A 60382-nucleotide genomic window follows, 5' to 3' on the forward strand; every position below is an offset into this window, starting at 1 on the left:
TGAGTACATATGGGATTTCATGAATAGGGGCATATAACAGTATGGACTGAATGTAAATTTGGTTTCCAAAATGATGAAGTAACCTCTGTAGTGTCTTACCTTCCCAGCCAGTGTATTACCACCCCAACAAATGCACAGTTAATCTAAGTATTGGATGGTTGCAGTTTGGAGCAATTTAAACTTTTTGCCACGTATCAAGCCCAGCATTGTATTCTCTGCAGACTCTCCTTCAGTGAAATTCAATGTTGTAATTTCCAAGGTTGGGTGACATAACATTAGACATGTCAGACTCATCTGGCTACCAGTGTGTGTGGGGTGAACTTTTAGCCAGAGCAGAAAGCAACTGCATGGTTGTACACACATTTCAGCTCAAGCCGAATGTCTTTCCTCATGCCACTACAATCCTCAACAGCAGATGTTAACTTAATGATCCATTGTGTCCCTCACCACACTGAACAGTGTAGACTGCAAATGCACCACTTTTTTAGTTCTATACTTGTATATATTGTATTTCCACTAGCTACATACTTTTTAATGCATGGCTTTTGCACTATGACAGAATTGTTTTGTTCTGTATATTTTAAATAATTCTTGTGCCTCTGTATTACTACATTGCATGTTCTGTATCATCTGTATCATAATTTGCACCATTCATATTATATTCAATCTCCAATATGTGTAATAACACGAATGTAATTCTCTTCTTAAGAAAGGTCAGTAAGGATAAATTCATTAAGCATACACAGTACAAATCCTACAGACAGAACTTGCTAGAGAACAACAGGGAGGGAGCGCAAAAATCCCAAACTGCCCTGGATCTGGCTGTTCTTTCATCTGAATGCAATCTGTACCTAAAGCATGTAATAAAACCAGGACCAAGACATATAATATACAAAACTTAGCAAATATTACACAAAATGTGTAATACAGATGACTGCATATCAGGTAAATACAGCTGAATGATAAATTATGTGAAAGTGCTAAGCTTGCCTATCTTTATTTAAATCGATGCTTCATTTAGTCAGACATTTAAGCTTGCTAAAATGGTGATAAATAGATGTGCACAAAAAAACGTGAGGACAACCATCAATGCCAAAATAAAATACTGTAATACATGTGTAATGTTTGAATGATTCGAAATTGATAAATCAATCAAGGTATGAAAGACAATTTTATTAGAAATTAGGCAAGTTAGACAAAAGCAAGTGTGTGTATGAGGAAGAGATCATTTTGGTGATAGCATGTGCACTTGATTTTGTGCAGTCTCGTGTCCCTAATCTGGGATATTTCTGTTCGCACTAAAATGTATAAATCCAGATTAATCCGCCCTTGTCGCTGTCATGACCCAGCATCATTCACCAGTACAGTAACTGAGCTCAGTTAGAGGCATGTACTTCTGTTCAGCAACACTTTAATTCACAAAAACCTGCATCTGTGCCAAATATGGATGATTGGTGATGATTTCATAGAATCTGAATCTTTTTAAATGTGGCTCAGGCATCTGAGGAATGACAAGTGCTGTTCTGATAAAAGTGCTAATATTTAGTATAACATCAGGCTTTCAAACTAATAAAACACTAAAGAATAGGGCTTGGACTTGTTTATTATTATTTATCAAATGTCTATGGCTTCTTTGGGAGCTATTTTATATTTATCTTTGTATATGGACAAAGATAAAAATAAAAAATGTAGTCAAATTGTAACTAAAATAAGTTACTTGATGTTAAATGTAATGTTTATAAAGTTGATGTACAAGCATCTATTCGGTTGCAGCAAATATTTCCAACTGTCAGTACAACAGCACCCTTGCTAGTGAGATGTTGCATGCATTTCTGTAATGACATTTAGAATATAACCGTAGAATAAAATTGCATTAACTTTTTTCAGACTTGAGTCTGTTGTTTAGAGATGGTCACAGTTACAGCTATATTTACATGGGAATATTTTTGATGCGCTGTTTAAGATATGCAAATCATATGTGTAGTTTGCCAGGTTTTCTATTCAGTAAAAGCATTCAATTTAGTAGCATCTTTTTTTTAAAACCTGCCTCTAAAGAGCCCCCAAGAAGTCATCGATAGAAAATGCAGACTGAAAATGGAAATAATATTTTGTTCTTGTATATGACCAATGTACTTCTGTCTAATATTCTGCCATATGTGTGTTAACTGCAACTATCACATCTCGAAGTCTGGGGAGGTCTGAACCCTGAATACAGAAATGTAAAATGTATTTATTAAACCCAGTACAAATATTGACAGTCTGCTATCAGAGGTTTACAACAGTAATTATCTACAGGACATGGGTGTCTCTTTCACGTCTGTCATGTACAATTGCAAAAGACAGCAAGAGGGTAATTTATAAGAGGAAAATATGCAGTTGGATGAACAAGAACTGGCAACCATCCACAATAAGATTTTGTGATACAGCCAGGATGTTCCTGTGCTCTTGCTCTCATTTATCCAAATTAATCTGCGCATGCCTCTCTGTGTTATTCAGCAGCACAGCTGGTTTAGTGTCCCACAGCACTCTCAGCTGTTTAAAGTATAAACCATGGGTGTGTGGAGAACAGACTACACCTACACATAACCCCACCCACACACACACACACACACACACACACACACACACACACACACACACACACACACACACACATATAAGGTTTTTTTCAGTGATTTTTTACAGCATTGTACATTAATATAAATACACCCAAACTATGAAAGAACACATATAGAATTACATAGTAAACTAAACTTCATGACAGCTCTGCACATTCTTGGCATTCTCTGAGGTGGTCACCTATAATGGTTTTCCAATAACCTTGAGGAGTTCCTAGAGGTTTTTGGGTGCTTTTTGGATGCTTTTTCCTTACTTTCCAGTCCAACTCATCCTAAACCCTCTCAACTGCATTTAGTTGATTGTGGAAGCCAGGTCCTCAACAATATACTTCGAGCATGATAAAAATCAGTGCATATATATATATATATATATATATATATATATATATATATATATATATATATATATATATATATATATATATATAATTATTATTATTATTATTATTATTATTATTATTAATATTATTATATAAAAATGACAAGCCCTCATATAATACTACCATTGGGTTAAATATAAAGAACAATTTATTGTTCGTTTTAAACAATATACTATATTTATAAATTTCCTGAATTTCCCCGTGATGAATAAAGTGATCTGTCTGATCTATCTAGATTAGTCTTTTGATGGAGCTTTTGTGACCATGCCTCTTCTCAATCAACACGATCGAAAACATTTTCTCGTCCAATCAGAGTTAGCGTTGTTCAGAAGTCCCGCCTCCCGGAAGTCCTAGCAGTGACACAGCCGGTAAGATGGCGTTGAGATAGTTAAAAATGTTTTTTGTGTTCGTGCATTTTCCTGCCAATAAGCAATATGTTTTATCTGCAATATTAGTGTGCAATATTTTGCAAAGGAAAACTAGCTTTTTTGTGAGGCTAATGCCAAACCAGCTAACGGAAATGTGCGGGTGTTAGCTTGCGAGTTACCAAAGTAAGGGGGTCAATCTCAAATTGCTCCGTTCTCCCTAAATACATGCACTCTGTAGGGTTCATATTATTGGCGTTTACAGTCTTTCTAGTGCACTTAATGTCGACAAGGAATCCAAATGGAACGCAGCCATTTATATTTAAGATACATTGACAAAACTTTGTCATTGCATAGTGAAAGTACACAACAATTTAGCATCTACAAGAAGTGTAAATTATATCAAGTGTGCAAACTGATCAAATGCAGATAAATATGTAAATATATGTACAGCAAATAAACAAAAATGTGTAGAAGCTGTTGAGCAAGTGCTTTAAGACTGTGTATACAATATCTATAGGATATTTACAATTATATACAGTTATAATTATCCAGAGATGATTCAGAATGTACAGAGTGGAGCAAACCTGCATTATGATCACTGACAGTAAAATCAGTAAAGCATCAGTGAGCCATTAGTGTTGTATCGGTGTTGTGTAGAGTTCATCACGGTGATGGTAGATGAACCTGAAGCTGGCCATGAAAATTTCATGATTATTTCTTATTCTTCCACAGAGGTGACTTCATCCATGTTTACTCGGTCTATGAACATCTCAAGACAATTTTTCAGGTTGAGCTGCAGCCTGTCTCAGTTTAATCTCAACTCAAACGCCGCCCACCTCCTGAGGAAACACCACTTACTGAGATTTGCACCATTCTATCATTCTTCCATTTGTCATCCATTTTACACCCCCACTTTTTTTCCTTCTCATTCTATCTCTCATCTGCCTCCTTCGATGGATTTGAAGACTGTTCTGGAAGTTTTAGAGCAGTTTGCTCCGCTCTCATTGGCTGAATCTTGGGATAATGTTGGTCTGTTGGTGGAACCAGGCAAACAGCGTCCAATAAAGACGATCCTCCTCACCAATGACCTGACTGCTGATGTCATGGATGAGGCTGAAGCGATGGCATGTGACCTCATCATTTCATATCACCCACCGCTTTTCCGGTCTTTTAAACGGCTTGTTCAGAAGGATTGGAAACAGCAACTGGTTATAAGAGCTATAGAAAGTGGAATAGCTGTTTTCTCACCTCATACATCATGGGATAGTGTGAAAGGCGGCCTTAATGATTGGTTGATAGAAGGCGTAGGTTGGTTGTTTTTTTATTACAATCTAATAGCAGTTAAATCTTATTAACTTGTTTTTTCATTAACCACAAATGTATTATTATATACAGGTAGTGGGCAAGTGTCTGTGCTAAGCCAGGCTGTCTGTAGCTCCTACCATAAGCACAGACTGGAATTTACAGCCAGAAATGAAGAGGAGCTCAATAATATGTTGAAGGACATCAGAAAGACATCAGAAAGCGAAACATTTCACTACAACATACTTAGGTATGTGGACATTTAGATCTAAATTGTTAATTTTTCAGAAGTAGAAATTAGAATGTGTAAAGGTTTGATATGTAAATGATTTCTGAACATCACCACCATCTAGTTTGGCTAAGCAATTAAATCACTATCAGGTAAAAATGTCATTTAGTTAGAGTCACGCAATTGCAAAACGGGCATGAAAATCAAACATTCTCTATTAAATGGTTAGACTCTCGCTTCCATGCATTTCATTGGCTCTGTACTTGTACTCTGGACAATGACAATAAAGTCTAATCTAATCTAATCATGTGTGTTTTCAGGACCGAACAAGAGGCACTGCAGGTTACGTTGACCTGTCCCAGCTCAGGACTGACCCCTACTGTTCAGACTATATTAGGAAACGCCACAGCCAGCCAGTCTCTAAATATCACACAGATCCAGCAGGTAAACAGAGCTGTTTTTACACCTCAAATACTGTGTGGATTCTCTCTTCATAATAGCGTTAAGAGCTGGTGTCCGTCTTAATATTTAAATTAAATTACAATTCATTATGCAGATTAGACCAACCCTGTCAAAATGGCCAATTTAGATTTTTGGTCAGAAATCACAGGAAACCAGAGATATAACCTTAGAAAAAGGGATTCAACAGTGATTCACTCCAGATGTGATAAATCTGATGGCAAACAGTGTTAGAATTAAAACAGCTAACAGTTAATGCAGTTAGATGTAAGCAATTTAAGCACGTTATTAGTAAGTTGTATCATTTTCTGTCACTGCCAAGCAATTTCTTGCTGGACAGGTCCTGGTCCAGAAGACCCTCTAGATTTGTGTCGGTATGCAAACTCATTGCTCTGATACAGCCTCACTTCCTGTGAGCTGCTTCACAGAACTGTGATTAGATTATGCATTTTCCAGTGTTACGGGAAAATGTTATTGAATATTGGTGCTTGGACCCTAAATACAATCTGAAGTGGTTATCGCTAGTTTCCAAGCATTCCTTAACAGTCAACACTCCTAGTCCCCAAATAATGCAACAAAATCTTTTATACACTTGTGGATAAAGAAAGGGTGAAAGCTGCTTTATATTTGAGTTAATTGAACTTTGCAGCTTCTATAACTGAGATAAATGCATCACAATTCTCAACCGATTTCAGTGTAAAAAGTGACCTTTTGTGTCTTACCCTCCATGTGCAGTGTCAATAATCATCTTCTGGACAACTGTCAAGTCAGCAGTCTTTCCTCATAATTTGTTTAGCCTAAACAAGACTGAGTTGCCATTTAAAGGCTCAGGAAACCTTTGCAGGTGTTTAAATTTAATGAGCTGATTAGAGTGTGACAGCACGAGTCTCCAATATTGATGTTTTCCACAATATTAAAATTTTCTGAGATACTGAATTTTGGGTTTTCATAAACTTTAAGCCAGAATCATCAAAATTAAAAGAAATAATCACTTGAAATATATCCGTCTGTGTGTGACGAATCTATAAAATATACGAGTTTCACTTTTTGTATTGAACTACTAAAATAATTCAATACAACTTTTTAATGATATTCTAATTTATTGAGATGCACCTGTAGATCGTTTAACGTATCACACCTGAGTAAAAAATAAAAATAAAAAATCAGTTTTGTAATACAAGTGCACTTTAATGTAGTACATCTAAGTAGTTTAAAGACTGTTAAAATATAATGTAAATAGAATTAAAAGTAAATTTTGTTACATTGTATTACATGTTGCTGAATAATAAATTGAAGTATATTTTACACGTTTGCATTTACATAAGTTGTATTTATTAAAAGAACTGTACTACAATGCAAAAAATATTTGCAGTTGTTTATATTTGTGGTCAACATATTAGAAATTAATGAATTTTATTCAGTTTATAAACTTCTTAATAAATGAATTTGATGTATAATATTTTCTGCCTCTAAGTCTAATGAGAAAGAAAGGAAGTGGAAAAACAAAGAAAAAGCATTGTTTTTTAAAGATTATAATATATGCTGTTGAATTGCTAATGTTATTAAATGACATGTAGATTGAGAAGGCCTCTTTTTCGCTGTGTTTATCTGTAGCCACCATTACTAGGCTGTGGTCAAGGACGGCATGCTGTATTGGATGAGCAGATATCCATCACTGTGGCAACCCAGAGAATGAAGAAGCACCTTGGTCTGCCTTATCTTAGACTGGCTCTGGGAAATCAGAAAACGTTTGGTAATGATAATGAATCGTAATTAATCATTCTTTTGTTTATGAAGATGAAAGTGTGAGAGGCAGACAAAAAATCTGTGCTTTTGCTTTTCCAGGCTAAATCTGCTTCTGAAAAATTGCACTTTTAGTTGGAATTATGTATTTATAATAAGCTTTTTTAAACTCTGGACATTAATGTTCTTATAAGGTGTATTCATTGTTTGCCTCACAACACAAAAATATCCATTTAGAGAAGTATAATTCTGCATCTCCTTCATCTTGTGCTTACTGACGTGGTCCGTTTTCTTCACATTCACTCATTTGACAAACGGCAATTTACAAAAAAAACTGTTTGTTTAGTAATCTATTTAGATCGACCCATGTTTGACCATTTCATAAAATTATATAAAAAAAAAAAAATTAAGTAAAATGTAAAAAAAAATGAATCAAATGTCCCTGTGCCGGTTTGATCATTTATTGACTTTGTCTTCATTCCGTTAACTTTCCAAATGATATTTTAATTTTAAGTTTATGATCGTTTTTATTTTTATTGTATTTCCATTTTTTTTTCTTTTATCATTCAATTTGTTAATTTAAAAATATTTTAGTTAGTTTTTAATTTCAGATGACAAATTCTACATTTTTCTCTTTCCTGTAAAAAACAGAAAGTAGAAAGAAAGCGCTAGCGACTTTAACACTAATCTGTGTACATCGTTTGCCGTTTATAATAATTGAAGGTTGTGTGTGTTATTTCAAATATTTCCCAAGAATCTGTAGTGAAGAGTGTAGCTGTGTGTGCTGGCTCAGGAGCTTCAGTCCTGCAGGGTGTGAAAGCAGACCTCTACATCACTGGTATGCCTTCAGACACGCACACAAACACACTGATTTTTGTTGAATATTTATTCATTTACTTATTTATGAGAAACAGAGATGATTTATTATTAGTAATATTATTTACGATAAAAATAGAGAATAAAAAAAACACAGTAAGAATGTTAAAATAATAACCAAAAGATCATTTGTATGTTAATCTCTTATGGCTTTGTGATCATTTTGCCTGGAAATAATACAGTGAATGAGCAATACAACTGTTTCTCACTTTACTATGTAATCATGTAAAATACAAATCTATGTCAAACAAGTCTTAACAAAATGTTATGTTTGATTTTAAATATGGACTTGAATCATTTAAACAGCAAAGACACAATATATCAAAGAAAAGTCAACTTTTTTTAAAATGGCATTCAAAATTTAAATGATATATGGGATCATGGTTCTCTTTGAGGATCTGTAAATGATCAGACTTCCTGGTTTGCCAGAATGGTGGCCATTCTCATGGGAATACAGCAAGTGTTTAAAAGGGGAACCGAGATAGCTGATGGCAAAATCCATGGTTTTAGCAAATATGAAAATCAGGAAGCATATTCTCTCTTGGAGCATGATCGATTTATTAGTGTGTATGTTGATACTTTTAACTTCTCCTTTTCCCACATTAGACGAGTGTCATATTAACAAAGAAGGTCAATACTTCCGATGATGTTGATAATTATATAATTAATTCCATTATGATAGTAGAATTCATCCAGATTTTTGCACAAACAGCCCAAATTGTTTTTTTGTTGGTTTTTTTTACTGCACTTTTGATTCTATATTTATAAATATAAACTAATTCAGCAAACCAGATTCGTGAAAAAGACTAAAGTACAATCAGTAGCACACAATATGTGTACAGGTACAGTTTATATTATAGTAATTACGAAGGTTTAGATTTTTTTGTATTGGGCCTCGAGCACTTCATTAAGAGCTTTAAGAATATTCAAAATAATGTTAAGAATAATTTAATTACTGAAATATCATTTTCAGGCGAGATGTCTCATCACGAGGTGCTGGATGCTGTTTCTAAAGGCACAAGTGTGATCCTGAGTGAGCACAGTAACAGCGAGAGAGGTTTTCTTACTGTGTTTAAGAAGCACCTAGCTGCACATCTGCCAGACTCTGTTACTGTAACAATCTCCCAAAAAGATAAAGACCCACTGCAGATCATTTGATTTCATTATGCTCATTGTACAGCAGTTACTCTGCCAAATCTGGTTTACTGTATCATTACACCTTCCCCACATGTTTAACATTGGATTTCATAATGATTTAAAAGGAATAAATATGATCAATGTGCAACACTGGAATGTAGTCAGTTTTTACTTGTCACAGCTTTGCTCTTAAACAGCAGGATGTTTTTGCAGGTAGTCTGACAGCATGGTGGGATAATCGGTCATAACTCCTGTAGCGCCAAATGCAAAAGCAGCAGCCATGTCATCCTGATTGTTACACACAAACAACTGGACCTGAGGGAGAAAGGGGACAGGGGGCAGTTTACAGAGAATATTACAGCTGTCTGATTTAATCCTCATGAATGAGTAAAGACATTGACAAACCCGAAAAACCCACCTGCATGCCTCGCTTTACCAAGTGCTCAAGCAAAGATTTTCTCATTGTCAACCTGAAGAAGAAACAAAAACACAACTATTTAATGCTTTTATTTATTCATTTATTTTTGGCAAACGTTTAATCCTGGTTAGGGTTAAGTGTCTGTCCCAGAAACACTGGGCACGAGGTTGAATAAACCTTGGATAGGATGACATTCCTTCATGGGGCATCATGAACACTTTAATTTACACATTAGGCAATTTAAATTAGATAACCCACCTATGGGAGGAGGAAACCGGAGAACTTGGAAAAGAAACTCAAAGAGCACATGCACAGAAATTAAACACAAATTAACCGAGAATACGACTGGTGACTTACTTTTCAATGAGAGAAACCACAAAATTGTTCTTGAGAAAAAACTCCTCTGGAATATAACTCCTGAAAGAGCATATACAGGCAGGTTATTCTATTAACATAAAACTGTAATGAGATTTGTTTCAGATTTTTCACACATCCTATGTATCACCCTATGAACCGGAATATACCATCAGACAATCCTGTATTTAAAAACCTGAGTGAGCTTGCGGACTGTACGCTCTCTCACAAAATATTTGAACAGAAAAAAAAACCCGACTGACCTGTTGATAACTCTGGGTAAATAGAACTGCAATAGACTTTCTCCCAGAGGGCAGAAGGGCAGAAGGCCAGTATAGTAGAGTACTAGAAGAAGGATTACTCGTCTAGCAGTGAAGCTGTATGGCATGAAGGGATTCTGTGGATGCAGTTTCACAAGTCAGATTATAAAGTATAAAATCCTTTCAGGTGTTAAATAAAGAATTGATACATCAATTATTTATAGATTGCAGACATTTCATATACCTGTTTCCTGCATTTTGCCATGATGTGAGAGTCTTCAGTGGCCCAAACAGTGATGCCTTCCCTGTCATACTTTTTTACCAGGGTGGAGACCTAAATAACACAATGCTGTTATTATCACAAAAACTATCGATATTCAATTTCTCTCCTTGTAATCAGTCAAACACAAACCTTTCGTATCAGCTCATCACTGTCTTGTTTAACCTCGATGTTGATTGCCATTTTGGGGAACCTTTTAAAAACGTCTTCCAGCAGGGCAATTCTTCGGTCCTCTCCCTTACCATATTGCCCTGATGAAGATTTTCAGATGTTCATATTATATTTAACTTCACTGTAATCCTTTTTTTCTTTCTTTCATAGGCTAGCATTAAATTGCACTCGAATTAAAACTAACTTACCAACACTGAATGTGACCTCCAGCTTCTTTCTATATAGCGGCAAGTCCTAAGCAATAAACAATAAAATATTATTAGATAAAAGTTTTTTTTTGTAATGAAAATCCGTATAATAAAACAAATAATAAAAAATTTTGTAATGCTCACCTGAAACTTAACCAAAGAAACATCCACATTAGATCCTGTCTGTCTTTCAAGGTTTTTGTCATGGCACACCACAACATAACCATCTAAAGTTAAATGACAGTCCAGTTCCAACATCTCAGTTCCCACATTCACTGCACTGAGGGGGAAGGCAGAGAGCTAATTATTATTACTTTTATCACCTATCTGTATAATCTATCCTCTTGCCTATATGCTTCCCTGCCTGTATCCTGTGATTCTCCTCTGCTGCACTACTGATTGTTACACTTGCACATATTTAATGCCAGAGCTTTCAGTTGCATGGTTTCTAATACATATTCATCAGTTGGATTCTATTATTTAAATATCTCCTGTGAACTCATTTGTTTAAAATTGCTTTTTCGCATGTTACTATAAACCCCTGGCAAAAAGTATGTAATCACCCCTCTCAGAAGATGTTCATTCAAATGTTTAATTGTGTAGAAAAAAAAACAAGCACATATATGCCACAAAACAATTTTCACTCAACAATCCAAACTTCTGGCTGTATATAACACTTAAAAAACAAAACAAAGAAAGACAACTATAGTCAATTACAACTGTTTTTACAGATCAAACAGAGGAAAAAAATATGGAATCACACAAATCTGAGGAAAATTATATGGAATCACCAAATAAAAACACTACTAGTACTTTGTTGCACCACCTCTGGCTATTATAACAGCTTGAATTCTCTGAGGCATGGATTTAACTAATGACAAACAGTATACTTCATCAATCTGTCTCCAGCTTTGTCTTATTGCAGTTGCCAGATCAGCCTTGCAGGTTGGAGCCTTGTCGTGGACCATTTTCTTTCATTTCCAAAACAGATTTTCAATTGGATTGAGGTCCGGACTATTTGCAGGCCATGCCATTGAAATTATATGTCTTTCCTGTAGGAATGTTTTCACAGATTTTGCCCTATGACACGATGCATTATCATCCTGAAAAATGATGCTACCATCACCAAACATCCTTTCAATTGATGGAATAAGAAAAGTGTCCAAAATCTCAACATAAACTTGTGCATTTATAGAAGATGTAATGACTGTCATCTCTCCCATACCTTTACCTGACATACAACCCCATATCATTAATGATTGTGGAATTTGCATGTTTTCTTCAGGCAGTTGTCTTTATAAATTTCATTGGAACGGCACCAAACAAAAGTTCCAGCATCATCACCCTGCCCAATGCAGATTCGTGATTAATCACTGAATATAACCCTCATCCAGTCATCCACAGTCCAAGATTGTCTTTCTTTAGCCCACTGAAACCTTGTTTTTTTCTGTTTAGATGTTACTGATGGTTTTCGTTTGGCTTTTCTGTATGTAAATCCTATTTCTTTTAGGCGATTTCTTACAGTCCGGTCACAGACATTGACTCCACTTTCTGCCCATTTGTTCCTCATCTGTTTTGTTGTGCATTTTCTGTTTTCAAGGCATATTGCTTTAAGTTTTCTGTCTTGGCACTTTGATGTCTTTCTTGGTCTACCAGTACGCTTTCCTTTTACAACCTTTTCATTTGATTTGTACTTGGTCCAGATTTTAGACACAGCTGACTGGGAACAACCAACATCTTTTGCAACATTCCGTGAAGATTTGCCTTCTTCGAGAAGTTTGATAATCCTCTCCTTTGTTTCAACTAACATCTCTCGTGTTGGAGCCATAAGTTATGTCAATCATCTTGGTTCAACACGTCACTAATGTGTGCAAGCACTCTTTTTTAACTGCAGACTAATTAGCAGTTGTAATCAGATACAGGTGTTTGTTTTAGAAATGCAAAGTGCATGGTGATTCTATATAATTTTCCTCAGATTTGTGTGATTCCATATTTTTTTCCCTCTGTTTGATCTGTAAAAACAGTTGTAATTGACTATAGTTGTCTTTCTTTGTTTTGTTTTTTAAGTGTTTTATACAGCCAGAAGTTTGGATTGTTGAGTGAAAATTGTTTTGTGGCATATATGTGCTTGTTTCTTTTTTCTACACAATTAAACATTTGAATGAACATCTTCTGAGAGGGGTGATTCCATACTTTTTGCCAGGGGTTGTACTGCCTGCTGTTCCTAGGAAATTTACTTCTTCCCAATTCTACCCATTCTTGAAAAATGCTGAGTATGTAATCTATTTTTATAATTATTACTAAAAACATTAGTATACTAATAATATCATTGGTATAATTAATTGAATTATTAGCCAATTATTATGATCTGTGTAGCTACATATTTCTTGCATAAGTTATTCATACACATCCACATTCTTATAAACATTCATATATCAATTAAAAAGGGGCTAAAGCAATATGTTTAAAATAATCTTTTAGAGGTTATACAGTTTAGAACTGCTAAATAAATGAATAAATAAATGAATAATTACTTCAGATTTCTCTCACAAAACAGATCACAAACATTATTTCTCAAGATGTAATGCATTTTATAAAACTATTTTTATCATTATGGAGAAGCTCTGACCCAGTCATTAAGGCTTTAAAATAAATTGAGACATACTAAATTGAATTGAAATTATATGAAAGATCTGTCTTACTTACTGTGCAAAAGCCTCCATTGTGTTTTCTATCTTTTCACCTGCACCTGAGTGAAATGATCAAGAATATCAAATAGATAATTATCACTATTATTATCCAGACAAGTAAATATCACCATTTGATGTAGGATATGAGAAAGCAAACACTGGTTAAAATTATATAGTTGCTCCAAAAAAACAATCACAAAATTAGAAAACTAATTTCTCACCTCCTCTGTGAGAAATATGTCTGCTGCAAAAGGCTACACGTTTCTTTTTGTGAAGAATAAGTGGGTTATGTAGCAGATAAAAAGAGCAAAGGATGTAAAATCCTACAGCCACAATCAAGAGCGCAACTCCCGTCTCAGACTCCATGGTGTGCGATAGTATGTTGTATGGTGAGCAACAGTTTAATTTATCTTGGTCTAATCACACTGTTCATGTGTGACCTAAACCATCAGAATATGCACATGAGGGAACATGTGAGTGTAGGTGTGTGTAAATAGTGTCAGGAGCTGTGTCTGGTCAGGTATGACATGACAACATTTTATTTGGTTTATTGGATGGAAGACTGAGGGTAAAGAGTATATATAGATATAATAATGATGTTTAATGGAACAACAATATGACATGCTCACTGTTGCATGATGTAATATAGAATAAGTAGAAATTTTATGCATGTAAACTTTGTCGCACCAAGGAATTGTTTCTCCAAAGTATGCCTTTTTAGCTTATCTTTAGCCTCTGTTAAAAAGACACACCACAAAACAATCCACAAGACATCACAAGGACTATTGCCTCTTCACAAGCCTGGGATTCTGTATCCTTTGTGATATCCTCTTTCAAAGAAGGTATTGCATATATCTTGCGGTCAGTATTATGCACTGCGTATCACAATGGACACCACAAAACTACTCATGCTTCCCACAATTACACAATGCTGAATCCAGTCATGGCATAACGCACATCACCTTAAAAGGACTTCCTCAGTTAGATCCTTTACATGAAAAAAAATGACAGACAACATTTAAATTAGGCTTTGAATTTAATTGAACTCAGCATTTAGCAGAGTGGATGCACGCAATTCAGCTGGTCCGGACGGCATACCGGTACAACTGGCACAGGTGTTCACTGACATTTTCAACCTGTCACTGGCCCAAGCCACGGTTCCTACATGCCTGAAGACTACAACCATCATACCAGTGCCTAAGCACTCAGCTGCCGAATGCCAGTTGCACTCACCCCTATTGTTATGAAGTGCTTTGAGAAACTAGTTCTGAATCAGGCTCACTGCAGGCTTACCACCGACACTAGACCCACACCAGTGTGCCTATCACCCAAACATTTTAACATAGGATGCAGTTTGCACAGCTCTTCGTTCAGCCCTTACCCACCTGGATAAAAACAACACCTACATCAGAATGCTGTTCATTGACTTTAGATTTGCATTTAGTACAGTCCTTCCCACTGTACTGATCACTAAGCGCAGTGACCTGGGTATCTGCACCTCCACTTGCAGATGGATTCTGGACTTTCTCTTCAACAGACCTCAATCTGTTAGGTTGGGCAAACAGGTATCCTAAGCCCTCATTCGGAACACTGGCGTCCCACAGGGCTGAATCTACATCAATGGAAATGAGGTAGAGAGGGTCTCCAGCTTTATATTTTTGGGAGTTCACATCTCTAAAGTATCTGCCCTGGCATCAAAACATTTCAGGTCTGGTTAGGAAGGCACAACAGCGCCTGTGTCTTAAACAGTCTTAAGTAAGTTAATCTGTGCCCAGGGATTCTGATTAGTTTTTACCACTGCATCATCGAGAGCATTCTGACGAACTCCATCAATGTATGTTACGGAGGCTCCACTATTTGTGTATGTAAAGCCCTTCAAAGGGTGGTCAAAATCAACCAACGCATCACTGGCACCCAACTACCTGCCAGTGAGCACCTTCACCACAGTAGATGTCTGCACAGAGCTCACAACATCATCAAAGACACTTCACATCCGAGTCACAAACTGTTTAACCTCCTTCCATCAAGAAGGAGATACAGGAACATACGCACCAGAACCAGCAGGTTCAGGGACAGCTTTTTTCCATCCACCTTTACCCTACTGATCTCTACACTACACTGTCACTGTACACTGGCGTTTTTCCTATTTTGTTGCCTTACAACTTGGAATTAAAATTGATTTTTATTTGGATTTCATGTAATGGACATACACAAAATAGTCCAAATTGGTGAAGTGAAATGAAAAAAAGAACTTGTTTAAAAAAATTCTAAAAAATAAATAATGGAAAAGTGGTGCGTGCATATGTATTCACCCCCTTTGCTATTAAGCCTCTAAATAAGATCTGGTGCAACCAATTACCATCAGAAGTCACGTAATTACTTGAATAAAGTCCACCTGTGTGCAATCTAAGTGTCACATGATCTCAGTATATATATATATATATATATATATATATATATATATATATATATATATATATATATATATATATATATATATATATATATATATATATATATATATATATATACACCTGTTCTGAAAGGCCCCAGAGTCTGCAACACCACTAAGCAAGGGGCACCACCAAGCAAGCGGCACCATGAAGACCAAGGAGCTCGCCAAACAGGTCAGGGACAAAGTTGTGGAGAAGTACAGATCAGGGTTGGGTTATAAAAAAAATATCCAAAACTTTGAACATCTTATGGAGCACCATTAAAGCCATTATTAAAAAATAGACAGAATATGGCACCACAACAAACCTGGCAAGAGAGGGCCGCCCACCAAAACTCACGGACCAGGCAAGGAGGGCATTGATCAGAGAGGCAACAAAGAGACCAAAGATAACCCTGAAGGAGCTACAAAGCTCCACAGTGGAGATTGGAGTATCTGTCTATAGGACCACTTTAAGCCGTACACTCCACAGAGCTGGGCTTTACGGAAGAGTGGCCAGAAAAAAGCCATTGCATAAAGAAAAAAAAAAGCAAACACGTTTGGTGTTCGCCAAAAGGCATGTGGGAGACTCCCCAAACATATGGAAGAAGGTACTCTGGTCAGATGAGACTAAAATTGAGCTTTTTGCCCATCAAGGAAAACACTATGTCTGGCGCAAACCCAACACCTCTCATCACCCCGAGAACACCATCCCCATTTTTCATCAACAGGGACTGGGAAACTGGTCAGAATTGAAGGAATGATGGATGGTGCTAAATACAGGGAAATTCTTGAGGGAAACCAGTCTTCCAGAGATTTGAGACTGGGACGGAGGTTCACCTTCCAGCAGGACAATGACCCTAAACATACTGCTAAAGCAACACTCGAGTGGTTTAAGGGGAAACATTTAAACGTCTTGGAATGGCCTCGTCAAAGCCCAGACCTCAATCCAATTGAGTGACTTAAAGATTGCCGTACACCAGTGGAACCCATCCAACTTGAAGGAGCTGGAGCAGTTTTGCCTTAAAGAATGGGCAAAAATCCCAGTGGCTAGATGTGCCAAGCTTATAGATACATACCCCAAGAGACTTGCAGCTGTAATTGCTGCAAAAGGTAGCTCTACAAAGTATTGACTTTGGGGGGGGGTGAATAGTTATGCACGCTCAAATTTTCTGTTTTTTTTGTCTTATTTCTTGTTTGTTTTACAATAAAAAATATTTTGCATCTTCAAAGTGGTAGGCATGTTGTGTAAATCAAATGATACAAACCCCCAAAAAAATCCACTTTAATTCCAGGTTGTAAGACAACAAAATAGGAAAAACGCCAAGGGGGGTCAATACTTTTGCAAGGCACTGTAGCTTCTGTACAATTGTTCATATTACATATTGTATTTTTTATACGCCTCATTCTCTACACCTATTGTGCCTTACATACATCTATATTATTTATGTTTATCTATTTATACCTTACTGTACATACTGTCTAATCTAATCTAATCTATCTATCTATCTATCTATCTATCTATCTATCTATCTATCTATCTATCTATCTATCTATCTATCTATCTATCTATCTATCTATCTATCTATCTATCTATTTTGCACTGATGTGTTACAAGTGAGGTGTTAAAGTTTCAGTTAAACAGCAACAGTAAACACATTTAGCACAGTTCAGTGTTGTTCCGCAGCTTAAAATACACTCATTATCACTAATATCCACTAAGTGTGCCTGTACTGCTACTGGTTTTTAGAATGGGACACCTGTCTACTCATAAACACATTAAAGGTCGTTAGACTTAACAATCTCCAATTCCACACTCCCTTACACACTCCCTTACACACACACACACACACACACACACACACACACACACACACACACACACACACACACACACACACACACCACACACAGGGATGTAATGACCTTAAGACTTGAAGACAAACTTTAGGAGGAGGGGCAATCACGCCTCAACTTCCTCTCTTGCCCAGTTTGTCTTTTCTAACACCCCATCAAGTGGCAAATAAAAACAACAACTACAACACTTGGCTTAACTTTAAGAGCTGGGGAAATAGAGAAGTTACCAACCAAGAGGGGGTCTTCCTACAGCTTGTCAAGGTCACCACATGTGAACTAATGAACTTGATTCAAGTGATTTTGCAAAAATGTGCCTGCGCTTAATTCCGAAAATTGTTTTCAACTCACATAGCATTGTTTAAAAATGGAATAACTTAAAAACAGGCCTACAAGTAATTGTATTTCATTTTTAATATTATTTAATAATAATAATAATAATTCAGATCTAGAGCATTCCACGTTCCCCTGCCTATTTATTTAATGACAAATTTATAACTGGATTTTTGTAAAGCTGCAGTGTGGCAGTCTCAATAAATTGTATAGAATTGAATTGAATTGAATTGAATTGAATTGAATTGAATTGAATTGAATTGAATCGAATCGAACAGATCACATTAAATTGAATTGAAGTAAACTGAATTGAATCAAATCAAATCAAATCAAATCAAATCAAATCAAATCAAATTGAATCGGAATGAATTGAATTGAATTGAATTGAATTGAATTGAATTAAATTGAATCAAATCAAATCGAAATGAACTGAATTGAATCAAATCGATGAGCAAGCTTGAGGAGACATGGTGAAAAAATCTTGCAAAACAAACTAATAACAAAAAAATAATAATAAAATAAACCAGATGTTATTCCCCTTAGTTATATACCCTATATCTTATAATAGATTGTGTGAAACAAATATCTTCAATTGTAAAATGATTATCTGTTAGAACAAAATAAACCTGAAAATATTGTAGTAAAAGAAAACTCCTAACAATTCAGCTGACTAAACAGACTAAGCTGTTAAACGCTTAATGACTGTGGGAAGTTGTTATTTCATCCAGCACCTTGTTGCTTGTTATTCTACAGCTCATTGTTATTGAAAGGCTGTCTCAGGAATGTTGGATACATTGGGTCTGAGCTGTGGTGTTTACCTAGAAGACCAAACTGCAGCAAGAAGGCCAATCTGTGCCACAGGCTTCTAGGTGAAAACTGCCATCCACACCTTTACCAGAGAAAAGAAAGAAAGAAAGAGTCACAAATAATGTTTCTATATTCTGTGAAATAGTTTGCGCTGCCATGTAAACCTTAATTGAATAATAAAATGTTCAATAGATTGTACCAACAAAAGTAACTTTATTATTAGTTTCCTAAGGGATTGTATTAAATGTGAAATAATTTCCACATGCCTCCTCAGTGTAGATTTATTTTATGTTCATCATCAAACAATTCAATTATTCAGCTTTTTTCTTTTTTTTTTTTTTTTTTTTTACACATTTTGTAAATGTGTACTTACAGGACGACATAGATTTAAATTAAAATAATTTGTAAACCTGTTTGTTTTTAAGTTATTTAAGTTTTGATTGATTCAGCTGTTTTGATATTGATACGAAGCTTTCCTTTATGAACACTTTGACAACCACTGATATACACAATCCAAACAGATAAGTTCTTATAACCTTATTTTATATATATGATATAACTTTTTTTTTATAACTTTATTTTTATTTTATTTTCTATTTATCATCTAAATGTTGTAATATTTAACTTATTTCAAACTTGTACCAGTCAAATATTCTGCAATATTTTACTAGAATTTCATTCTCAGTGAGTTATGACTGAAAAGTATCTGGTGAAGTTATAACATGACGATTAGATGCAAATGGAATCCACTTAAATGGTGACATAATTGCCCATAATTAATTACAACAGATTCTTTAATTTTTTTTGTTAATCTCAAGTCTGTATAAATGTTGTATGCCTTCGTACAAATTTGCATGAATGTGCTCTTGAGTGTGTATGTGCTTGTTTGTTTAAACAGTGTGCAAAGGACAGGCATGTGGTCCTTCCAGGCCTGATGGAGACTGAAGAAAGGGAAAGGGTGTGAAAACTTTGTGCCATTTGGTTGATATGCTAATACACACTCACCTATATAACACAGAGATAGAACCACTGGCTGTTAAAGGAAACAAGACAAGACCAAGAGAATAAGCAAGACATGTTAGGGCATTCATAATCAATTGGAAGATTTGACACACAAAAAAAGGATTTTATTGAAGTTCATAAGGGAAACAAGGACAGGCAAGAGGATGTTAGGAGTAGAGATGTATCCCAGTTTAGCTCTTGCAGCACAAAGACTTGGAGACTGCTGCTATCGAGGTAAGAGAGTGTTCCACGTTTACTAAATAATGTAGTAATAATGTTGCCAGAAAGAAACTGAAAGAAACTCAATGTGCATGACTGTGATTTAAATGAAAGGGAAATTAGAGGAAAATTTCGGTCACGCATTCTTAATAATTCAATTTATTAGTTGCTGTGTTTGGGTGTGTTGCCTTATTAACTGATATTATGTATTGTGATTGATATAAATTTTAACTGGATTTAAAATAAAGACAGATTATTTGTAGATTGTGAACGTCATATAGACGAAGACTGGTCTAAGGTCATTTTGATAATTAGCTGATAAGTTAATTAACTTCACTTAATTTGTAAACTGCTTTTGGCTATAATGCAGCAAAGAAAGTTAATTTGGTCACAAAGCAGCTTTATACAAATAAACAAATTCAGAATAATTGTAAAATAAGTACTAAATTTCTATCATTAATCTATTTGAATAAATAAAACTGTTAAGGGGAATGAACAATTATTTTAGAGCAGTCTTCAGCTTTCTAAACATTTATTGTACTAATGAACAATTATTATTATCTTCTCCTCTCCATTCAGTGTATCAGCTGTTTATCAGGGGTTTTTGTAGAATGTGAACTCCTCGGACCGGAGGTTAAAATGTGATAGTGGATATAAATAATATTCAGGAATATACTGTGCCAGATTTTAATACAAGATTTCTATGCATGATATATTGATATTCTTCTGTCCTCAAGATCGAGAGCCACCAGCCCACATGCCCCTGTACCCTACATCATGTGATTTGGCAGCACGAAGCCTTCCTCCTCGTCTGCTTCCTCCACCCCCGACAAAAAGAGACGGTTTTGGGAAATCTGATGACGTCATAAAGATAGAGCTGGAAAATATATCGCTGTGGAAACAGTTTAGCACAGTTGGCACAGAGATGATCATTACCAAGAAGGGCAGGTAGTGCACTTCTTTTAGTCTGATGCATGAATTTACATGAAAGCTTTTAAATCAGCTAATGAAGTAAAATCCTGTTTTAGCACTATGAAAAAAATTGTTTTGGATATTCATTTTCATACCTTTTTACTCTATATGTTTTTTAAGGGGTTCTTTGTCAATCAAGGAAAAATTTAGAACATTCGTTCATAAATCAATAAAATGAAATAGTATTATTCAATTAAAAAGACTATATTTTTACATACAAATATTTTACTTTTACATTATTACTGTTATGCTTTTTTTTAATGCTGTTTGTAACCATGTCCCAGGATGATCTCTGACCAGAATGCAGTTCTCATTTTTGTAATTTTTATGAATTTTTCTTCTTCAGACGGATGTTTCCCCAACTAAAAGTTAAAGTGTCTGGCTTGAACCCATCTTTGCGTTACATTATCCTGCTGGACATCATACCTGTAGACTCTTTTCGCTATCGTTTCCAAGACGACAGTTGGCAGGTGGTGGGAGGAGCTGAAGCTCGACTTCCAGACAGGGTGTTTATACACCCAGACTCTCCTGCAACTGGTGAACACTGGCAGAACCGAACCATATCTTTCCACCGAGCCAAACTCACTAATAATACACTGGATGGACAAGGATATGTGAGTATATATAGTACTTGCTTATTTTTTATCTTTAAATATAGTTTTTAGCAAGTAAAATGAATGTTTTTAAAAGGCCATCAAAAGGGATTTTAACCTTCTTTTAAAAATATTTGCTCACCAGGTCATTTTGCACTCCCTACACAAGTACCAAGCACGGGTACATGTTGTTGAAACCAGAGATATAATGATGTGGGGTGGAGCTCAACACACCTTTAGCTTTCCTGAGACACAGTTTATCACTGTTACAGCCTACCAGAACAACAAGGTATAATAATTTTATTTTAAAGGACTAGCAAACTTTACACTGAATGCAAACATTTAGGTACAAAACACAAGAAAAGGATCAGCTCACTTTAAAAGTGCTTGAGAAGTATTCTGATTATTCTGAATCTTTGTATCAGATTATTTTGTGTTTTTATAGATAACTGAACTGAAACATTTTGTGTTGTCTTAGATAACTGAACTGAAGATCAACTCCAATCCCTTTGCCAAAGGTTTCAGGGAGAATGGCATGAACTGCAAGAGGTAAGTTGTGCCTTTCAGTGGTCAAATAGGGTTTACACAAATACATTAAATAAAGTGAAAGATTGAAAAAAACCTGAAGACCATGAAAAACCTTTTCATAATAAATCACACTCTTTTTACTTTTTGTTTTTACCAGACAAAGAGAGGCAAGGCAAAAGAGGAAATTAAACCAACCCAATCAAGATGAACCTTTAGACATAGGTAATTTTATTAAACTTTTATTTTTGATTTATCAAAGCAGACACCAAAACAAACTGACTAGTTGTTTCTGTGACTAAATGTTTTTTTTGTCTTTCCTCCAGAATCATTTGACCCGTGTGATTCCACTGAGGTACTACCACAGCCCATGGGACTGGAAAGCACCACTCTGTCTTTGTCTGAGTCAGGCTTCTGTTCAGATGTGCCAACTTTACCAGAGCAGACAGTACAGCAGCATAGCTCTAGTCAAGCATATATGAGTTCCCAGATGCCTGAGATCTCAGAGATTTCAAATTCAGTGGAGAATCAACCTCAGTCGATCTCAAATAATGAGGTGAACAGTAGACTGCTTGATGGGTAAGTCTCATTCAGCTATTGTTCTGCTAAATCCATTTATAATGGGCAACACTGCAAGTGCCTTACAACCATGTTTCTTTTTTTTACAGGTCTACTCAGATGATAGGCCTTTCCACATACACCGCATTTGCAGCTCCTTCAATTACATCCTCATCACACCAACCAGTGTCTCTATCACAGTCTACATCCCTCTATTCATCTCTCTCTTCCACTCAGACTGAATTACCATCCTCTCATTCTAATACAACATCTGTGCAAAATTATTCTTCCATAGCTTCATCACACTATTCTACCCTGGACTCTTCTTCTCAAATCACTTCTTCCTCTACTGCTCCCCAGGATTCTACACATTCCTCCATCTGTCAATCATCCTCTTCTCCCCAACTGCCCTCTTCCTCCTACCACTCCATTCTTCCATCACAAGAAACCTTAAGCCCTCACACACCTCCTAACCAACCCTTCCATTCTCTTCCTCAACCCTCTTGCCAGTCTATCAACAGTTGTGCTTCTGGTCTTTCAGTTGACACTGCTCAGAGTCAGGCTATTGGTGGTTTGTCTTCATCCAATTCTACACCCTCTGCTGTCCAAGACTCCACCCCAACTGCCTTCCCTTTTCCTCCAGTGCAATCCTCCAACAATTCAGATACCACTACTCCCCCATCCCAAATTTTATCTCAAACAGCCTTTCCTTTTCCTCCAGAAGCACATCAAAATGGACAACCAGATCCAAATCAAATGGCAACAGCTTTCCCATTTAATTCTGTGCCAGAGTCCACATCCACCCCTCTAAATACCCCATCAGAGCAGGATAGCAACACCACTGCTTTCCCTTTCCCACCACAACCCAACAATACAAATTCTTCAACCCATTCCCAACCCTTTCTGCCCATACAAAATGTACCATCTTACTCTTTTCAATCATTGGCAATGTCTCATATGAACCATTCATCTTACCAAAACCCAACAAATTCAGCAACTGGATCTTTCTCTCAAATGACTTCCAGTTCTGCAAATGGAGCTCGTTCACAATTTTTTACCAACCCCACAGTCAATTCAATACCTGCTTCTTCACTATCTTCTCTGCCTGCATCTCTGCCCACACATGTAGTCCCTGGGTCCAATTCTAACTTATCTCAAACTGCTCACATGTCTTATTCCTTACCCCCTTCTATCCCATCTGGTCCCCCACCTCTCCAGAATGTAGCAATGCCATCTATTGGGTCTCCTCAGGTTGTTTCAGCTCTTCCAAATATAGCTCAAATCCAGACAAATATGTCCCAGTCATTTCCAAACTCCACTTTTTCCCATATCCCTCCTCAGTGTGCAAACCCTTCACAAATCCCATCACAATCACTTACTCATATGCCAGCTTCTGCAACTTCGCTTCTTCCTCATGCATCCCTACAAAACCACCCCATCCACCCAGGCTCAACCCATACACAGTACCCTGCCCCATCCACTGCATATCCTCCTGTAGCTCCATCAGAGATTGGGTCCTTTTCTCAGCTCAATTCAACTGCCCCCTACATTTCTGATATGGTATTGCACCCTTCCCTTCTCCCTTCATTAGATAACACCCTGCCCTCTTCTGCTACTTCTCTCTATAACCCATTTCCTTCTTATCCTCTCCGCCTCTGTCAGGATCCCCGCTCCTCCTTTCATTTACAGCTCAGGCACATTTACAGGCAGCCCCAACATGTACATGCTAACGGCCAGGGGTCCTACCTAGATCTTGGAGGAAGGCCTGCATTTTGAGATGCAACAAAGAATGTTAAAAATGAGACAAATGAATTTCAGCTGACATCAACAGATACAGCTACAACTTTAAAACTATATGTGATGCATTTAATGTTTATATTTGTATTTAGAAATAGAATGATCAAATGTATGTTTTTGACACTTATAAAAAAATCATCTATATCAAATAAATTGTGTTTAACTTTTTCTTTCTGTTTATTTTATGCCTGAAAAAAATACAAAATATGAACATAAATTCAAACCACTTTTTAATGTATTTTTATACATGTGCTTTTATGAATTCATCTAAGAAAACATTTTTTTCCTTTTACACAGAATACACTGAGACAATAGAGTTCATATTAAAATAACCATTAGTGGCAAACAGGTGACATCATAAAAAAAAAACAGTGTGTGACATATGTGCACAAAAAGCATGTATTCAAGGAAAACACAAGTCACAGTAAGTCACAGGTAGTTTCGTTATCTCACAGGTTTGGTTTTGTACATGTTCTCTCCAGGTTATCTTGTGTCCTCCAAGCTCCAATAAATTGCCTCTACATGTGAGTGTTTGTATAAAGCACACAGCTGTATTAAATGACTTTGTATGCTGTCGCATTCCATTTTCCGTTCACAAAATCTATGAAAAATAGATCTAATAATAAATAATAAATCAATAACACAATGTATGCACAGCAGTGCCCCTGTACACAAGCAAGTTTCATTAAGTGATGGCAAAACAAGGTTGCAGTGGAAGAACTCAAGGATCCTTCACTGAACCATAACCTTAAACCTAGTGAGCCCTTTGGGATGAAATGGAATGCTGACTGTGCCCCAGACCTCCACACTGCCTGACCTCACTAATACTCTTGTAGCTGAATGATCACAAATTGCAAGCTACATTCCACAATCTAGTGAAAAGTCTTTCTAGAAAAGGCTATTATATATATATATATATATATATATATATATATATATATATATATATATATATATATATATATATATATATATATATATATATATATAGCAAAGGAAATTGAATCTGGAGTGGGATACTCAAAAAACATATATAGAGTTTACGGTCAGGTGTTCACACACATCTGGGCTTATATTGTCAAATTTCACATAGTCCAATTTGAAGTCCTTCAATTTATAATATATACAATTGTTAAAAAGTGGCATCCAAATATTTAAAACCTGTCAGACCTATGGGGAACTCTAGCTCTCAGCAACTGCCATGGCTTACAGAAATAGAGAAGAATTTCCAGAACAGACACACCCCAGTTAAAATGAGTATACCAAATACTCAGAAATTCAGAAATCTGTGTCATTTTAATATTCTATTTCTTGTATACTTTGGAAATCTGTCTAAAGTAAGACAGTCATTTGCTTAAAATATAAGATATGACAATGTACCAAGTTTGATGAGGTATAGTTATTCAAAAGCCCTTAAACTCAGTAAATTTACAACTTAAAGAACTCAGAGAAGAGCTTCAGTATTCCTTGTAAATATGCCATATTAATACATACTGTATGTCTGGAGGTTCTTGGAATGAGGCTGAGTGAACTGGAGCACTTCAGGTTGGTATGTTCTGTCCAAGCAAATTTGCTCCACTGTGTCCTGTGTATATGCAGACAAGGATTAAAGATCCAGTCTTTGTGCACCAGCATGAAAACCCTGTATCATTGAAATGATGCATGTTGAGAACATCACACAAACGTGCAATCTGCTGCTCAATGGTTTCTTTGAGATTCAGAGGAATTTCAGGTTCCTACCCCAGGGGTGTCAAAGAGAGTTGGTTTAAAAAAGCACTCACATGAGGTACTGAAAAATCTGTGAATGGCAGGTTTAAATGTTTGCATTTGTCATAGATTCCTGTTATGGATTCCTGTTATTGTTTTAGCATTGTTTTTTTTCTTTTCTCTTTTGGTTTAATTTACAAAATAAAGGTTGGAAATGTTTGTATTGTTGAACTTTTTCCCCTCCTCATTCCTCTCAGTATATTTGTTAGAGAGTACAGGCCCATTTGCTCAAGAAGCGGTTCTGAGTGGGAATAAACTGGCTGTAGTGCTGAAAGTCATTAAAGAGCAGGTGTTAATCACTACAGACCCCTCCTCTTATTTTCTCTCCATTTGGTGATGCAGTTGGTTGCAGAAAAAAAGTGAAAGGCTAGATAAACAAATCTTATAGAGTTTAAAAAACATTCAGAAGCCTGCAAGCTGACAAAACATAAGGCAGAAAAATAAAATGTAAATGACTCCAACAAAAGTATATGTACTTGCTTCAATACATTTTGCATAACTTTGCAATCTTTTGTTGAATAAAACAGACAAACATAAAAACACTTTTTTTCTATTTCTTTTTTTAACAATTTATCAATTAGTTTGATCAATTAGTTACCAATTTCATTTATTTTCCATAAATATGCCATACTTCCACATATGTCCAATTCCTACTTTAGGCTTTCATAACTTATAACAACAAACCGCATTTATTCAGATCTCCTCTGAATTGCTGTTTTTCTTTATCGCCATCTCTCTAACTTGCTTTAGTGATCTTCTCACGGATTCTACGTTGTAGCTCTTGCCTCAACAGGTCTCTCTCTTTGCGGATCCCCTGCAACACAGTGCGGTTCTCCTGAGCCCGCCGAACCAGATACGGCAGAGTGTCATCTACTGAACCATATGGCACAGACTTATACACTGAGAAGCCCTGCTGAGCTGAAAGGAAGGCAAATAGTTAAAAATAAATACAAAAAGATTAATTGGGATATTAGAACCAGTATTTAAAGAATTATATTTAAGTCTGATTAGTCATAAGTTTGTAAGAGAAGTGCCAGTTGTAATTCAAATCCCTGGATTTCAACAAAGCCATACCAAGAATTTTACAAAGAAAAATGTAGGAGCCACTTATTTAAAAGTTTTGAAGGAGTCTTCAGTGTTAGCTGTCTTTAAGATGTTCCTTTACATCAAAGTGTGATTCTTGAAATAAAAGTATGAAAATATCATAAAACATTTTTTATGAATTTTTTTTTTTTTTTAATCACGGTTTTTTTTATGAAATGGATGTGAACATTACTTGCTATCTTCCTTTATTTCTTACACATTAGAAGTAAAAGTTGAATTTTACCGAGAGTGAGAGACACATGATCGCACATCCCCAGAAGTTGACCGAAACACACTGAACCCCCATCTCGAGCAATCCCTAGCTCAGTCATCCTAAAAAAGATGATTTTTTTTAAATTATGTGAAGTCATTTTTAATGATCATAAATAAATAAATAAAATGAAAACATGGCTGACAATAGCTAGTCATTCTAAGAAGACTCCATACACAGACCCATAATATGCGTGTACATCATGCCATACCATGTCACTGCCTTTCTAACTGATTCTTCATTGTGAGTTGCTACAATAATCTTGTAGCGGTCAGGCTGCTGGGAAATCAGGTTGAGCATCACCTCCAGAGACCCGTTGTAGCTGCATTCAAAAGTTGCCCCAGCATGAAAACAGAAACCAGCAAACAAGATATTTGTGGTTACAAAAATATTATGACTGCCTGATCCATTCACCTATCATTTGTGTTCTCCCAGGACTGGTGAATTGGGTCAGCTCGCCCTTCCTTGTTAGCTAACTTCCTCTCCTTGTCCATATAAGCACCACGGACAAGTTTAACCCCAAGGCAAAAAGAATGGTCCACAGACAGACGGATAGCATCCAACACGAGTTCTCTGGACTCCTGGTAGAAATTGGACAGCATTCATTTTTTTAATTAAACTTCTGTGACTTTGATATCATGGTGAATATAGAGGGCATCTTATAAACATTGGGAACGAGCCTAAATGGGGTACCACACATTGACGTGTAAAATTTGGCCTGTTTTGGGGAGATACGGAAAAACAAATAACTTATTTTCATATAAATTGCACTTTACAATTAAATGACAACTAACCTCCAGGTAGCACTGGTATGTGTTCCAGATCCAGGCACTCTCTTGATTAAACTTCTTCATCATTGCCATGGTGATGAGAGAGAGTGCAGGATTCATGTATGTGTATTCAGCATCCACAAGAACTCTGACTTTCTTAACACTTGCCTATTAACAAAAAAATCAATAACTTGTATCAGCATATTAGCATTTTTCTTTTTCTTTTTTATTATTGCTTAAAGAGAGTTGAATTGTCTTGATGTTTGGTACCTCTCCGATTTGGTTTAGTCTGCTGAGTCCAAGTAGAAAATGTGTGTTTTCAGTTTCACTGAGCCCAGGAAATGTAACGGTCTGGTTGGAGAATGAAAGACAACATATATTTAAATGTTTGTTGGCTTCAATGATTGCTAGTAAAAATTCAAGAATAAACAACCAAGGATTTTTACCTCTCCATCCATTGCTCTAAGCAAGAGGTCAAGATCATAATGTTGCTTCTTCAACAAGGAAGTCAGCTTAACCTGAACATTATCATAACATTGAACAAGAAAGGAAATAGATACATGAGCTATCAAGGTCATTGGAGTTCTTGGCTGAGCACAGAAGCAAGCATAAGTGATTTCTTTGCTTTCTTTTTGAGACTAAATAAATATATTAAATTTTTCTAATAATGTATGTTCCTATATTTAGTAGATTAGGGCCTACCTTGAAACCATAAGGCTAACCATTATAGTTACATAATAATTACAGCAAGTTACTGATAAGTAATGCTTTACTCTCACATTCAATATTACACCAAGCCATAATTAAAAATCTTGCACAAAAATCATATATAAACAACTTGATTGATTGGCACTTTGCTTACATTAATATCTTGAATAAGTTACCTACACAAAGCTCAGGGCTAACCAAGGCAGTAATCTTCAGCTGCATCATGGGATCTTTGCTCCAGGCTTTGCTGTGAGACATATGCACACACTCCAACATCGCTGCCAAGTTGTCGTCGTACCTTTTCTCTCTGTTTATGTTGTAATAATAGATACAGTATGTCAGTAAGGCTTACACAATTATTAGCCCTTTTTTAATGATGTAATTATTTTTACTTACACATTATTTTCTTATTTATTTATTTTATTAGTTTACTACCCAGAGCTTTCTCCTAGATCCTCTTCAATGGGAACAGCCAACATGGGATGTAGTCCTAGCGAGTTCATCTTCTCCATGGAGGCTGAAATCTCATTCTCTGTTTCCCCAGCAACAAATTGAGCATACACAAATGGCCGAACGACCATTGCAAAAACCCGTCTGCCCAGGAGAGCCTGTGTAAATGACATAAGCTGCGAGAAAGCGGGAAATTCAGTAAGTGCATGTAATTCACAAATTAGACTCTGGAAACACATCATCATATGCTACATGTCCTATGGTTAAAAATAAAGGTCCTTTGAAATGTATTAGAACTGCAAGGCCAATTGTTTTCAAAAGATGATTTTTTTTTTTATCCCCGTGCCCCAATGACAGACATTTCTTGTGATCACCCATGTGTTGTCTGTTAGATTGATTGTCTAAAATAATAATAGTATAAATAATGCTGAATGTCTACTCTCTTTGGCAAGCCTCTGTGAGGACAGCATTAAAAAAAAAAAAAAGAATAAACCAACACAAAGACCAGAGAGCTGTCTATAGAGGGCCATTTTAAGTCAGTGTCTAGGAAAAATAAATGAATTGACCTTGGAGTATAAGAACAAGCAGATGGGACTAGCTAAAGCATTATGATGGAAAGTTGTTTTTTAACCATTAACTGGCTTGTTTTGTCTGTTTTCTTTGCTAATGCAAGTTAGATTCGTATTGATTCCATTAGCTAATACAAATGACTAGGCAGTGAGTCAAATCTTAGCTAATGATCAATATTTAAATTCACCACAGGCTAAACTAACTGCAGCAAATTACACACAGCACATGCCTTTTTCACGGAAGGCAAAAGGAGATGGCTAATTTTATACAAGAATTTGCTCACTTCAGCATATTGAAACGGACGTACGGTCAGCGGGCTCATCCTCAAGCTCAACACTGCACTCTAGTGGCTAATTCATCATCAAACACACATGGATTGTAACATAAGAAGGTCAGTGCTGATGATCCTCCTCAGTCAGTTTGTATTGTACTAATGATTGGATGAAAGACGAAGGAAGATTTGCAATGTATAACAAGTACTGGCACAGATTTGTACTAATGACTAGAAGGGAATATCTGCTTTAATAAGAATATTTGATTTTACTGACACTCAAGAACAGTATAAAAACCCCAAAGATATAATTTAGTAAAGTAGTTTCCAATCCCTCCACATTGTGTAGTCATCTTACACCCAGTGTTTCCAGGCTCCACATTTACCACAACCCTGACTCTGTCTCTCTCTGTGTGTGTGTGTGTGTGTGTGTGTGTGTGTGTGTGTGTGTGTGTGTGTGTGTGTGTGTGTGTGTGTGTGTGTGTGTGTGTGTGTGTATCAGTGGCGGGCAGTCAGGGCCAGCAAAGCCTTCTCTGCTGGCCTAAACACTATCAGAAGCACTGATCTACATTTACAACCTAAATTCTAATATTTGTTCCATTAAATATATGTATATATTAAATAATATTAATTTATTCGCAACAGTTTATTCTCTTCATTTCGTAGCATTTATCTTGGCTGCACTGCTTCCAGTACGTGTATGTGTACGTGTATATGTTTTTTTGTCCAATCAGATTTCAGCCTCTATGTGCTGCCATGTCAATCTAATCTGCCCAGGGCCTGCAAAGTCTGTCCTGCTGACCTTTTTTACCCTAGTCTTCTTAATAAATAGCTCTATATCTTTAACCAATCAGATTTCATATTTGCCTCACAGGGCAGCTAGCTGGTCCAGAAAAGCATCAGCATTTTTCCGTCCTCCGATTGGTTGGCCAGAGGAAAAGTGTTACAGCCAAGTCTGTAGTGCACACATGAATACATCTGTGTTAGACTTTTCTATGCCTATACTGTCTTTACAGAGGAAGAAAAATGTGATTCGGTCTCATACATACTTAAAAATCCATTTTCATGAAAAGCTAGACATCGTGAAGAGGTCGGCCAACCCCGAAGCTACCTAGCTTGTCTCAGCCCGGGAAAGAGTTTGTTCACAACGAGCGGTATCACTGGTTTACAGCCTCTGAGGAGCGGTGCAAATTATGAGTATGCATCTCTGGTGAGTGGGTTGTATTATATTTACATTTTTAATGTTTTTGTCATGTTATTAGACAAATATTAATTCTGAACTGCAGATGATGTAGGTTGCACAGTTGTGGCGGGCCATGCATTTGGTACCTGGGCCTTCAGTGAGGACTTACCTGACTTAATCCACCTTTTAATACCACCACTATCATGTAGCGATTATAGAAACCATCAATACAATACAAAAACACAATATTACAATGCGTGGCATTACAGAGAGAGAGGCATTTCACATATGGAGGGTGAATACCATTTTACTAAAGCAAGAAACCCAGTTAACTTCAAACCTCTACACTACAACCGCAACTGTGCAGCCTACATCATCTGGAGCAGTTCAGAATCAATATTTGTCTAATAACATGACAAAAACATTAAAAAAGTAAATACAACCTATTTACCAGAGATGCAGGCTTATAATTTGCACCGCTCCTCAGAGGCTGTAAGTCAGTGGTACGGCTCGTATTCACTGGTCTGGAAGTGTGAACAAACCATTTCCCGGGCTTAGACAAGCTAGCTATCTCTGAGACCAAATACTTTTCTCGTCCTCATAGAAAAGTGTAACTCAGATGTATTAATGTGGCTGTAACAGTTTCCCTCTGACCAACCAATCAGAGGACAGAAAAATGCTGGCGCTATTCTAGACCAGCTAGCTGCCCTGTGAGGCAAATATGAAATCTGCTTGGTTAAATAAACAGACCCGTTGGCAAAAAGGCCAGCAGAACAGATATTGCAGGCCCTGGGCAGATTAGACATTGGCAGCACATAGAGGCTGAAATCTGATTGGATCATGGAACAAATATTAGAATAAATATATATATATATATATATATATATATATATATATATATATATATATATATATATATATTTGTGAGTAAGAAAAGCGTATATATATATATATATATATATACACACACACACATACGGTATGTAAGGCTATATATATATAAGGCATATCCAACAGAAGATCAGTGTTTTTAATTTGAACCAGTTTCTGAATGTATACAATAATGATACACGGAAAAACAAAGTGAAGCACTCACCTTGCCACAGTTATTGACCAGCACAGGGTAAGAACAGAGTCTAAAAACCCCAAGCGCTCGTATTAGTTCCCACATGCTCTTGGACTGGAAAGCCCTTGGGTCGTTGAATGTTAGTAGGGAAGGTGGAACCGGGTCCTTAAGCTCATGATTCTTGATGGGCACAAACCCCACACGTTCTGAAGTCAGTGTCCGTGCACCGACTATGCGCAGGGACTGGATGTGATATAACATGCATGAGCGGAGAACAGAGGACATCACTGTGGATTTTGGACAGAACTTTGTGTATATTGAAGCCTTGTATCCTCAAACAGGAATCTACTTCCAAATCTCTTCTCTGGTAAAGCTTTCCAGAGATCTGTACATGAAGCAAATGTTTGTTGAAAGGTTTAGTTAAACGTATAGTGTATATATTGTATATTGCAACAGAAAGTACAATATGAGCAGTAATTCAAAATTTGTCTTCTAAATTGCATTATTTTTTGTTGTTGAGAAAATCCACATCAATTTGCCACAAGTCACAAAGTGATCAAACAGCAGATTTCAGCATTAAGTTCAAGTTCATACCTTCTCAACCATGAATAGTTAGATTCCAGAATGACTGATGGTATTAAATAAATGCTGTAAATAAACCTTGCAGGTGGTTTTGGTTGAAAGAGGATGGAGGTTTAGGGTTTTATGTTGGGTCTTGTAGTTAATTACTGACAAACAGAATGAACTTTGTGTTCATTCTGTGCAGTGGAGAATCCTTCTAGGAAAAAAAGTTTAGTTTTGGCTTCTGTATTGAAGCAAATTACTAAATGCGTTCCAGCACATCTTAATACTGAAATACATTGTGGGATTATGTGTTTCTGAGATTAAAGTTGGTATTCTTTGACCATCTGAATGAAAAAATTTAGTTTTTGAGCCCTTGTAGTGGAACCACTTGATAGAATTTACATGACTTCAGTCATTTATCATCATCATTATATAAGAGTTGAATAATAATGTTTAGTTTTTTTTTGCAGAAACAGTAACCATAATATTCCACACACTTGACTGAAAAAATGGCAAAATCAAAGACAAAAGCAACAAAACTAAAAAAAAAAATGAAATGGACAAATTTACACTAGTGATGAGTGACATGTCCAACTCTAAACATAGACTTTGATCCAAAACTGACAAACAGGACAGGAGCCAAAAATTACCCCACAACCTGCATATCTGCTAAAGCTCAGAAACTGAACTTGTAATCAGACTGCATGGTTTCTCCTATTTAATTTAAATGACAATTATTGAGCAAGTAATAACTTCTGTGAGAACTCAAGTGACTAATCTAACAAAGGCGTATTTTTTATTAAAATATACTCAGTAATAGTCACAATTTGAGCACATTGTTAATTTAATATCAGATTTGATATATTCCGATATCCTGCTGCCCTCTTGGCTTGTTGAGTTGTATATTTCAGAGAGCTACAGATTTTGTTTTAAGACACCACAACAGTCTTCACATTCATTCTCTTATTTTTAATAAGAGATGTGACTGTTTACTATATGAAACATTTTTCACCAAATTGCAGTAAGAATTTTGCAACGTTTGGGGTCTTTGGTTTCCTCCATTTACTATGTTGTTCATTTTAGCCAGGTGAAACATTTTGTTTTACTTGCAGACTCTTAAATCGGTCAGAATCCTCTCCCTGCATATTCATGATTCATTTGCAGAGGCTTGAGCAAATATTGAACAAATATGAACTTTATGACCTGTGCAGTGATACGTGGGGCAATGAGTTATTCTAGAGACAGCAGTGTTGCTGTATACTTGAGAATGCAGTCAAAAATAAGAAAAGGGGAAATTAACTTTCGAAACATCAGTAGAAAAACAAAAATATTGCAACAAATATATTAAAACATACCAAGAACACCAAATTGACCCAGAAACAACTAGAAAGCAGCTTTAACATTGGAATAATATTTATTGTTTCATCAAGTGTACTTGACTGCTAACAAGGAAAAAAAAAAATATTTCAGCCACTCCTTTTCCACCTTAATGCATTCCGAGTCAAATAAGATAAAGCAAGTATTATTTTTATCATAACTCGATATCTGAACTGATGTTTGACAGAACTATTAGTACATTAGATTAGAGAACTGCACTAATATGCTAATAATTTGAAACAGTGAAGATGATGGAATTGTGCAGAGATGAGAATGGAATGAGAGATTCACTATAACTAAACTCAGTAAGAGCTCTGGTTCTGGCTCCTGTAGGATCCTCGCTGGTAGCCTTGTTTTTGCTGGTAGCCACCTTTCTGGTCTGAAAGAAAGAGAGAAATTTTTTTTTAAATTTTTGAAAAATTTGAATGACAGAGTTCATATATTAAATGCAGCCACAGTCAACTTAAACCATTTATCAGATATGGAACATTAACACATGATTGTCTAATAATCCTCAGCTCACCTCACAACTCCTTATTAAGGAAAGGTAAATAGAACACATAGAAAAAAGTAATCTGGAACAGGTGATGAATGTTTAAGTTACATTTGAGATTAAGAGGCTATAGTCATACAGACCCGAGATTTACAGTTCAAAATCCCCTGCGTTACATATATAAATAAATAAATGCAATCTAGAAATTACTCTAATTGTAGTTATATCCTTTCTTTTAACTGTAGTCGTCAAACATGAAAAGGCTTAACGGAGTATGAAACATCGTTGTGATATTGGTGCCTATTTGACCTCACTGCCCAGGTCAATCAGTCAATACAAAATATTGTCAAACTTTCATTCCAACAGGATCCTAATTCCTTGGGAAAGCTTTGTAAAGATGCTTTATAAATACAGTGAGGAAAATAAGTATTTGAACACCCTGCTATTTTGCAAGTTCTCCCACTTAGAAATCATGGAGGGGTCTGAAATTGTCATCGTAGGTGCAAGTCCACTGTGAGAGACATAATCTAAAAAAAAAAAATCCAGAAATCACAATATATGATTTTTTTAAACTATTTATTTGTATGATACAGCTGCAAATAAGTATTTGAACACCTGAGAAAGTCAATGTTAATATTTGGTACAGTAGCCTTTGTTTGCAATTACAGAGGTCAAACGTTTCCTATAGTTTTTCACCAGGTTTGCACACACTGCAGGAGGGATTTTGGCCCACTCCTCCACACAGATCTTCTCTAGATCAGTCAGGTTTCTGGCCTGTCGCTGAGAAACACGAAATTTGAGCTCCCTCCAAAGATTCTCTATTGGGTTTAGGTCTGGAGACTGGCTAGGCCACGCCAGAACCTTGATATGCTTCTTACAGAGCCACTCCTTGGTTATCCTGGCTGTGTGCTTCGGGTCATTGTCATGTTGGAAGACCCAGCCTCGACCCATCTTCAATGCTCTAACTGAGGGAAGGAGGTTGTTCCCCAAAATCTCGCAATACATGGCCCCAGTCATCCTCTCCTTAATACAGTACAGTCACCCTGTCCCATGTGCAGAAAAACACCCCCAAAGAATGATGCTACCACCCCCATGCTTCACAGTAGGGATGGTACTCATCATTCTTCTTCCTCCAAACACATTTAGTGGAATTATGACCCAAATGTTCTATTTTGGTCTCATCTGACCACATGACTTTCTCCCATGACTCCTCTGGATCATCGAAATGGTCATTGGCAAACTTAAGACGTGCCTGGACATGTGCTGGTTTAAGCAGGGGAACCTTCCGTGCCATGCATGATTTCAAACCATGACGTCTTAGTGTATTACCAACAGTAACCTTGGAAACGGTGGTCCCAGCTCTTTTCAGGTCATTGACCAGCTCCTCCCGTGTAGTTCTGGGCTGATTTCTCACCTTCCTTAGGATCATTGAGACCCCACGAGGTGAGATCTTGCATGGAGCCCCAGTCCGAGGGAGATTGACAGTCATGTTTAGCTTCTTCCATTTTCTAATAATTGCTCCAACAGTGGACCTTTTTTTCACCAAGCTGCTTGGCAATTTCCACGTAGCCCTTTCCAGCCTTGTGGAGGTGTACAATTTTGTCTCTAGTGTCTTTGGACAGCTCTTTGGTCTTGGCCATGTTAGTAATGCACCTATGATGACAATTTCAGACCCCTCCAGGATTTCTAAGTGGGGAGATCTTGCAAAATAGCAGGGTGTTCAAATACTTATTTTCCTCACTGTATATGGAGCAAAAGTGTCACTCTGAGAAATCATTCATTGTTTCACTGTAACTGATCAGTGCATACTTGTAGGAATGGGGAGAAACCAGAGTGAGTGCAGAAGGCTTCGCTCAACAATATCAGGTTTATCTTTGGTTATTTATTACAATACGGTCAGCAAAAGGTGCAGCTGCAACAATGTTTATAAAAAAAAAAAAAAAAATGTAAAAAAGGGAGGGGGGGTTTTAACTATTACTTTACAACACAGTCTAAACTGAAATTAGCTTTAATATTTTAACAAACCCAGCTTGGATTCAACCACTCATACTCGATGATGAAGTAAAATTTTACAGCACGGGAATTAAATGGTCCTGAATAAATGTGTGAGATGTTTGCAGGAGCTGTGTGTATCTGTGTGCATTAGTGCATGAATACACCTACCTCTCTGGTAGCCCTGCTTCTGTTGGTAACCTCCTTTTTGATCTGTTAAATTTAAGACAAGTAAATATTTAAATCCTCATTCAAGTAATACATTACAGTACTGCTACAAAAATCTATCAGTCAAAGAAAAGTATATAATACCACATTATTAAACAGCATATAATACATTTTACATCCCAGTGACATATTATGGGATTTCCCAGAATGGCAGGTGGTGATGCCTGTTTATACGCAATACTCTCTGTGCAAGCAATTTGTTTAGCCACTGTTACTGTTTGCAATTTGACACACAACTAATTTGTTTGTCTGATTTTTCTGGTATCTCGCGGATAGCACGATAGACCAAAAACTGCATAGTGAATTGTTATGGAGGTTTAGGTTAAAATAATAAAATTTATTAATAAAAATAATTACTGTATTCTTGTTTGTTTTCTTGTATTCTTGTTTGTTTCCATGTATGTTTAAAGTGTGTGGGAAGATGATTTACAGCTTAAGGGTGGAGTCCGTGATTCGCAGTTTATGGTTTATCGCTGACGGTTTTGGAATGTAACCGCCGCGAAAAACGGGGAATTACTTTACTGCTATATTTTATACACTACTATACATTGTATACTGAGAAAATTGCTTATGTAATACAAATCTATTATTTGCTCTCACCTCTGTTGAAGTATCCTCCGTAGACGCCCTGTTTAAGGTCAAAGACGCGCTCATTGTTTTCAACCAGGCCACCCAGCTTCTCAGCCAGCTGCAGTGCCATGTTTTGAAGGCACGTTGGCTCTGTCCTGTGCATCACCACTGTCTGAGTCGGCTGGTCGAGAGACGCCTGGAAGAAAGAAAGCAAGTTTTAAATCTAAAACATTACAATCAAAATTAAAAATTAAAAAACCAAGTTAAAATCGAGTTAAAATCCCATGAGGACTCTAGTCGTTTCGTCGTTACCATGAGCTCCTCGTTGATGATCATCTTGCTGATTATGCTGTGCACTGTGGGCAACTCCAGCTCAAACATCTCAGACAGTGTCGCCATACTGTAGATACAAACCCACACACACACACACACACACACACACACACACACACACACACACACACACACACACACACACACACACACACACACACACACACACACACACACACACACACCATGTAGCATCACTACAAAACAACCAGCAATCAAGATATATACGCAGCTCGCTGTAGCGGTACCTGATAGAGTCGTACACACTGCTGTAGGTAAACAAGAATGTACGTAACGACTCCTCTTGAATTTTCCTGTAAAATTAGAAAATAAAATATTGAAAATGCTGACTGTTTACAGCTGGAAAATATTATTTCTATGATCGCTAACGTAGTCTTTACCTGACAAGCATTTCACGTACACGCTGCGCCTCGGGAAACAAGTCCCACACTTTGCTGTTCATCTTCTCGTTGATTACGAAGGAGTGGCATGTGCGCCAGTCACCCATCTTCATGGCTTTGCTAGCAGCCACCACATGCTCCCGCATGCTCTCAGGAGGGCCTTAGGACAGACAATGGATTAGATTTTAGTGGTATAAAAGGAATTTAAATAAAAAAAAACAGCAGCAACAATTAAGAAGCCAAAAGTGCACTCAGGCACTCACCAAGTAGAGGCTGTCTCTCGCCCACACGCAGCTGATGGTGGAACTGCTTGCTGATCATGCGACGACGGGCATCAAACTCGTGAGCTGCCATGTAGGGGATCTCCAGCAGCATGGCTGACACCAAATACACACATTCCAGCAGCTCTAGGTTGATGTGCATGTGGAATGGCACCTAAAGGGAAGAAACAGCACTTATTAACACTTATGAGTATTATTGTACACACTTTTTACAGGCGATTGCATGTTCAAGTCAGCATTCAGATCCAGTGTCCATGTCTATGACAATGGCATGACCTTCAAAGTCCCAGTTATAAGAACTCTACATTTCCTTTGAGCTTTTGCACTGGGGAATCACATTCTGGTTGTGTCAATGGACAAACATTGCTACTTTAAAGATTTGCACTTTTCAAATGGTCTTAAATGCTGCAGTTATTATAATAATAATAAAAGTTCTTTAATCATGCTCAGTACTCTGTGCTACTACTCTTCTACACTGTTATTTATCATTTCACTATTCAACATCCTATAAACAACTTTCTTTACCTAAATATAAATTTGATGTCAAAACGTCTACTGTTTAATGCCCTATACACATACAACTGAAATCAATGGAAATTTTTCTGCAGTCACTTAAGTGATTTAAAAACACTTGGAAAATATCCCTTAATAAAAACCCACTATTGCATATTTCATCCAGAGCAATGAACCCTGCTCTAATCGTACCTGTCGCCTCTTCTCAATCTTCTCTTGCTCTGCGTTCCTCTCCTGCATGTTCCTCATGAGCAGGCCCTGGCCAAGCAGCTCCTTTGCCCGGCCGCTTGACTGGATGTCAAGCAAGGCATTATGAGCATCTTTAATCATGCCCTGGCGAAATGCGCAGATGCCCAGCTGCACCATGGTTCTGTTGTACAAGATCTGTAAGAGGAAATTAGTTTCATAGTTTTCTTTGGAGCAGATTAGAAACCAAAAAAATAAAGAGTTGCACCACAGGGATCTGCCTTGTGTCCTAAACTATATTCTACAATTTTTATTCAGTGTAAAACTATTGTAATTGAATAGATATTGACACCACAGCTGTAAATCACTTACTTTAAATCCCAATCTTGATTTTATCAACATTTATTAAATTAGTTTCCACACCCAAAATAAACTATCGTTCCAAACATTTAATCGCGAGTAATCGCACGATTGTCAAGAGCGAACTCTTGATTAATCGCACATTTTTATCTGTTCTAAATGTACGTCAAATGAATACTTTAAGTTTTTTAATATTCTAATCAACATGGGCGAATATGAATGCTTTATGCAAATGTATGTTTCCTATTAGGGAAACCATACATAGAGCATGAAGACAAAATATACTTATAAATGTTTTAAAGTAATTGTGTTGTTATAAAGTATGCAAATCATCAGGACACCAAACAGGACTTTTGTCATGTTTCCATACGGATGGTTTTAATTGCCGGGTGTTTGCATCGTGGTGGATTTTGGTGCTTGATTTGAGACTTGGCACATCAGTAAAACAAATTTTTTGAGAATGAAAATTATTTTTCGGTGGAGTATATCAATAAATGGTTGTTACGTTCAAGGTTTTAATTTCGCTTCTATTATATTTACATGCGTGTTAATAAAATTTGTGTTGTTAAAATGAATTTGCGTTAACGTGTTCGTTTTGAAAGCCCCAATTATACCAAAGGATTATTGTTCAAGTGTCTGCATACTTGAACAGGTGCTACATGCTGCTTTTGTGTGTACCTGAACAGGAGGATCAGCATGCTGAATGTTATCCTGCAGGTGACTCATGAGCATAAGATCACGAGCCTGGTACCAGCGGCTGTGCAGTGCATGGTGATAGATGTGACACAGAATAGCACAGGTGCGGATTCGGTCGGTGCGGTCCTTGGCATAGATGAACTTGCACAGCCGGTCCATGAGGACAGCGCTGTCCTCCCCTTCACTCTCCTCCTGGTCCTGCTCAGACTGTAAGAAAAAAAAAAGTTATTTACAAAAAACTATTAATCAAAATCTGAAATGATGCTTTTTGCATAAGCTGCTTGTGTCTATACAGCTATCCATTACAACATGTGCTCATTTACTTTGCTCTCCCCCTGCAGGCCCAGGCTGCGACGGTGGGCCTTGTAGTCAAACTTGTAGTAGGTGTGCATGATGCGGCGCAAGTACACACGACACACTTCCTCGGTCGTGCCTTTGGTTTCCAGATACTGCAGCAGGCGGTCGATAATGGCACAGACGTGCCCTTCGTCTTTCAGGTTGTCCACATACTCTGTAAAAGCAAAGGTGTGGAAAAATGTTGTGAAGTTGAATACAATACTCTTTTTTTTTTTCCCCAATATTAATGAAAATGGACTTAATAATTCTGCATTTTATAAGTTTTGTGCCGAAAATCATCCAAAATGATTGCATCAATCTAACTTCTATCTAAAGAATCGTAACAATTTGTATAAATGGAACCCTTCCTCATAGTTTAAGTGTTAGCTTAATTATGTAGCTCACCTTGGGAATGAGGGTCTGTGTTCTGCATGATCTTGGTAAACTCCTCATCCATTCTCTCCACCAGTGTCAGGATGCAACCACGAACTCGAAAAGGCTGTTACACAATACAAAAATATTTTTTTTTTATAAATTAATAAATAAAGGGTGTGAGGAATTTCGACACTACACATGTGCATGCCTCTTTAACTAATGCTATGATTCAGGAACATAAAGCATCAACATGACCTCTAAGAGTAGAACTTGAAGTAATTTGATAACATCTTAAACAAATGATTTATTTGGGCATATTAGCTTGGACAGAACCTTACAGATGTTTTTGGGGGGGGATAAACTAAAGAAATGCTGACCTGATCAGAGACGGCCAGGTTCTCGCTGTCTTCGGCGATGTTCTCGCCGATGAAGATATTGTTGTTTGCAAACAGGATGTCCAGCAACTCATCAATGCAAGCCAGGCACTTTTTCCACATATCCGGCTAACAAAGGAATAGATGGAAAAAGAAAGAAACGTTTGGCCTTAAGCACATAAAGATGTTTGAACAAGTCAAAACCGAAACTGTACTATGCAATGAAATAATCTAAAAATTTTAATCCTCCCACCTTCATGAAAGCAGCCAGATTTGGGTTGTAGTCATACAGGGATGCGATGATGTTGAATTTGATCTTAACGGTGATGCCTTGACCCAGGTTGTTCTCATCTGATATGGCTGCGAGTGCACCGAAGAGCTCAATCTGAGCAGCTCTGAAAAACAGAATTTTTTTTTTTTTAGCACTCAATCATTCTCTTTTCTGAATCTATATATAAAAAAAATAATGATAATTAAAAATGACACAAAAGTGTGTGTATATACCTGTCTGTCCCCTTCTTTCCTCGGGCCTGCAGGATCTCATTGAGTTTTTTTACCACCACGGTTGTGTTAATCTCTGTGCCTTTGGCAAACATCTTGGGCTTCTCCTTGACCAGTGGAACTCCCCCTCTCACTTTTTTCCATCCTCCTTCATCGCCATCTCCACCCTCCTCCTCACCCTCTTCACCCTCTTCATCAGCACGCTCCTTCTTTTTGGTCCTCTTCCTCCTGTCCTCTTTTTTGCGATCAGTCAGCAGCTTGTCGCCGTCCTGGGTCCTGCGAAACACACTTAATTCACTAACACGGCACTGGAAAACCCATTACAAATATACAAGTGCTACCAATGTTCTTTACAGATGTCAAACATCAAAAGCACATTTTATAAATTCAATAAATTTCATAATAAATATATAAAGAAATTTAAGCAAACATGTCATGAATAAATCAGCAAGAGACAAATAACTGTCGGAAGTTAAAAAAATAAATAACACACTTTTTGAGGAAAGCCGTAGCCAAGGATGCAGTGTTGCCGTCGCCGTCATCACTTTCATTGCTGCTGTCCATGGAGTCACTGCCCCAGTCTTCTTCTTCGCTGCTCTCCGATTCTTCTTCCTACAGCATAGAAAAGTCACAACAACCTGCTTTTTACTCTCATAGACTCACTTTTTATCTAATAAAACCAAGATTCGCGTTGAGCTGATACGACCGAGAGCGATTTCAGATCCAGCTTTACAAATTACCTGGACACAAACGGCAGCATGGCACCGAACCATTTCAGGCTTGTTCCGACAAGCGGGGCAATGACATGACATTCAAAACCGCTCAACAGACACAAAACAGCAAACGCCACAGATGGTTCAACCCACTTTTTCACTCTTTTTTTTTTGGCATTGTAGTGAATTATTTAAGCAACATCACACAAGCAAGAGTGTGTTGGGTGATGTGGCAATGATTTGGCCACAGCTAATTGCCACCATGCAAATAATCAGGAATTGATTGTGTGGCAATTTGGACATCAAGAGTTTTGTTTACATTTCAGGCGAGTGATACACAATGTGAATTGTCCCAGTGCGTATTAAAGAAATAGACTATTTCGAAAATCATCCGTTGCCCAATCAGATTAGTGGACTTAAACTGCCGTATGCAGAAAAGCTTTAAAATAATCTGTCCATCTGGAGAATCCTTTCCTAATCAAGCCTTACACGAAGTCAAGACCTGACCTCCAGTCAGGGCAGCTGGTGGTAAACCTCGGGTAACTGCGTCTAAAATGCATTACTGCAAGCACGGTATAGAGATTCGCCGCAGAGCTAGGGAGGCTGGACCCCTTTGAAAGGATAAAAAATTTTCACATTCCCAGATTATCCTCCCAGTGTGGCCCGCACACGAGCCATGTTTCATAACGTTATTTATTAATTTTTTATTAATTTAAATATTTTATACTATATTTATAAAATTTACATATTGCCATTAAGCCAAACATTGAAAGTACCCTGCGAATTTCTTCACAACAAACTCTTAGATGTGTGGATACTTTTTAGTGGGTTTAGGGGTCACTCCGGTACTTTGAGTGACAGGAGGTGGGGTTTAACTGCACCAAATGTATACCCTGCACTCTATTTAATTGGTCTTTTTCCTGTCAAATTGAAAGGGGGACTACTGTGTTCGGTAATTCTCAGATAAATAAAAATTACCAATACAGTCGATTTATTCTGGAATAATATTCCTGTCTTTTTTTTATAACATTGTTTTAGTGTGTTCAATAAATGTTTATTCTGTTCGGCCTGTGACGTAAAGTGTGCTTTAAATTTTGGCCCCCTGTGCATCACCCCTGCTGATCTAGTGTCTCTGACGCATATTACTATCACTTAAAGATGAGAAAGCATTTGACCAGGTGGAGTGGGGTTGTTTTTATGTTATTGTTTTTGAACAAAAATAAATAAATAACAGCATGCTTTTAAAATTGTGTTGTTACAATGGAAACCTTTAGCTACAGCCACCACCGATATCAAAACTGCTGTAAAATAATCAACGCCGCCTTATTTGAATCAATGGCTCTGTAGTGGAAAAGTTAATAACACTCAAAAAATGCAATGTCTGGTCAGAATCTATACTCCTGTTTTTTGTTCCTTTCAGTGCCCTTTTTTTTTTTTTTTTTTTATATATAAAATAGTATTCACTCACAGCAGTTGCTCCCTTGAGAAACTTGCTGGCTTCAGGAGCTTGCTCAGCTGCAGGCTTCTTTTTCATAAAACTCTTTGCGCTGACACCATCACCTGCTTCATCATCATCATCGCTGTCCAAGGATGAGCCTGTACATCAAATCACGAAAATTAAAGCAGCAGTGCTGTTGTATTTTGACATTTTTTATTTATATTAAAATTGCACATACATACATATATATACACACACACTTGGCAAAAGAGCATTTCAGCACTGAACACAATCTATCTGTAATCTGTAAGATCCTTGACGTACCAGACTGAGCTTCCTCTTTCTCTTCCTCTTCATCAGCAGACTGTTCAGGGTTCTATAGTTAAAAAAAAAAAAAAAGGGGGGGGGGGGGATTTTTAAGTTAAGAAATCATTTCCTTCAAGAATCAATACATAACTATTATGATTAAAATTATTATTATTATAAAACCCTTCAAAAAGGGTGGAGATTTGACCTCCTTGTAGCTGGCAATGTCCGTCTCGAAGTCACGGTTGTACTTGCGGATCTTCTGCCGCAGCGTGCTCAGAGCTTTGGCATTGTTTTTGTTCATCTTCTTTTTGCCCTCCTTGTCCTCCCATAGCTGCAAATGCAAACCACATGTATCTTTTCAACTCTTAATACAAAGGTCACCAAAATGTTTCCAAGTAACATCTTAAAACAAAAAAAATAAAAATAATAATTGCTTTTGTCCTCATGTCGTTATCTTGCGTACTTGATTGAGATAATCCTCCAAGTCGGCCAGCAGACGAATGTAGAACGGTGGAACTCCCTCTTTATCCACAATGGCTTTGCTCTTGAGGAACGCTCGACACAGCTGCTCAAACTCCTCCAGACATTTGGCCATGTCGCGAATTTTCATGGCATTGCGAATGGTCTTGATCAAGTTTGTCAGCTCCTCAAATCTAAAGAAGAAAAAAAAATACCACAGGGATCAGCTGAAGGTTGTAATAAATGAATTATATGTAGCCAGAATGATATTACAAATAAAACTGCATTTCTTCTTTTAGTTCATCTATATTTTACACACACACAGCAAACCTCCTCACCTCTTGTCTTTGGCGCTGCGCACCACCCTTTTGGTGTCTTCTTCATCATCACTCAACAGCAAAGCTCTGAAAAGGATTTAAATATAAAAAGCTTACAGAAACAAACAAAAAAAGATGTTTGCTTGTGTGAAAAGAATGCAAATGAGTGAGTAAATGAATGAAAACTGACTGTTTGTTGAAAGTGGTTCCAGCCGCTTTAGGGGCGATCTCTTCAGCGGATGAGGACTCTTCCGACTCGCTGTCGGATCCGGTGGCGAAGAAACGTGACATGGCCAATACTGTTCACGCGAAGTCTGGGAGTATAATAATTGAAGACTTTAGCACCAGACAAAATACATTAAATCTTCCTCAACAAACGTTTCTTCTTTCATTGTTTAAAGGCGGTTCATAAATAATATTTCAATCAAGCGAATAGAGAGATCATCCAGGAAGAACTGTCAAATCATATTCAGAAACTGAAGACCATACCAACCAGTCAACTTCAGTCATATAACCTATATTTATTACTACACATCATAAACCTGTCAGTCATGAATGGATAAATAGGTGACATTTCTAATACATGGAAAACCTTAGTAATAATAAAACATTGTATTTAAATAAAAATTAGACATACACTGAGTGAAACTCTTAGTAAACATGAGGCTGAATTTTGCTCCAAACCTTTTTTCACCTCTACCCTGTACTCCAGAAATCCCTAAACACCGGGCCGTGAATCACATTTCTTTTATTGAATTTATTCGTTCTGCAGGATGTTATTTTTGTATGACCGTTTCCTTTTATGCCATTTATGCCAATAGACTTGTTCCAGTCGCAGTTTTCTTTCTAAGCATCTATACCTTAAGCTCGCATTCTGCATTATAATGAGTTATATTACGTTTCATTACATATGCAATGATTACGTCATATATAGAAAAGTAATATAATATGCACGTTATCGTTACTGTCCCTTGGTGCAGAAAAAGGCTGGTGCGCTCTGATGGACTGTCCTCCCGGGAAAAACTGCTAACCGCTTAAAAAATCTAAATAACTACCATCACATCTGTCCTGAAGACACACACAATTGCTCACTGGTGGTAAATAAAACATAGAATAGTGTCAATAGCGTGACTGTGAAGAACTATGCTAATCTGAAGATCTGCCGCTAAGATAACTAGCATGGCTGCAATATGGCCTGACGCCGGCTAACATCGGCACGTCAACGTGAACAAGTTCGACATGAATGGGTTACAAACGACCACAAATACATTAATAGACTCACCTTTATCTAATAATACTGTGAGATGCGTGTTATGAGCCGCCCCGAAAACGGTTTAAGATTCAATTTTACAAATTAGCCGAACACAAACGACGGCGTGGGTCCGAAACCTTTCAGGCTTGTTCCGGCAAGAACGGAAATGACCTAGCGTTCAAAACCAAGGCAACAGTGCACCCTAGCGTAGCGGCGAGTCACAGCAAACGTCACAGAAGGTTCGACCTGCTGTCCATAAACCTGACAGATCCATGTGAACATACACAATTCTAACGTAGAACTGATCACTTTATTACCATATATGGTCAAACGTAGGTGGACACGTGACTCTTTGTTAATATAAAGTGGGCCGCATTTTTGTTTCTCTTAAAACACAGTGGTTTTGGTGTGTGTAATGTCTGTAAGACTTATACAGTGCGAGTATGTGGTATGCATGGACTGACTGTCTGGGCTAACACATCGCCATGTCTGTAATGTTTTATCATGCCCGGACTAAAATTCGTTCTTGGAAAGGGTTAGGAGTGGTCTCCAATGTGATCTACGATGCCCGTGGTGTTCTGGCTGATTAGGAAAAAACATACTTTGGTACGTTTCAGTGGTTCTATAGGTTTAATGCAGGGAACAGACAAGTGCACATGCTCTGGACAAAACCTGGGCTATTCCTTATTTGTTACTAAGACATGGTAAAGCAGAGATGTGTTATCTTAGACAAGAATGTCCCGTATACCTCATACTCGCATTGTAAATATCCTATAAACATTTCACAGACACCATAAGAATGTGTTAAGAGAAACAGGTTTAAGGCCCTCTTAATACTAGCAATGTCTTATTCTTATTATCAGATAAATAATCGTTTGAGTTTAGGTTTGTCTAGTGTGCCTGTATATTTGCCTGTTTCCCGAATTACCCGAAGAACTGTATATTGTGTCCTTTGTGTAATTCTTTCCTCAGATCAGCCAGACACCACAATATATCATATCTTATGATTCAGACCTCTTCTAAACCTCTCCAAGACTTCGTGACACAAATAAACACTCTTCCAACACGATCGGCTAAATTTTCCCCTGTGGTTGAGGAGATTTATCTTTATTCAGCCGCAAGAACACAAAAGGTTGCATGTTAAAGTTCTGCAAGAAATCTGGGCCCTAGTTCATTCAAGAAATGTCCAGTAGGGTTGAGGTCAGGGCTCTGTGCAGGCCAATCACGTTCTTCCATTCTAATGTCATGTTTATGGACCTCATTTAACCTTGCTGAAGAGGAAATTGTAATGGTACAGCCTTCTACACAAAGAATAGTTTGGGAAAGAACCACATATATGGATGGGTGTGATCATCAGCTGTCCACAAACATTTGGTCATATATTGTATGTCCAATTTCTTTTTTTTTCTAAATAAAAAAATATGGCTGAAAACAGTAAACTTGCTGGATATAGATATACCCTAAGACAGTGTTATCAACAAATATATTTTTCAGTTGGCTGCAGTTAATCACTGGATGTAAGGTGCATGAGAACAATGTTTCAGACAGTTATGAAATTAGAAACAAAACCTAGCTCATGTTAATAAAGTATATGTGACTGGTTTAAGTGTGTTACTATGCACTGTGTTTCAGTACATCACAGGAAAACCACATGGCCACTGCAAGTTATTAAGGCGGTTGACCGTTCTCAATACAGCAAAAAAATAAAAATCATACAATCGTACAATTTTGCATGCCATTTTTTGGCTTTATCGGTGTCTGCTTTCAATCACAGCATCAAGTTAGCAGGAAGGTCATTTCGCTGTCGCATAGTCATATTGTGTCACTGTTGTAGGGTCGTCGATTCAATTCTGAGCTTACACAACTTTGTGCAGTTTCACATCGTGGTTTTATCTTTCTTTCATGTCCCAGAAATAGTATGCCAGTAGCTGGACTAGGCATGGAATGTGTGAATACAAGTGTCACATTATTAAATAAGCCACACAAAATTTGAAGAAAAACAAAAAGAATCTGTATCTGTGACCTCAGATTCTTGTTCTTTGTCTGATAAGAGCATAAACTAATGTGATTCTTCCTGTTTTAGCCATTCAACTTCAAGGTTTCACACACGAGATGCGCAGAGATGTTTTTTTGCTCACCCTAGTGATTTACTATGGGCTTCCAATCAGCTAAAACAAGTCATTCTGACCTTTTTTTCCGCCTGCAGATCATCACCTGATAGATTCTTTTTTTTTTTTTGCATTTCCCGTCTAATCTGTAGAAACTGCAGTGTGAATATCTCAAATAAGCTGTTTCAGAAATACTCAAACCAGTTCATCCAGCACCAAATACTAAACCACATTTAAAGTCAAGATCACATCTACTTCGAGAACAATTAACCTGGCAACATATCCCAACCCTCTACAGGTGCCACTGTAAAGTAGAAAAATGTTCACTTCAGTAGTTTTAATATTGTGGGTGATCAGGGTATAACATTATGATTCTAACCGTATATCAGGTAGCCATGCGTCTTCATTTAAACGCAAAAGCGACTGTCAACACAGCATTATGTTCATACAAAAGTACAGTTTATTGTCACAAATAATAATAAAAATCAACATTTTCTCTATTGAGAAATCAGATGGGAGAGGAAAAAAACAAAACAAAAAACAAACAAAAAAAAAACATGTTGCCTAAAACAGTTTGGTTTTATTTGAATACTTTCCAGTGTGGCTGTTAATCACTGCAGGGATTGTAGGCATTCCTTCACAAAAGCCAAAATCTGTAAGACCTGGGCTTCAGAGGGGAAAAAAAAAAAAAAGCATAAACTATAACATTGGGCAGTAGTGTCACTTTTCTTTGCCCATACAATTAAAACAAGGAATACAGAAGATGAAAAAAGTAATTAAAAAGTAATGCAGATAATCTGAAAACTTCCTTTAACATAAACGAGGGCTCTTTGATGAGTCTGCAAAAGGCCATATCAGTCTTTACCTCCATTTCCCTGCTGCTTACAACCGACCATAGTGCTATTCACATTGGTTAGAATTGCATATAGCTACAGTGTATATATGAGAGCAAGTGACTTTACAGCAGTATGAGGAACTACAAAGCCAGTCTCTGTGTGTAAAAATCGATGTCCAGGGTGATGGTTTGTGGCTAAAAGAGAAAATAAGCAGAAAGACAAAAAGGAAAAAAAATAAAGTAGAAAAAGTAAAGTGAAAAAAGAAAAAAAAAGAAAAAACATTTAAGACAACTGGGCAGGGAAGGGTGGGAATGAGAGAAATACAGGTAAATGTATGACGACTCTTCCTGCAAAAGGTGGCGTTTCCTTTCCTACTGTTGCAGTAGGCTCACAGGAAGTAGTCAGCCACAGGCTTTTTGGAGGGAATCCCTCTAGTTTCCTGTGGGGCTGCTTCAAATATAATAAACTCTTTTTGCAGGTGTTCATCCAGCTCCAGAATGGCTGCTACGTTCCCACACCTTAGATAAAGGAAAGAAAAATTAATCAACAAACAAAACGGCTCAGCACAAGTACCGTAATTTCCGGACTATAAGCCGCTACTTTTCCCCCACGTATTGAACCCTGCGTCTTAAACAACGAAGCGGCTAATTTATGGATTTTTCCTGGGTTTTTCCCAGTTTCACAACCTTCATGCCAAAAAACTGAGCCCCATAACATTAAACCAATGAAATTGCCGAACGGGTTCAAGTGAACCAATGAAATTTATATCAAAACAGATGCGCTCCCACTGAATCGGGCCGCACCACATCATAAATATGATCTCAAAGACCTTGTTTAAAAAATTAAATAAATAAATTGAAAAGACACACACCTATAGCAGTAGTTGGGTGCAGACCACACAGTGAGCACGGTCTCATTGAAGTGCCACTTGTAGCCCTCCATGACGAGTTGGTGAGCTCGACAGATCATGTCTATGTCATTAGCAGCATTAAACTGGGCCACGACATCACTGCCGAACAGGTAGCCCGCTCCTCTTGGGCTCACACCCCAGCCTGTAGTATCTGTACACAAAAATCATTTAGATGCCTGGTGCAGTAATGAAATTCACAATAAAAATCTGTACAGGTTGAGCTAAGCCAACTTTAATTCAGGCAATGGTATAATGAACAACTACTTCTTTCGGACGCATCTGTTAGGGGTTGCCACAGCAGATCATCACTATGTCCTCTACATCTGCTTCTTTCAAACCAACCACCTGTATGTCTTCCCTCACCACATCCATAAACCTTCTTATTGGCCTTCCTCTTTTTCTGCTGCCTGACAGCTCCACCCACAACATTTTTCTACTGGTAGTGGTATAATTAACTATTTCATACAATTACACTAAACAATTATGTGAGTAATACATTTCAGGCATATCCCTAAAAAAATAAAATAAACAAAAACAAAACAAACAACAAAACAAACAAAAAACTAAATCAATAGCAAAATGATGTAATGTAGCACTATTACTGTATTACCACACAATTTAATTACAAGTAAAAGCCTTATGGTCCAAAGAGCTTAATTAACCTCCTCACACCACAGCCATTTTCCAATAAACAAAACATTTTAGTAATCTATTTTATCACCATTTTCATTATCGCTAAAATTATAGATGCTATAATTTATAATTTTTAATGTTTAAGAAAACAAAAAGTTCTCTATAAATGTTTACATCTGACTCTACAAGATATAATAAATTAGAAGGAGTGCACCTGCAGCCAGCTCCATTACTAGGGCTGATGGTAGATTAAAGAATTCATCTCTGTTACACACGCTAACAAAGTACAAACGGCACTGCTTAAATCAGGAATATATAGTATAATCAGAACAATAGGCAGAGAATCTCCATCTAATTAATAAAATAATGTGCGAGATTTCCAAATCCTTCTAAATCTTTTCAAACGCTTAATTGTAGATTGTTATTGCTACCAAAGCACACAAAAATATATGAAATAGTTTTTCTGAAACCAAAAGTCCTGATTTACCTTCTGGATCTGACCACAAGAGGTCGCACATCGGCCCGTCGTGCGGCACTTCTTGTTTCCTATCAATGGTCCGGATCTGGTCTAAAGTCTGGATGGAGGGTGAGAGGCCACCGTGCACACAGAAAATCTGCAGCGCAAATGAGGACCATAAAACATCATTCTTCTAAATGAATGAAGATTCTGAGATGCAACAGAGCCACATTGTACAAAATACTGCTTGTAACTCTTCACCAAGCAACTACCATTATTTATGAGTACACTACACTTGTACAGCAAAACATGCACAATACACAAAGGCAACAGTTGTGGTTAAAAGCCCTGTGGTGCTTGCTTACGCAGAGTGGGGAAAGAAAAAAAAAGTGTCATGATTTCCTCTTGTGGTATAAGCCGTACAAAAGAACAATCATGTCGCAGAACATTTTGACAAACAGTTTCTGCTTAAAAAAAAAAATGTGACTTCAATCGAATGTTGCATTTCAGAAAAACAAACTTTGATCACAACACTTAGTAATAATCATTTAAAAAAAGGTTAATTTTCAGAAGCAGCATTATGCACATTTATCATGATTTTGAGATATCAAAATATCAATCTGAATTTGACCGACAAAAAAAAAAAAAAAAGGTTTGACAAATGTACTTGCGATCCCTCTCCGTGTTAAGACTCGTTAATGCAAGTATAAATCAGCCTTTCAGTCATAGTGTTCAAACACAACAAAACAGCTAAGCAACTATGGTTTGCCCTTTGAACAGAGTTTTTAAAGCTTACAGCTAGAGGGACACTGCATTGTGACTGACCACAATTTCCTTACTTTAGCATACTGTATGCGGAAAATAGATATATCATAAAAATAGATATATCACTTTCATAGCTTACAACTATACTAGAAATGTGTTTTTTTTGTATTAGACTGACCTTGCCGTCGATGATGGCCGACAGGGAGAGGTAGTCGAAGATCTCGGTGCAGTACCGCCACACTGTGACAGAACCGTACTTTCTTAAGCACTCGTCGTAGAAGCCGTACACCTGCGTGATCTGTCTGGACTCGTGGTTGCCTCGGATCAGTGTGATTCTGTCAGGGTAACGCACCTGGGGTGGACCATGACAAACTTTAGACCGAATTTTTTTTTTCAACTTATTACATCAATATTTAAATAACAGCTCTTGTAACTTGTTAATTTTTGCCAAACAGTTCATATACCAAGAATTTTCTATTTATTTGACGGTCATTATGCAAACCCCTGAACCGTTTAAGAACCACTGGCAGCCCCTTAAGAAAAGTCCTAGTTGTACAATATGTAGTCTGTCTAAAGCAGAGTCTTTACCCTAATCCATTCAGAGGCATAAGTCTAAAAGTATAGGCAAATAAACACATCTGAACTTATGGTAAGCAAACAATTAGCAGCGAGAAACCAATTACAAACCTTGAGAGCCAGAAGCAGCAAGAAAGTCTCGACACTGTAAAAGCCTCTGTCCACAAAATCTCCCATGAAAAGATAGTTTGTCTCTGGAACATCACCTCCCACCTGTACAGAAAACAAATCCATTTGTTTGTTTGTATTTGGGTTAATAGCACACCGGCTTCAATCGATATTCTATAGCAAATACAAACATTTACCACTTGAACAGATTGTTTAACAGCAGGTAACTAGGGATGGGTACCGAGACCTGGTAATTTTTGGGCCAGTATGTAATTGGGTCGATACCGAACCATCATAACGCTTCAGAACTAAGATTCTGTGTTTGATATTTGCGACGTACGTGATAACCATGCGCATGTACGGTGTATGGTTTTTTTTTGCAATCAATCACAGATCCAAGGTTGAAATGTTCAAAAGTGTGGGCTTAATTTACAAAACTAAGCGACACCAGTGTCAAAAGCAATATACGCAGTAGTGTAATAGTGAACAAAGTAAGTGACGCGAGTAAAATAAGGAAAACTTTTACAAACAAAACATGACATGTACCTAAAGCTTTTCTTTTCGGCTTCTCCCGTTAGGGGTCGCCACAGCGGATCCTCCGCACGTTTTGATTTGGCATGTACCTAAAGCAACGCGCTGTATTTACTATGTCTCAGTCATCTGCCGGCTACAACTGCATCTCCCCTGCCTCAGCCTCCAGCACAGGTAACATTCATTATTAAAGAAGTCTTTAGTTATTAAAAATGTGGTTTGTTATTTGCTTTTTTCTGTTTGCTTGGAGGCATTTGTAAACTGCAGTACTAAAGCTCAGCAGTAATATATATAATGAATAGATTTAAAAAATATATATAAATGTAATATACCTTTCTTAAACTTAACAGTAGTAAACTATAATACTCCTCATGTGCACAAAAAATACGGACCAGTAGTTTCTCCGTGTGTGTTGAAGGTTCCACAATTGCTCCTTCGACACAGGTTGAGAGGAGTTGTGTTTTTTTCAACAACACCCTATCTTTTTTAAGCACATATTAACAAGATCACCCAGACAGCTTCTTATCAAATCCGAAATATAAACCGTCTCCGCCCGTTCCCTTAATGAGGAGCTCTGCTATTATGGTTCATGATCTTGTCACCTCATGCATGGACTATTACAATGCTTTTTTTTTTTTGTATAACCTGGTTCCTTCATAGTTACCTGACCTTCTTCTAACACACATACATGTGGAATTTACTTCCTCTTGATTTCTGAAACAGCTTCTGTCTGTATTTTCAAATCTTATTTGAGAAAATATCTTTTCAGACAGGCATTTCATTCATGTTGTATTTGTACGTCTTTCTGCTTGTAAATGATACCAGTCCCTAATTATAACTGAATCAGCTATATACTACAGGGGGGTGGACAAATAAGTTCATTAGCAAAGCCCACCTAGAAAATTAAAGCTTTTTTCTGATTAAATGCATTTATGCAGACTACAGAAAATAAATGAGTGCATGAATTATTGAAAGGAGCATCTTCGTGTAATCAAAAACTTTAATCCGGTCTTGATAATGGCTTCCAGTAAAGAAGTATCATGTTTGTGGCTCAACAAAAGGCAGAAAAATACAGAAAGACTGCTGGAACACATCTCCGATACACGTGTATTATATGGAAGGTACTGGGATTAGGAAATGTGTGAACCAATCGGGGTGTGTTGTATTTAAACAAGCATATCAAGTTCAAATTCTTCTTTGCATGAGTCAAGTTTTCCCCTTTGGTTGTTAGATGAGTGAAAAACGTTAGTGAGAGACAGCTTGTTGAATGCAACTGGACGAAACACACACACACAATCTATATGTCCGGGAGCAGAGATGTTTTCTTTGTATGTTATATAAGAGCTTAATATTGTAATTGTGATCACTTAACAATATCAGTTCAGGTGATTATTAATTATGCATGTTTAACTAACCTCATTTAATGGCTCAGTTGTACATAAAAATGAATACTAATCAGTGTTTAAGAATTGAATATTGGATATCTGAGTTCTAGTGTAATGAGAAATAATACTTTCAATCTCTTATTTACAGTTCTAACCTTTTTTTCACACACCAAAATCAGCCATATTTGACAACTAAAATACATGTGGGTGTGAACACAAGACTCACTCTGAATAACTCCTTCAGGTCATAAAACTGCCCATGGATATCACCACACACCTGAGGGAAAAAACGATATGATATTACACCAAACTGCAGGTTTGTACAGGTACAAAAGCAAAAATGTGAACACATTCAGTCATCAGATTTGAAAGGGGCTAAGACAAGGGCATTTAATGTCTTTTTTAAGCTTCTTTTAAATGATCTATTTTTAGTCACGAGGCATAGACAAATGGTATGGTCATCAGTAAATCAGCACCAGTTTAATAGTGGCATTCGGCAAATAACAGCAGTTTACAAACCCACATAACCAGTCACATCTGATTAAATACATAACATTTAAATGCAATGGTAAATTTGCATGAACAAAAGTTTTATACTTTCCACAGAGCACACCTCTGATGAATCTGTTACACACCAAACTGAAGTGTTTCCTGAGACATTTCCCTGAACCTCATCATAAAAATAAAACCAGGAGGCTGGTGTGGTGTTTTTATTATTGTTGCCACGGCATTAAAGAGCGTCACAGCAATTTTTTTTTTTTTTTTTAAGAACAATTTGAAGATAAGTTTATTATTCAAGAACTTATGTGAGACAAGTTATGGCCTGCTGATGAGCACATGCAAATATAAGCTAACAAAAAACTCAAACATCATCTCCAGTTATGGAAACTCTTGGCACACAATATGAACACCTACATACATTATATACATACATACACACACACACACACACGCACGCACGCACGCACATATGTATGTACACACACAAAATATATATATACACATTTTGAATTCATTATATTAGATTAGCTCATAGTGCTCCTATCAACAAACCATAACTATAAAAACTATTACATATTAGAAGAAGCGTTCAACATAGTGGTGGTGGTTAGACATTTTTATGGATCTTTGAATCAGAACAGTATTAAACAGAATTCTACTAATGTATGTTCAGAGTTCAGCAAGTGACGTCATTTGGGGCATTTCAAAACAACACTGTTGCTCACAGCATCCACAGTAAACAAAATCCCTCTCATAGAAATGCTAAACAAGCCAATGGCACTTGCTTGGGCCATGCCAGAGGGTGAGGTAAAGTTCACAGAAAATAGTGCTGTCGAAATGTCTAGTGCAGGGACTCATATGGCTGTGGCATAATCTGGATTTGAATACAGTGTCTCCAAACAATACAGCAAACATTAGAATCCATTTAGCTAAATCAACATTAATGACTATTATAGATCAATTTGTATCCCAAACGAATAGTTTCACAAAATTCATAGCTATCATTTTAGGTGCTGACTTCAAGCTTCTGGGGATCGTGGTGGAAACCCTTTCACAGATTACACATGCATTTATGTAACTGGATGTTACACAAATATGTTGAAGAACAGGTTTCAGCTCGAGCAAGGATAATGAACACAGTTCTTAAATTCTGTTGACTCCAATGATTCATTAAATGATAGTCATTTAATTACAATGAGTCAGAGAGATCCCTTAACTTACTGTGACTGGAGAATCCACCCTCTGTACATTACTCTCTTCTACAAGAATCTCCCTGGAACACAAACAAATCAAAACAAACCCACATGGCAATTAGGTGGGAAATGCTCACAGTATGCATTAAAATACTATTCTTTCCCCATTGTTTTTAGGTAGATGACCTTTTGATGTCATTTATCAAGACTAACATATATTTTGCTGCGAGCTGTTTCAGTGTACCGTTTTGAATCCATAATGAGCTATAGTTAGTAACATGAATGTTTATTACCTGGCTTTGGCACAAAGAGCCTTGACCTCATTCTCCTTGATGAGCTCACATCTCCTCAGCTGATCGATCTGTCGGTCCAGATCACTGATGTCACCCATAGTGAAGCGCACAAAGCAAGCTGAACCGTTTCTCCCCCCCCCACACACGTACAGACACACTCACACAAGGGAAAAAATGCCACACTCTGTGGAGACTGTCAGGGTGGCAAGGGCCCCGGTGGTAAAGGCACCTGTGGAACAGAAAATAAAACCAAATGTGTAATACTGACCAGTTTTAGTGTATATGTGCATATAGTGTGTGTGTGTGTGTGTGTGTGTAATATATATATATATATATATATATATATATATATATATATATATATATATATATATATATATATATATATACACATACATACATACATACATACATACATACACACACATATACACACACAATGAAAATATTAAAATTGTTTCATGCTTGAGTGTTTGCTACTAGAAGTACGCATTCTAGTCTCACAAAATCACTTTCTAGTCATTTGATATTCCAGAGTGAAAGTCAGGAAAGCAACCAAGTAACATTCTGAAAAAGAAAACATATGAAAACACGAGAAGCAATACACAGACGGAATGAGAAACATCGAGATGAGACGATGAGGAATTTGAGAGGGTTTATCCAATCCACCAAACTGACATGTAGCAAAGAAAATCAAGCCTACAAACATTTGAGATGACATTCTGGCAATTTACAAGGCTAAATACTAACACACTAACTTCAAAAAGGTGCAAAGATCATCTGTCTGATGTAGTGTAGTTATAATGTACAGCGTGCACTGGTTTTAGCCCACAACCGCTCGACACACAGCCTTATCAGGAGCAGAAACAAACAACACTCACTTTTTCTAAGAACAGATAACACAGAAAAACAGAACAACCAAGAAAACCTGTATGAATCTGATTACAAATATCAAAAATCTGAAAGGAAAACTCAACACCACAGCTTTTGTCCTTCATATTAACTAGAACTTGGTGAATGCACAACAACCACATATCACAATCATGTCATACCAACCACATGCATGTTTAATGTATGACATTTTCTTAAGTTTAGTGTGCATTAAGATTATATGTATTAATCAGTCCTAAGTGTCATCATTTATTGGTGAGGGGGAAAACCTCCACAACAGTCCATACATTGTTTTAATGAGGGCATGGCTATTTTTCTCAATAAAAAGGAAACACATCGTAATAGCATTAAAACAGTTGTTTTTCCCCATCTAGTACATACATCGAGTGTAAGACATTTGTCTCAATGTTTTTGCTATTGTTTAAAGCTATAATTTATATATAGATTAAAACGGGAATCAAACTCTTATTCACATGTAATGTCCTGTCTTCCTATGTTTTGATTGGAAAATAATTACAATTTAAATCACTTCAACCAACAAGAGAAATAAAACCCGAATTAATTGAGAAATCTGAAAACAACTCCCACGTTAATAAGTTAAAACACACAACACGACTCAGGAAAGACAACTCCCACACTGACCTAGAATTGTTTACTTGACATATTAACTGGTAACGTATTTTAATGGTATTAAAATAAAATTAAATTAAAAAAATAAGAAAAATAAATAGTTTTATTCTTCCCAATGAGTTTGGGTGAAAAAAACCTGTTCCAGTCAGCGGAACAAACTCTGACGCAAACACTAATAATTAGCATGTTAGCCTAGCACAGCTTAGCGCCGCTAACATAGCTAACGTACACAGTGGAGCTAAGATACGCGTTCTTTATGAGTTTTACCTCGACCTTTAAAAAAATGCTATTTATTTTAATATTGAATGATGTGTGTGCATTTATGTCTACATTATTAAAGGTGCTCGGGAACGAATGCTCGTCCAGGGTACTGTTAGCTTATCGCAACAGCCTTCGGAGCTAAGCTAAAAAAAAAAAAAAAGGCTAATGAACGCGACAGGCAGGTTAAAAACAAAATCCTAACATGATTAAAGTTTAGAAACAAGTTCAGGATTGTTTTTATACGACCACAAATTGTTCAGACGATTCAGAAGAGTAAGGGAATGATAAGAAATGATTACAGATGAAGAGGTCGGGGGAGTGTGGTCAGGCACGGGAGTGCTAGCTGGGCCTGTAGCATTTTTTTTTTTTTTACGACAACGGCACTTCGGCTACAACTCGGGGGACCCTAAACCCAATATAATACCGACAATTCGATTAAAATGGTTGATATATTTTACCTGAAACACCTGAGTTTCGTGGGAAAAAATCCTTGGAAACTTCTTCGGTGTGAGGCTTTCTTTCACCCGGCTCGCCGCTTTTCTTTCGACACCATCTACCGGCGCATAGCCCCGCCCCTTTCCCCGACCATTAACACGTCATAGCGATCCCGCCCAGCGCTTAAGTCTCATTCAGCTCCCTTCTTCACATTTAATGCGTCACCATAGGGCACTGAATCCATTATCTCATACACTACATAGTGCTTTTATTTAGGGACTTAAAATCCATTTAGAACACAGCCCTTGTGTATCGCTTTAAAGCTGGAGTCCGACCGGAACCGGGCCGCAGAGAAGGAGTAAAAACGTGTTTAATCTTTATTAAATTATTTCCATTTTATTGACTTCCTTGGTCTGAAATGTGTTATATATATATATATATATATATATATATATATATATATATATATGCAGTACAGACCAAAAGTTTGGACACACCTTCTCATTCAAAGAGTTTTCTTTATTTTCATAACTATGAAAATTGTAGAGTCACACTGAAGGCATCAAGGGCTATTTGACCAAGAAGGAGAGTGATGGGGTGCTGCGCCAGATGACCTGGCCTCCACAGTCACCGGACCTGAACCCAATCGAGATGGTTTAGGGGTGAGCTGGACCGCAGAGTGAAGGCAAAAGGGCCAACAAGTGCCAAGCATCTCTCGGGGAACTCCTTCAAGACTGTTGGAAGACCATTTCAGGTGACTACCTCTTGAAGCTCATCAAGAGAATGCCAAGAGTGTGCAAAGCAGTAATCAAAGCAAAAGGTGGCTACTTTGAAGAACCTAGAATATGACATTTTTCAGTTGTTTCACACTTTTTTGTTATGTATATAATTCCATATATAATTCCACATGTGTTAATTCATAGTTTTGATGCCTTCAGTGTAAATCTACAATTTTCATAGTCATGAAAATAAAGAAAACTCTTTGAATGAGAAGGTGTGTCCAAACTTTTGGACTTTTTTTTTATGCATCAGTAACAGAAAGGTGACCACAAACCTCAGCAAAATGTTTATTGGAAAAGGGGGACCAAATGATAAGAT

The 60382-nt window shown here is 37.0% G+C and overlaps 6 protein-coding genes across 8 annotated transcripts; 2 read left to right on the forward strand and 4 right to left on the reverse strand.

Annotated features, from left to right (window-relative positions):
• The first annotated feature begins 3256 nt into the window (after positions 1–3256).
• On the forward strand, positions 3257–9268 carry nif3l1 (NIF3 NGG1 interacting factor 3-like 1). 2 transcript variants are annotated; one of them, XM_083556171.1, is made up of 7 exons: positions 3257–3366; positions 4099–4674; positions 4762–4918; positions 5218–5341; positions 6971–7109; positions 7854–7937; positions 8949–9268. In XM_083556171.1, the coding sequence occupies exons 2-7, from the start codon at positions 4113–4115 to the stop codon at positions 9131–9133; spliced, it is 1251 nt and encodes a 416-aa protein (XP_083412297.1). In that variant the 5' UTR covers positions 3257–3366; positions 4099–4112; the 3' UTR covers positions 9134–9268. The 2 variants fall into 2 exon arrangements, with proteins under 2 accessions (XP_083412297.1, XP_083412298.1); XM_083556172.1 differs by having other exon boundaries at positions 3354–3549.
• A 22-nt stretch (positions 9269–9290) lies between these two features.
• On the reverse strand, positions 9291–14060 carry gdpd3b (glycerophosphodiester phosphodiesterase domain containing 3b). The gene is made up of 10 exons (XM_083556173.1): positions 13695–14060; positions 13490–13532; positions 10928–11063; positions 10784–10829; positions 10557–10675; positions 10389–10478; positions 10148–10281; positions 9888–9947; positions 9531–9582; positions 9291–9427 (listed from the first exon to the last, which is right to left on the reverse strand). The coding sequence occupies exons 1-10, from the start codon at positions 13837–13839 to the stop codon at positions 9302–9304; spliced, it is 951 nt and encodes a 316-aa protein (XP_083412299.1). The 5' UTR covers positions 13840–14060; the 3' UTR covers positions 9291–9301.
• Positions 14061–20079: 6019 nt separating this feature from the next.
• On the forward strand, positions 20080–25123 carry tbx6 (T-box transcription factor 6; the record flags this gene model as incomplete). The annotated part of the gene is made up of 8 exons (XM_083557407.1): positions 20080–20134; positions 20857–21067; positions 21438–21705; positions 21830–21973; positions 22163–22233; positions 22370–22434; positions 22536–22788; positions 22878–25123. 8 exons carry the CDS (start codon positions 20080–20082, stop codon positions 24541–24543), a joined length of 2733 nt encoding a protein of 910 aa, XP_083413533.1. The 3' UTR covers positions 24544–25123.
• A 1693-nt stretch (positions 25124–26816) lies between these two features.
• Positions 26817–33441, reverse strand: prodh2 (proline dehydrogenase 2). Its single transcript, XM_083555733.1, has 11 exons — positions 33298–33441; positions 32734–33088; positions 29599–29789; positions 29344–29470; positions 28902–28973; positions 28726–28806; positions 28480–28623; positions 28100–28266; positions 27897–28007; positions 27659–27747; positions 26817–27249 (listed from the first exon to the last, which is right to left on the reverse strand). The coding sequence occupies exons 2-11, from the start codon at positions 32986–32988 to the stop codon at positions 27068–27070; spliced, it is 1419 nt and encodes a 472-aa protein (XP_083411859.1). The 5' UTR covers positions 32989–33088; positions 33298–33441; the 3' UTR covers positions 26817–27067.
• A 1221-nt stretch (positions 33442–34662) lies between these two features.
• Positions 34663–46940, reverse strand: eif3c (eukaryotic translation initiation factor 3, subunit C). Its single transcript, XM_083555716.1, has 22 exons — positions 46802–46940; positions 45710–45833; positions 45541–45606; positions 45207–45396; positions 44949–45074; positions 44759–44810; positions 44465–44592; positions 42777–42895; positions 42287–42559; positions 42036–42177; positions 41786–41911; positions 41439–41532; positions 41021–41208; positions 40680–40904; positions 39648–39839; positions 38925–39096; positions 38662–38821; positions 38509–38574; positions 38240–38327; positions 37958–38123; positions 37301–37342; positions 34663–35023 (listed from the first exon to the last, which is right to left on the reverse strand). The coding sequence occupies exons 2-22, from the start codon at positions 45808–45810 to the stop codon at positions 34947–34949; spliced, it is 2793 nt and encodes a 930-aa protein (XP_083411842.1). The 5' UTR covers positions 45811–45833; positions 46802–46940; the 3' UTR covers positions 34663–34946.
• Positions 46941–49316: 2376 nt separating this feature from the next.
• Positions 49317–59629, reverse strand: ppp4cb (protein phosphatase 4, catalytic subunit b). Of its 2 annotated transcripts, none has more exons than XM_083555758.1 (9): positions 59308–59629; positions 57068–57296; positions 56803–56854; positions 53788–55357; positions 53168–53710; positions 52659–52832; positions 51746–51872; positions 50587–50776; positions 49317–50233 (listed from the first exon to the last, which is right to left on the reverse strand). In XM_083555758.1, the coding sequence occupies exons 5-9, from the start codon at positions 53288–53290 to the stop codon at positions 50104–50106; spliced, it is 744 nt and encodes a 247-aa protein (XP_083411884.1). In that variant the 5' UTR covers positions 53291–53710; positions 53788–55357; positions 56803–56854; positions 57068–57296; positions 59308–59629; the 3' UTR covers positions 49317–50103. The 2 variants fall into 2 exon arrangements, with proteins under 2 accessions (XP_083411884.1, XP_083411883.1); XM_083555757.1 differs by having other exon boundaries at positions 53168–53269; positions 55307–55357; positions 59308–59467.
• Between the last annotated feature and the right edge of the window lie 753 nt (positions 59630–60382).

This window comes from Silurus aristotelis (genome assembly GCF_946808225.1).
Source record: "Silurus aristotelis genome assembly, chromosome: 12".
Lineage (NCBI taxonomy): Eukaryota > Metazoa > Chordata > Actinopteri > Siluriformes > Siluridae > Silurus > Silurus aristotelis.

What these genes read in the sequence shown, in the direction of transcription:
- prodh2 (XM_083555733.1), bottom strand. Translation starts at nt 32,988, where the DNA reads ATGTCCTCTGTTCTCCGCTCATGCATGTTATATCACATCCAGTCCCTG. An exon ending in GACTAAACCAAATCGGAGAG is followed by an intron (nt 28,624 to 28,725) that starts GTACCAAACATC and finishes TTTTGTTAATAG; the next exon opens with GCAAGTGTTAAGAAAGTCAG. An exon ending in CATACCAGTGCTACCTGGAG is followed by an intron (nt 28,267 to 28,479) that starts GTTAGTTGTCAT and finishes AATTTCTACCAG; the next exon opens with GAGTCCAGAGAACTCGTGTT.
- gdpd3b (XM_083556173.1), bottom strand. Translation starts at nt 13,839, where the DNA reads ATGGAGTCTGAGACGGGAGTTGCGCTCTTGATTGTGGCTGTAGGATTT. An exon ending in TTACCCAGAGTTATCAACAG is followed by an intron (nt 9,948 to 10,147) that starts GTCAGTCGGGTT and finishes ATGCTCTTTCAG; the next exon opens with GAGTTATATTCCAGAGGAGT. An exon ending in TGGTAAAGCGAGGCATGCAG is followed by an intron (nt 9,428 to 9,530) that starts GTGGGTTTTTCG and finishes TTTCTCCCTCAG; the next exon opens with GTCCAGTTGTTTGTGTGTAA.
- eif3c (XM_083555716.1), bottom strand. Translation starts at nt 45,810, where the DNA reads ATGTCACGTTTCTTCGCCACCGGATCCGACAGCGAGTCGGAAGAGTCC. An exon ending in CGAGAGACAGCCTCTACTTG is followed by an intron (nt 38,822 to 38,924) that starts GTGAGTGCCTGA and finishes GTCTGTCCTAAG; the next exon opens with GCCCTCCTGAGAGCATGCGG. An exon ending in AGTGTGTACGACTCTATCAG is followed by an intron (nt 38,328 to 38,508) that starts GTACCGCTACAG and finishes TTGTATCTACAG; the next exon opens with TATGGCGACACTGTCTGAGA.
- ppp4cb (XM_083555757.1), bottom strand. Translation starts at nt 57,165, where the DNA reads ATGGGTGACATCAGTGATCTGGACCGACAGATCGATCAGCTGAGGAGA. An exon ending in GGGTGGATTCTCCAGTCACA is followed by an intron (nt 55,358 to 56,802) that starts GTAAGTTAAGGG and finishes TTTTTCCCTCAG; the next exon opens with GTGTGTGGTGATATCCATGG. An exon ending in TGCTGCTTCTGGCTCTCAAG is followed by an intron (nt 52,833 to 53,167) that starts GTTTGTAATTGG and finishes GGTCCACCCCAG; the next exon opens with GTGCGTTACCCTGACAGAAT.
- nif3l1 (XM_083556171.1), top strand. Translation starts at nt 4,113, where the DNA reads ATGTTTACTCGGTCTATGAACATCTCAAGACAATTTTTCAGGTTGAGC. An exon ending in GGGAAATCAGAAAACGTTTG is followed by an intron (nt 7,110 to 7,853) that starts GTAATGATAATG and finishes ATATTTCCCAAG; the next exon opens with AATCTGTAGTGAAGAGTGTA. An exon ending in AGCAGACCTCTACATCACTG is followed by an intron (nt 7,938 to 8,948) that starts GTATGCCTTCAG and finishes TATCATTTTCAG; the next exon opens with GCGAGATGTCTCATCACGAG.